Source organism: Phyllostomus discolor, chromosome 2 (genome assembly GCF_004126475.2).
Source record: "Phyllostomus discolor isolate MPI-MPIP mPhyDis1 chromosome 2, mPhyDis1.pri.v3, whole genome shotgun sequence".
In the NCBI taxonomy this organism is placed as follows: domain Eukaryota; kingdom Metazoa; phylum Chordata; class Mammalia; order Chiroptera; family Phyllostomidae; genus Phyllostomus; species Phyllostomus discolor.
Window position 1 is genome coordinate 164,846,534 of NC_040904.2, and position 56,807 is coordinate 164,903,340.

General features: G+C 53.0%; 2 protein-coding genes and 1 long non-coding RNA gene across 12 annotated transcripts; 1 reads left to right on the forward strand and 2 right to left on the reverse strand.

Moving 5' to 3' along the window:
- Positions 1-2,617: 2,617 nt before the first annotated feature.
- ACVRL1 (activin A receptor like type 1) lies at positions 2,618-20,474 on the reverse strand. Of its 4 annotated transcripts, none has more exons than XM_036018991.1 (10): positions 19,741-20,474; positions 12,218-12,285; positions 11,420-11,668; positions 11,028-11,239; positions 10,712-10,811; positions 10,208-10,354; positions 9,629-9,904; positions 8,786-8,983; positions 6,078-6,208; positions 2,618-4,990 (listed from the first exon to the last, which is right to left on the reverse strand). In XM_036018991.1, the coding sequence occupies exons 1-10, from the start codon at positions 19,758-19,760 to the stop codon at positions 4,856-4,858; spliced, it is 1,536 nt and encodes a 511-aa protein (XP_035874884.1). In that variant the 5' UTR covers positions 19,761-20,474; the 3' UTR covers positions 2,618-4,855. The 4 variants fall into 4 exon arrangements, with proteins under 4 accessions (XP_035874884.1, XP_035874886.1, XP_028388808.1 ...); XM_036018993.1 differs by lacking the exon at positions 19,741-20,474 and adding an exon at positions 19,276-19,404; XM_028533007.2 differs by lacking the exon at positions 19,741-20,474 and adding an exon at positions 16,753-17,151.
- LOC118499080 lies at positions 17,873-21,094 on the forward strand. Its single transcript, XR_004901585.1, has 2 exons — positions 17,873-18,170; positions 18,644-21,094. It is a non-coding gene; the product is annotated as an uncharacterized LOC118499080 (long non-coding RNA).
- A 5,481-nt stretch (positions 21,095-26,575) lies between these two features.
- Positions 26,576-30,895, reverse strand: ANKRD33 (ankyrin repeat domain 33). 7 transcript variants are annotated; one of them, XM_036019001.1, is made up of 5 exons: positions 30,796-30,895; positions 30,202-30,454; positions 29,857-29,986; positions 29,540-29,680; positions 26,576-28,275 (listed from the first exon to the last, which is right to left on the reverse strand). In XM_036019001.1, the coding sequence occupies exons 3-5, from the start codon at positions 29,975-29,977 to the stop codon at positions 27,548-27,550; spliced, it is 990 nt and encodes a 329-aa protein (XP_035874894.1). In that variant the 5' UTR covers positions 29,978-29,986; positions 30,202-30,454; positions 30,796-30,895; the 3' UTR covers positions 26,576-27,547. The 7 variants fall into 7 exon arrangements, with proteins under 7 accessions (XP_035874894.1, XP_035874890.1, XP_035874888.1 ...); XM_036018997.1 differs by lacking the exon at positions 30,202-30,454 and having other exon boundaries at positions 30,796-30,818; XM_036018995.1 differs by lacking the exon at positions 30,796-30,895 and having other exon boundaries at positions 29,857-29,982; positions 30,202-30,339.
- Positions 30,896-56,807: the final 25,912 nt, after the last annotated feature.

The following is a 56,807-nucleotide window of genomic DNA, read 5'->3' on the forward strand; positions in this document are numbered from 1 at the left end:
AGGAAACGCCTGCCTAAGGGGATGAGGCAGGTCCAGGGGGACTGGACGCCAGGGACTGGGAATTCTGGGTAATGCGCTGCTGCTGTCCAGCCTGACCAATGGCCTCCTGATTTTCCCAGGACCCAGAAAGGCTCCCAGGCACCCGGCGAACCCCTAGGAAGACAGCACACCAGACAGGTCCCGAGACCGGAGGGTCTGGCGGGAACTCTGGGTGGGGCTCCAGGCCTAGCCCTCTGTGACCAAAGACAAGTCATCCAACAGCTCAAGCTATGAAGTAACAGTTGCCCTTGCCGCTAAAATCCACAAAACCCCTCCTTTCTAGCTAAGAGGCCGAGTACAGTGACAAGTTCACGGACGACTTAGTGACAGTCACCCCGACTGGCCCTTCTGGTGTGTTTGCCTCAAGCCCTCAGAGGGTGCTGCCTGAGCTGGGCATCCTGGCCCGGGACAATTAGGTGCTTGGCAGAGGCTTCTGAATGAAGGTGGGGCAGGGAGGGGTGCACTGGAGCATTGATTGACCTCCTACTGTGTGCCAGGTGCTTTAAAAACACTGATCATTGGATTAGGATACTGGTCTCCCAGACAGATCTCCCAGGAGAGGCACAGACTAGGGATCGGATTTCCCACGAGGCTAAAATCAAATCTTAGTGCTGAAAATAAATGCCCATGAGGGATGTCTGGGCCAAGCAAGGCGTTATGGGCAGTTGAGAGGAACAGGTTTATCAAGATGTCTTTGCAAGGGAACTGGCTGTTCTAGAAGAGTAGGAAAGGTCTGTACAGAACAGAAGATGGGCCACCTTGCTCCTGGCTCCCTGCCCTCTGCCTACCAGTTGCCCTTGAGTAGCCACCGCTGCTTTTGGTGGTGGCAGTAATAAGGGAAATTCCGTGTGCCTCCCGACCTGCCCCCGTGTCTCCCTGGACAACCCCACTCTCCCCCCACCTCACCACTTGATCCTGCAGCTGGGGATCTAGGTCAGTAAGAGTGGGTGGGTGAGAAAGAACAGAAAAGAGACTCATCCAGACGTGACACCCCGCAGGGCAGCAGTGACAACACTTTAACCTGGAAACTGCCTGAAAATAGACTGTGTCTATGACATTATGCAAATTATATGCAAAGTCAAGAAGCCCTCTGTCTCTATTTCTAGCGAACTGAATGTGGCCCTGATGGAAGCAGCTTGTTCCAAGAGTCGCCCACCCGGAGTGATGACTGCACAGGAGCATCAGTCCCCACCCTGGGGGGCTGGACTCGGGAGGACGTGCAGCCCTCCACCCACTCCCAGGGCTGGCCTTGAGGCTTGAGGACTTGGCCATCTCTGGATCTATTAACCTTGATGTGAGTGAGGATGAGGAGGAAACAGAGCATCCTCCCTGAGGCAGGACTGAGGGAGAAAGGCGACTAGGAGGGCACAGAGAACTGTCCTTGAGGGCCAGGGAACCTCGAGGGAAAAGGGATGCTCTTCACTTCCAAAGCTCATGCTCCGGGGACCACCGTCACCCCCACCTGGGCGTGTTCTAGACACTCCTCGTCCCTCAGGGAGGGTCCACACAGAAGATCCTCTCCCTCTTGGTAGAGGTAAGAAAATTAGAGCCTAAAGCCCCCAGGAAAGCAGGGCAAAGCTGCAAGTGATCAGTGGCTCATCTTCTTTCAAAGGCAGGCAGGTTCCCTGAGGCTCCGTGTGGAGACAGGGCCTTAGACACCGACCTCCCCCCTGGGGGACTCTTCTTCCCCTGGAGGGCTAAGAGCCGTGCTTCTTTCCCAGGTCCCAGCCAGACTTCTCGGAACTCATTTTCTGCAATTTTCCTACTGCCTTTCTGTCCATGCGCCAACCATAGTGTGGACATCAGGGTGGGGACGTGTAAGGACCAGGATCTGGCAGGCACAGGGGCAGGAGAAAGACTGCCTGCCTTTGTGGGACTCCAGGAATGTCCTCGAGGCCGTGCTGGCAAGGAGGGCACTCCCTGTCTGTTGCTTGGACCCCACGTGCACTGCTGCCGGCATGAAGGCGACTCAGGCCAGAGTAGAGGAGGGCCTCCGTGGTAAAAGGAGTTGGGGTACCCTTTCTGAGTACTCCAGGCATGGGGGACCCCATATGAGGAGGAAATGGAGAACAGGGCATTCAGGCAGGCAGGCCCAAGCTGCCTCTGAGTGAGGACACAGAAAGCTCCTTTCGAGATGTGTTTTTTGAGGTGACAGTACCTGCAAAACGGAAGCAACGGGAAGCTCACCCACACTGTCGCCGGGGTGGCGGGGTGGCAGCCGCCCCACTCCCCGCCGGCGGCAGGATTGGTGGGGGGAGCTGCGGAGATCCGGCTGCCAGGAAAAAGCCGGCGGGTCGCTGTGAGGGAGGGCGGGTGGGCGGTGGCCGCTGGCCAGCCCTTCGGCCAGCAGAGGGCGCTGAGGCCAGTGCCAGTGGGCAGTCGGCTCCCAACTCATGGTGTGAACAGAAATTTTGGGTGCTGCGGGAGGGGGTGGGTTTAAGCAAAGCCTGAGCAAATTATGGGCTATCAATTAAGCGCAAAGCCCAGGCACGATACCTGGGACGTCCCTCCCCTCAGGTTCCCTCTACAACAGGTAGGTCACTGCAGAGGCACCGGCCCAGGAAGACTCAGCAGGAGCTCAGGATTCCACCATGGTTTTATTGAGGAGCTGCTATGTGCTAAGCACAAGCTAAGTGCTCTCACAAACAATATCTCCAGGTAAGTGACTGTAATTTTGACTCTGGAACACCCTTCTGCACGCAGGCAGAAGCACTGCACAGACAGTTCTCACCAGCGCCCCCTCTCCCCCCTGGCCTCCGGCTGTCCTCCTAGCACTGGCCTCTTCTCTCAACCTGCCCCCTGTCACTCCACCTCCTGCCTCAGACCTTCTCCTCGTAGGGATTTTCTGGGCTTTGGGGAGTTCCAGTTTCTGGCCATGGGGTCTCAGAAGGAGCCATTTGGCCCCCAAAGCCAATGGAGAGAAAAATCTTTTAGGGAAGGACTGGTTCCTAGGTGGGTTTCGGGGACCAGAACACCAGAAGCAAGCTGCCCCGTGGTGATCTGGTAACCCAGCAGGTCCATCTAGCTTTCTGTTTTCACCCAGTTTCACTTCCTGGTGCTTCCCCACCCCCACCCCCACCTTGCACAATGCTGGGAGAAAGGCCTGGGAAACTGCCCTGGGGGCGCTGGTGGAACCGCCCAAGACGCTGGCCTGCTGAGGTTGTGCCTGGTCATTTGCAACAGGAGGAGAGGAGGCTGTGTTTTCTTCCTCTCCTGTGAAGAGCTGAGGGTCCTTCTCCACCCTGCCTCAAGGGTTGAGGGCTGTGAGTTCAGGTCTTTCCAAGCTTGGGGTTGCCCTTTGTCCCTAGCACGAGCCCCACCCTCACAACCCCTCAGGCCCTGCCTCCAAACCCCTGCCCCCTAGGCCATCCACCCGCCCAGGGTCCAGGGTAACCTCCTCAGGGCCTGGACACACACCCTTGACTTCCAAATGCTGAACTTTCTGTGTGTTTCTCTGCAGCCACCAGGCTCTTTCTAGGCACACACGCTCTGGGCCCTGGCCAAGGCTGTGGGCCTGGACCAGGGGACAGTGGGGAGCAGCAACCTGGGTGCTAGAGAATTATTGGCTGGAGCCAAATTTCTTCTGAGCTTTGGAGGCCCTGCAGGGAGCCAGCCTCAGCCCCTGTCAGCCGTGGTCAGACAAGGCAAAGCCACAGAGGGGGCAAAGGCTGGCCTGTCTGCTAAAAGGCCAGTGGCTGTCCGCGCCCCAGGATGGCCACTGGCAGGAACTGGAGCTGTAGAATTAGACTAGGTGGCGTCTCAGACACTCCTGGCCTCAGACAAAGTTATTTTCAAATCCTCATCTTGGGCCAAATTGCCAGGGGCTGGGGTGTAAAGAGTAGAAGGAACTGATGAACTGAATTCTGGACAGGCTGACATTTCAAAGAACACGAGAGCTGAAAAAACCTCAGAAGACGTCAGGAGCAACCCTTCCAATATGCAGATGAAGAAACAGGTCCTGTGACAGTGAAGGCCTCGTTCTTGTCACTTAGCAAGCATCCAGGGCCAGGACCTGGTTCTCTGGCTCCTGGCTGAGCACCCCCTCCCTGGCCGTGCTTGGCCTCAATGTCCTCTCAGTTATTCTGAAAGTTCTGGGCCCTACCCCTCTGACCTTCCAATGGCCTATGGCCTGTGGCCATGCCACACCCGCAGCAGGACCCCTTGGTTTTAAGGCCCAGTAAGTCAGCTAGAATGGGGGTAGAGGAGAGGTCCAGGGTCAGGCCCCAACTCTTTCAGGCAGCTGGCAGTGAGCTGGCAGGGGCCCAGGCATCACGGAGCGGAGATACAAAGCCATGGAGAGAAAGAAAACCATGGGCCCTGGGCATCTGGGGCTTGGGCCAGAGCCTAAGGCCTAGTAGGGCAGGGCATCTGCTGAAGGCTGGATGGGGCCCCCTGTCCCCGAGGCAGCTCTGGTGGGGCAGTGGGGTTGGCCGAGGGCAGGGGGTAAAGTGCAGGCCGAGGCTGTAGGGCCAAGAGGCTGGGATTCCCTGGCTTGGCCATCCTGGCTCTGGGTCCTCCTTTGTATCCTGTCCTGGGGTGGTGGGGGGTGTACCCAGGGCACAGCAGTGGGGACAGAGCCAGGCGTCAGGGAGCCTGCCGCTCTGAGCAGGCCAGACAGTGGGGAGATCGAGTTTCAGCCCAGCTGTATTTTTGGCTGGATAGGCTGGGGGCCGAGCTAGGCAGGCACAGCTGCCCCTAGAGGGGCACTCTCCTCTCCAGCACGCACACACTACCTCCACTCAGATAGGCCGCCATCCCCCGTCGGCCCCCACCACACACACTGCAGGCCACAGGGAGTCAGGTGTCAGGCCCCAGGCTAGTGCATCACTTTGGGCGTCTCCACACTGCTGCTGAGTTTCTGTAGTGTCTTCTTGACCCGCAGCGCAGTGAGGCGGGCGCAGGGGTTGGGGTACCAGCACTCCCGAATCATCTGCGCCAGGCCTGAGAGGACCTGGGGGGAGGGAGAGAAAGGCAGAAGAGAGGAGCAGGACGTGGGACGGGGAGGGTGAGAAGGAGGCGGCGAGGAGAGTGGCCCAGCAATGGGGCCACACAAGCAGGACAGAAAGGACAAGAAGAGGGAGATGGTGTTGAGGAGGAGGGGGAGGAAAGATAGCAGCGGTAAGGGGAGAATGGAGGGATCCAGGCAAGGATGAAAAGAGGAAAATAAATGAAGCGGAAGAGAGTGGCGTGAGAAGGGGTATGGAGAAAGGCAGGCAGGGCAGAGAGAGATGAGAGCACTCAGACCCCCTCAGTGAGCAGTGTCTCACGCCCACCCTCCACCTCCACCAAGATCCAAGAAAGGGGAGATATACAAGCCTTGGGGCTCCTGCACCCCTGTCAGCAGCCACCCCAGTGTGGAGAGCGGTGTCTCCCAGCCCTCCACCACCCTGGCTGGGCCCAGTGAACACTGGAAGAGTGGGTGGTGGGCACTGCCCCCAAAATGCACGTGTCCAAGGAAGAAGCCATCCCAGGAAGCTGAGGCCCCAGAGTGAGCCAACCTCACCTCCAGTTGGTTCTTGAGAGGGATTTTATGTGTATGTGCATATGAATGCATGTGTGGCTTTTTGTGGGCATGTATGTTATATAAAAATGTACGTGTGTCTATGTTTACACATGTGCACATGCATACATATATGTGCGTATACATATATGTATGCATGTGCATATGTGTATCTGTGAGTGTACATTTAAACAGAAGCATGCGCATGCCTATGTGTTTATATTCACATGAGTATGTGTCTTGTAAAAGTACAGGGAATGCTTTGAGAAAAGATAAAAACCAACAATGGCAAAAACTTCATAGCAAGAAATGCAGTAGGGAACCTCTGATTTTTCCGGCAGGGTGAAGGGTTCTGAAAATCCCAGGTTAATGAGAGGGTCCCTGGGGCTCCACATGCCAGGGGTGTGGGAGGGTGTAGCTGGGGAGGTACCCTGGAATCTAGCCCCCGGAATCCATCCAGGTGAAGCAGAGGCCTCAGACACTCCCGCTGTGAACCACCCACCACCCCCTGCCACCCCAGCCCCCGTGGAGGCCTCACCGGGTCTGCAGCCAGTCTGTTGGGGATGGTGGGGGTCTGCTGGTCAACACACACCACCTTCTTCATGTCCTCAAAGCTGGGATCATTGGGCACCATGTCATAGAAGGGTGGCCTATAGTCCTCCACAATGCCTGGGAACGGAGGGCAGAAGGGACAGTCACTTGGGGCCCCAAGAAGGCCCAGTACTACCTAGAGGACAGCCTTGATCACCCTCTGTCCCAGGGGCCAAGGAACCAGCTGCCTGGCCACGCTACCCTTGAGAGGGACACTGTGATACTATACACACATTATCACGTAACAAGTGCTACTACTACCATTTGCTTCGCACTTACCACGTGTCAGGCATTGTGCTATAAATGCTTTATGTGCATTATCCTGTCTTTACAATAACCTTAGGAGGCGGGTGCTGTTATCACCTGTATTTTATTTACAGCTGAAGAAGTGAATGTTTAGAGAAGCCGAGGCCAAGGCTGCACCGCTAGTAATGGCAGAGTCAAGACCTAAACTCATCTTGTTGGATTCCTAGGCCGGTCTTGTTCCCGGCTTTCCACAGCTGCTTCCCACGCAGGGCCCAGGCACAGCCCCCAGGGCCCCGCTACCATGGGTGCCCAGCAGCACCAGCGTTTACCAAGCACTTGCCACATGCCAAGCAGGGCCCTAACTGCCTTGCATATTAAATCCTCACAACAATGCTATGAAATAAGCAATATTACGAGCTCCATTTCCATAAGCAATGAAATTAAGGCCAGAAAGGTTAGCTTTTAGAAGCTTATCTAAGAGCACGGGTAATAAGTGACAGAGATGGGGTGTTTAAGCCCCCCAAAATCTAACCAAAGGCCGTGCTCTTGACCTCCAAGCTGCACGTTAGGGAGGACAGCCGGCTGACTGCTGCGTGAGGATGTGGAACCAGGAGGAGGGGCAGAAAATGCCTCTCCCCAAGGAAAGGGATTTTTATCCAAATCCAAATAACATCCACCCCCTCTTAAGGATGGCACAGGCCCCCGCCGACCCCTCAGCCAGCAGCACCCCTCCCTTCTAATACCAAGGAGTGCCAGTCCTCAGCGGGAGCTCTCTGACAGCGATGGCTGTGGAGCCACGGACAGCTCCGCCAAGAGAGGCAGACCTGGAAAAAGTGCCCGTGCCCCTCCCTGCTTCCCAGGCCGAGGCTGGGGACCAGGGCCACACGGCTGCACACCACAGCCCCGAGAGCCTTCGCCAGCTGTTCTCCCCGTGGCGGGCTTCCAGGCCAGTCCCTGTGCCGCTCGCGCCCTAATCAGCGCTGCGCAGAGGCCTGAGCGTGTCTAATGGGCCTTTAATCAGCGCCGGGGCTGACACCAGATTACAGTGTTTATAATGCGCCACGACTCTGTGTGGGGCTGACTGGGCTTCCCTCCGCCCCAGGAGCCTGCAGTCCGCCTCCCCCTCGGCCCTGGCCGGCCCAGCCTTCCTTTCCTGCCTGTAGCCTGGTCCAAGGGGCCTCGGCTCCTGCAAGGTACCCCCTGCCCTGACCCCAGCCTCTAGAGCTGACTCTGAAAGTTCATGGCCGAAGGGGCAGGAACCTGAGCCCCTCGAGTTTCTGGGACTGGTCACACCTTGGCCTCACCCATCAATGCCTGCTGGGAACAAATGAAGCCTGGCATGGAGCTGGCTCCTCGTGGATGCTCAGGAAATGAGACTGTCCCTCTCCCCAAGGAACAGCGCTCCAGTCACTTCCTGAGGCTTGTCTCCAAACAGTCAAGACTCCTGGCAGCCCCACCCAATGGGCAGCCTCCGTGAAGACGGACAGGCCTCCTTCCTGCCCAGTCCAGGCACCACTGATCCATTCATCCACCTCTGGGCTGGGAAGGCACTGGCCACAGGGCTGCCTGCTGGGTGGGGCCCGCAGGAACGAGGTCCCTCCACGTGCTCCCAGCCGCTCCAAATCTGAGCCCCTGTGGCACCCACAGCCATAAAGAGGAAGCAGTGAGCAGGTGGTGCGGGCACTGCTGTCTCGGCACTTTCGTGGTCGAGAAAACCAAGGACCAAAGAGGTTTGAGTAGCACAGTGATGACCAGCACCGGCCCCAGCGTCAGACTGCCTGGCTTCAGATGCTGGCACTGTAGCCAGCCCACTGTGATTCTGTGTCTTGGTCCCCTCGTCTGTGCAATGGGACGATAGTGCATCGGGGATTCATTATGACCACAATAACTGCCACTTGTATTTACCGAGCTCCGGGACAGCTCCCAATACTGTCCCAAATACTTTATTTGGATTATCTCAACAATTAGAAACTACTTTTATTCTCACTTTACCAATGAGGAAACTGAGCCACAGAGACATTCAGTAACCTCCCCATGGTCAGTGGCAAAATCAAGAGCTGAATGTTGGCAGTCTGAGTGCCAACCCACGCTCAACTACTAAGCGATACCAGCTTTCTGCCAACACGGGACGATTAAACAAGGCAATACATGTATATCACCGGGCATCTGGCACATATTTAAGCTCAAAAAATGTTAACTGCTACTAATATTTCTGTTATTACCACTTACTCAAGATGTCACGGCCAGAACCACAGACTTGCAGACTCAGATGAACGTAAAAGGTTGCTCAGCCAAACCAGTGGGTAAGAGCAATGAATAGAACAAGGCACCAGCCGTGGTGGGCAGTCCCTGTCTCCCGCCGTCTATGCCCCACTCCCCTCCCCCACCCGGTGCAGGGCGGGCCCTCACCATTGACAATGGTCCGCCGGGTGATCTCCCACAGCACCAGGCCAAAGGCCCAGATGTCCGTCCACTTGTAGGACTCGAAGCAATCGGTGCGGATCTGCTCATCTAGCACCTCGGGGGCCATGTACCGCTTGGTGCCCACTCTCGGGTTGTTGCCGATGTCCAGATAATCGCTACCCTGCGAGTGCATCACAGCCAGGCCTGTGGGTACCAGGGCTGTCATTTCTGCTGCTTGGCTGAGCACACAGACAGGGTAGCCCCAGGCTGGGGTCCAGGGGGCGGGGTGGGGGGTGGAGGTGAGGTGCAGAGGGGCAGGCAAACGGAGACCAGCCCCAGGAGGGCTGGGAGAGCCACTGGCTGTGTTTCACTTTGCTTGTGCCGCACGCTAGGTGCCCGAGAACCCAGAAAGATGTGAGTGAGCAAAGCAGGCGGTATTACGCCCATTTCACAGAGCAGAACCCCGAGCGTGCCCTGTGAGGAATAGCGAGGTAGTCGGTGAAGCCAGGATGCGGACCCGGGTTCCCGGCTCCCGGCCCCTGTCTCCCAACTCCTCGAGCCAGGGTGGTGTGGTGGAAGGAGTTTAAGCTTGAAATGATTGTTAGGCAAGTTGCGAGGCTCTTGCGGAGGTGAAATGAGAAAGCAAACATCTCTAAGGTCTAAAGCACCCATCAGTGTCATCGCTGCCACCAGGCACGAACACAGGCAAAGGCTGAATCGTGTGCAAGGGAGAGCGAACCTCGTCCCCCTGCGAAGGGGCCTCCCCTCCCGTGTCCCGCCCCCCGGAAGGGCCCACCATACCCCACCCCACCCCCTGCAAAGGGACCCCCCCCCACCCCATCGGCTCACCCAGGTCCGCGATGCAGCACTGCAGGTTGCTCTTGACCAGCACGTTGCGGCTCTTGAGGTCGCGGTGGGCGATGGCCGGTTTGCCCTGAGTGCCGAAGATCTCCACGTGCAGGTGCGCCAGGCCGCAGGCAGCCGACACGGCCAGCCTTAGGGCCAGCTGGGGCTCCAGTGTGTGCCTCTGCAGGAAGTCGTAGAGCGAGCCGTGCTCGTGGTAGTGCGTGATAAGCCACAGCTGGGTGCTTGAGTTGCGGGAAGTCATGTCCGAGGCAATAAAGCCTGTGGGCAGAGGGTCAGGCGGCTCGGCCAAGGGTCTGGGGATGAAGGAGGCTGGACTGGCCAGGGTCGGGGCTGGGCCCGAAGGCACAGGATGGACTGGGTCAGGGCAAACCTGGGGCTGGGGTAGAAGCTGCTCTGGCTTAGGTCAGAGAGGGAGTCAGAGTCAGAGGTTGGGGCTGAGGGCCGGCCGGGAGTCCTTCAGGGCTTGGTCAGTGTGCAGGGGCTGGGGACTCCAGCCCGGAGTGCAGGGGGATGAAAGCCCCGGGCCTGGCCTAGCGCTGCCCCACCATCCCCGCCGCTTGCCTAGGATGTTGTCGTGTCTGAGCAGCACCGTGTTGTAGATCTCGGTCTCCCGGAACCAGGACTGCTCATCCCTCGAGGAGAATATCTTGACCGCCACACTCTCGCCGTGCCACAGGCCTCGCCACACCTCGCCATAGCGGCCCTTTCCTGATCCAATGGCCGGGAGGCGGGGGTTTGGGGGAAGGGTCACACAAGCCCCTGGGCACAGTAGCCCCCAGAAGAGCCTGCCATCCTGATGCCACACTGACCCATCTCCAGAACCTCTGACACTTACTTTCACCTTAATGCAGACCCAGTCCAACTGGAAGGCCACCCTCCCCAGCCCCTCGTTCCTTACTGGCTCCTGCAGAGGGATCTAGCCCTGACTCATCTCTAAGCTACTCCCTGCCCAGCAGAATTCCCATTCTGAGCCAGGCCTGGTCCTGCCTGTGACTCCAGAGGCTGAGAGCTCTCTGACCCCTCCAGGCCCTTGGTCCCCAGCCCCGAGGCTCACCCAGCGCTCACCCACACACTCCACCAGGGCGACCTGCCGCGCCACTGTCCTCTGCACCAGAAAGGGGAGTCCCGAGCCACTACCTGTTGTGCAGTCACTGTTCAGGAGGTCCTGGGGGTGCCGAGAAGCCACTGAGAGGCTGTCCCTCACCCAGCCCCCTTCTCCCTCCTCAGCCTGGCCTGCTTCCATGTCTCTGCATGCTCCTCACTCACCCAGGCCCCCACCCACTGGAGTGTCTGTGACTGTGCCTTTCTCGGCTGCCTCCGCATCCCCTCTGACTCCGGCTTCTGTCTATCCCTCTGTGCCCTGAGGTCACTGTGTTCATACCCCCAACATGCTGTCCCCCTGCTCGGATGGCTTCGGAATGAGTCTGGATTCGCCCGCCTCACTGTGCCGGCCCAGCTGTTTCTCCTGCTTCCGCCGGACATGCCACAGGCCCAGGGCACCCAGGACCACCAGGACCAGCAAGGCTAGCACTGGGCCCAGGATCAGAGGCAGCTGGCCAACTTCTTGCGGCTGCTCCGGGGTTGGGGTGGCTGCTGTGAGGGGGACATTGAGACCCAGCTTCCATCAGGCCAGATGCCCCCACACCTCGTCACTCTGCCATTAAATCCCGGGGTCCCGCCTCCCCCACCCTCCTGGCCGGAGCATGAGGAAAGCAGGGTGAGGGGGCAGAGTCTGAGAGGACAGGGAGGGGCTGCCATGGCGGCCAGACGCACTCAGCTCCAGGGACACGTTGTGGTTGCAGAGGGGGCTGTAGCAGCAGTAGTGGCTGACAAACTCAGTGGGGCGCCCCCAGCAGAGTTCTTCGTGCAGGTTCCCACAGCCTCGGTGCTCCTGGGGGTGCCTGCCCTCCTCTCGCACCAGCACGACGGTGCACCAGGCCCCCTGGCAGGTGGACCCCTTGCAGTGTGGGTTCTCACATGTGCAGGTCACCAGTGGGCCCCTAGGAGGCTTCACGGGGTCTCCTGGGAGACACAGTGGAAGCTCAGCTACTCTGGGCCCAGCTCCCCAGGCTGAGCTCAGCAGCCACTGCCCTCTCCCTGCTGGCCTTTCAGACAACCCCTTTGAGGCCTTGGTGTCTTCATTCCACCCTCACATCATCCCTCCCTCCAGAGCCTTGCCGCCACCAAGGGGCAGCTGAGACTCTGAGAACCAGACCTCTGCCCCTTCCCTGATCCTAGGACCTCCCCATCCAGTGCCAGGCCCAGCCCTGGCCCCCAGCCCCAATCCCGATAGCTTTTCCAGGCCCTCCCTGCCAACAGCCCACTCTCTGCACCCCTCCCTCCTCACCCCCCACAGAGGTTCCCACCCCGGAGTCTGGCAGAACACTGGCCTGAAGGTTTGGATCAAGAGAACAGCAAAGGAGGGTTGGGGTAGCTAGTCTGATTGAGCCTGTCTCCTGCCCTCCAGCCAAGCCCCATAGCCCCTTTTCCCCAAGTCCTCAAACCCAGCCCCTGCCAGAGCTCAGCCAGACAGCCCTTTCTCCACTCAGGCCCGTTTCCTACAGTACTCACCCCGGGCCAGGCCCGAGGCCAACAGTAGCATCAGAAGGCTTCTCCTGGGAGGGCCCAAGGTCATGGTCCTGGATAGAGGAGCAGAAGAGGGGGTGCAGTAAGATCTGTGAAATGTGATCCCCTCAGTGTTTTCAGCCACTGACCGTGGGTCCCTCCCACCCAGAGGAAATCACTGGGAGTGTTTTGAGGGGGGGACAGGGAGGCCTCCTCCCTACTCCGTGCATCTGGCTTTGGGGCGGTGCCTGCAGGGGAAGTCCTGGTTCACTTCCCCATGGAAACCATCCTGTTAGGGGTAAAGGGTGGGGAGCCATGTTTAAGTGACTGAAAACTTGGGGGACTCCCAGCCCTGCAGCCCTGCTGCTGAGCTGCAACTGGAGGGCCCGGAGGGCCTGGGGCTGGGGTAGAAGGGCCATCTCATCAGAAGCACCCCCTTCTGTCCTCTGCCTCCTGCCCAGCCTCTTCTAACCTCCCCCCGCCCACCCTGTTCCCAGTGCCCCCCCAGCCCTGGCTGCCTCAAACATAAACAGGCTCCTGTCTTCACTTCCTGCCATTCAGGGTCCCGCCAAGCTGGGAACAGGAATCAAGATTGTTTAGATTGGGGTCTGGATAGAATAGGCAGGAGTCACGCACGGCATGGAGTTCTGGGCACATTCTCAGGGCAGGCTGGGCCAGCACGGGGTCTGGAGGGGCCACTGGGGTTGGAACACGCCCGTGACAGAATCTCAGGGGGGCACCTTTTGAATCGAAAAGCCCAGCTCCGTATTTTAGAGGAGACAGGACTGAGGCTCAGACAGTGGAGGAGACTCGCCTAAGTGCAGACAGGATGCCGAGGCAGTACCGTGAGCATGACCCGAGTGTCCAGACTCCCGGTCCAGTGCTCCTCCCACTGTCCCCCCACCCACGGTGGCAGCCGCATCTGAGCCTCAGGGCTGTGGTGGCCACACAAGGCTTTTGCAGGGCTGGCTCCTGCTAGGTGGCAGGAACCTCTCTGCCACCTCACCAAAGTATAAGGAGCCCTCTCTGCACAATTCCCTGGCCTCCTTTGCTTTCCTTGCTGTCCTGGGAAAGGGTGGGGGCAGGGCCAATGACGTGAGAAGGGAAGTGAAACACACTTAGACACAGAATGTTTGACCTGCCATGGCTGGCTAAGGTTGAACTTTTCCAGAGGTTGGATGGAGAGTGTTGAGGGGAGTATTCTGATCTATGACAGTCCCCAACCCTAGTTCCAAACCAACTAGTGCTTCAGAAGCCACCTCTACTCCATTTCTAAAAGGTTTAGAACAAGAAGGTAAGAGCTGGGGCTGTAGCAAGAAGGACTGAGGTCAGACCGTAAGAAGGACTTTCTGAAAGGTGGTGAATATGCAAGCATTTGCCTGGGGACTGGATGCCCAAATAGGGCCAACTAACATGAGAGGAGGGAGTGTCTTCTAGCATCACATGGTGAGGCTGGTAGGGCTGGCCATATGCATGGCCAGGTAGGCTACAGAAGGCCCATAGTCTAAGAATGGGGCCAAATGAAGACCCAAGATGCACAGGCTCTCGGGGCAGGATGGCTGGGAGGGTGAGGGGAGCTTCCTATACCTCCCTGGCTGGTGGCAGCCCTGGCCTTCCTGCCTGGGCTTCCTCTGCCCCAGAGGCCCAGAGCTGGGGGAGGAAATGGAGCCCTGGGCTGCTGCAGCTGTGTCCCCAGCCTTTGCCTGACCTCCTGCCTCTTGTCCCTCCTGGCAGGCAGTGAGGACTCCAGCACGCACCCTGCCGTGGGACTAGAGGCTGGAGGGGGAGTCCCGGGCAAGCAGAATTTGCCCACCGGGGTATAGCAGAAAGCCCTCCATGGCAGCAGCCTTTGCTTACCCAGAAAGCAGCTAAGGAAAGGGTATGGGGCGGGAAGGAAAGGATGGGAAACAATGAGGATGAATCTGGCATCCCCAGCACCCCCTACCCACGCTCCACTCCTCTGACCATGCCCCAGTGCGCCCACTCAACTACTCGATGGTGCATCAGAACCACCCGAAGGGCTTGGCTGGAAATGCACACTCTTTGGTCTCACCCCCACTCCAGGTTCCAATTTGGTCAGAACCTGGGACCAGCAAGAAACATGCATTTTTAAAAAATTCCACAGGTAATTCTAATCAGTGGGCTCCTTGATGTCCCGCACAGAGTTAAGGCTGGTCCCCATGCTTTGATTTCACAGGGCCCGCTGGGTGAGTGGGAGTGGGGTGCAGAGGGTGGGACTCGCACTCCCATCCAGGGACCTCCCCCTTTACTGGGAGCGAGGGGACACACAAGGCCGAACACAAAAGTCAGGGGCTCCCAGACACTGTGGGGGAGTGTGGGCTGAGGGCTTTGCTCTTGACATTCCCCTGCAGCCCCCCAGGGCCGGAAATGGCACAAGGGAGAGCCTGGCAGTGTCTGTGGCGCCCGCCTCTGGATTAGTCCTGGGGATGTGGTAGTGGAGAACTGTGGCCGTCCGATCCTAACTGGGCCCATGGTGAGGGGAGTGCAGGAGGGCGCTGAGCCCTGACCAGCCCAAACTCAGAGCCGGCCTGTGCCATTCAACCTGCAACCTGCCTCAAGCACCAGTGGACTCCCAGTGACTGACGGTACCTTTCGTTTTCTAGCAAAACTTCTCAAAGTATCTCCAGTTGACAGAAGCATTGTTGTTGCTGGCCAGGAGTCACAAACGCTAAACTGGTATCCAGCACTGACTTACCGCTGTGACATCCTTAGTCATAAGAGCTGACCTTCTCTGAGCACGGCACGTGCTAAGCACTGAGCTTGAATGGTTCGTCTCATGTAATCCTCACAACAACCCAGTGGGGAAACTGAGGCTCAGGGGTGTTAAGTTTCTTGCCCACAATCACCACACGGATCTTGATCCACTGAAATTACTGATCATAATTCCTCCCTTGGTCGCTTTATTCTTCCAAGTGTTTGGTGTTGCACAAGCCCCACAGAGGAGGAAAAAGTGTGAGTGGGTCTCGCTGACATTAACAGGCTGCCCACTGTGGTCGTCATCAAGAGGTGCCCAACTGGGGTTGATCTGGAGGGAGACAGAAATCGTCTGTGCGCTGTAGGCTTAGTCACAGGTGGGAGAAGCAGATCAGGCCTGTGCTCGGAAGGTGGCCGCCAGTCTTTCCTCCCATCACACCTGCAGGATTCGTCAAACCTGCTCGCATCAGCAGCGATAGCTCAGCACAGTAGTGCGGGTCAGGGGGCCGGAAGCGCCTCGCCATGCCCACCGGCAGGTCTGACCCACACAGCAGAGAGCCAGGCTGCGCCGCTTCTACCGGGCTGCCCCTTGCCAGACACAAAGCACTTCATCTGCATCACTCCATCAGCCTTTGACAGCAGTGTGACGTAGCGCACCTGTGTTTAGGGTCTCAGACAGAACCAGAGGCAGCACAGAGGTCAGGATGTGGGCTCTGGCTCTTGTAGACTTGGGTTCAAATCCTGCCCCTGCCACTTAGAGCTATGAGATTTGGAAAAAAATTACTGAAACTTTCTGAGGTTTAGGCTTCCCTGTGGTAAATAATAGTAATAGTGCTCATTTCGTAGGTATAATGTAGTGTTTAGCATAGTACTAAGTGGTACCTGGTAGGCACTTAATAAATGTTAGCAAAAACCCAACCATCATCTACACCATCCACAGAGCTTTAGACAAGCGATTCAAGTCTGAACCTGCTTCTTCTGCAGGATGAATATAAAAACCCCTCTTCTGCTAAGTTGTGGCAAGGATTACATGAGAAAAATATATGTCTATATAGTGAGTACTCAATAAAAGGTAGCCACCTTTAACCACCCAATGAGATGGAAGGACAGGTGTTAGGACAAAAGGGGGCAGTGAGGGATTAGAGAGGACAGACCTGACTCAGCCGGAAGCTGCCCATAAATAGAGGGGGTGAAAGCTGCTGTCCACTGTGGCTCTGGCCTTGGAGGAAAAAAGAGGGGGTGGGTGCAGCAGCGCTGGCCTCCAGGGTGGACTGGAAACCTGGGGTTCCCCCCTGCAGAGAGACTGGGGACCCTCTGGCCTGAGTCCTGAGGGAAGGCCAGGGCGGGATGACCGTGCAGGTCGGGGGTGCAGCTGGCAAGCTGGGGTTACAGTGTCAGATTCCTTAAGCAAGAGCTGCAAGGGCTGGTCTGGGAAAGCTGGACTTCAAGGGGAGGCTCAAAACGATTGAGGTGGACTCTCACTCCCAGGTCATGGGGTCCCTTCTCCCAGAGCGCGGCAGGGGCGAATGCTGGCCGTTTCACAGGGGTAAGAAGAGGAGGACAGAGAAGCGCAGTGGCCCAGGAGCCGTATTTTGATGCCGAGCGCGGGTACAGTCCAGCGCCCTCCCAGTCTCAGGTGGGGAAATGGGCAGACGTGCGGGAGGGCGAGGGATAGCTGGTGCCCCCGATGAGCTGTGGCCCTGTGGCCGACCCTGCCGCGACCCCTCTCCGAGGGGGCTCTCGGGGGGGTCTGCCCTAAGGAAGGGCCCGCTCGGGGTGGAGTCAGGCCGCCCCCCACCCGGCCCCGCCCGCGGGCCTCTTCTCACCTCTGAGCCTGCCCGGCGCGGCGGCGGGGCACCGGCGTGCGGCGGCGGCCGAGGTCGCACCTCGAACGCTGGATGGCAGGCCCGGGGCCGGGCGCGGCCGGGGCCGGGCTGGGGCCGGCGAGGGGCTGGGGCCGGGGAGGGGCTCGCTCGGCGCGGCCGGCGCGGCGGCCTCCCGGGACTGGGAAAGGGGCTGGAGCAAAAATGTTTCTTATTCCAGCGTCTTCCTGCTTGGCCCCGGCTCCACCACTCCCTCCTAATAAACCGTTTCCTATTGCCCAGCTCACCGACGGGCCGCCCGCTCGCCCCTCGCTGGGGCTGCCAGGACCCGCACCCTCCCCCGCGCGGCTCCCAGACCCCGGGGACAGCCGGCCCCTCCGCCGCCCCCAGCTCCGGGACCGCGGCCGTGCCCCCGCCCCGAGCCTCCCACATCCGCCGCTCCGAGGGGGCGGGCCTTGGGCCGGGGCGGCCGGGGTCGCTGGGGGTCTGGTCCAGAGCCTCAGGGGCCCGAGCTCGACGGGAGGCAGGCCCCGTGTGTTGCCCGCGGAGGGGCAGGGGTAGGGGTGGGGTGGGATGGGGCGCCCCCTGCCGCGCGGAGCCGCTGAGGGCTGACCTGACATCCCAGGATGGGAAGGGGTCTCCGCGGGAGGGACGGGAAGGACGTGCGGGGAGGGGTCAGGGGACAGAAACTACCCGGTCCTCGTCCTAGGGGGCTGGCGGCAGCAAGGGCCAAGTTTGGGACTGGCAGGGGCCCGAACATTGTGCCCCACCCCCTCCTCCTGCCCTCGGGGACTCCCACTCGGTCCAAATCCTTCAACCTCCTCCCTCCAGCCCCTTCGCTCGCTCTGGTCCCCTCCTGTCTCTCTTCTCCGCTCAGGGTAAACAGGCCCAGATGGGGTGGCTCTGGGTCAGTGGTGAAGACAGTGTGAGCCCCTGCAGCCGGCGGCCTACTCGAAGCCGCCTCTCCTCACCGGGGGCCCTGGTGGAGGGGGAGAGGCCGGAATCTTTTTAGACTGCCCGCTTTGAGGCAGGGCCCTCACCCCACTAAATGGAGCTTCCAAAATGGGAACCAGGGCCTGTGTCTGGACACTGCTGGGACAAGGTGGACAAGGTTTGGGGAGGGGAGCAGAATAGCTTGTCCCCTGGGAGAAACGAATTCTTCCTCCTGATGCCCTCACACAGGCTCAGAGCGCTGATACCCTTGATTTGCTTTGTCCCCAACCGCTGTAAGCACCCCAAAGGCAGGGCCCCCCTTTTATTCCTAGCCCCCTGGTTCCCCACCAAGGCTGGAGCCCTGGACACCAGACTCGTTGGGAAGCTTGGACAACTGACACTTCTCCATGTCTCAGGCCCCCATCTGATCTGCTAAATGGACACAATAAAAGTGCCAGCCTCAGAGGGTTGGCTGAGCCTGACCCAGGGTAGGCCTTCCGTGGAAGGGTTTAATTAAATTAGTAAAGGAAAAGGCTGAGGGGGTGGTCGCCTCAGCCAACTAGAAAGACATGGATATTAGAAGCAAGTGCAGACCCCTAGGTGTCTTGCTCTAATGGGAGGTCCTGTAAGACGGGCTGGGGACCCCGCTCTGTGCCAGGAATACAGGCTAAAGGCTCAGACAGGCATCAGTTGTTCACTGACCTCACTTCCTTTGCCGAAACCCTCCCCACCCCACAGCTGCTTCTCCATTTGTGAGCCTGTGAATTCCACAACCAAGGCACACCCAAGTTTCAGAACTGTGTCCTGTAGCCAATAGGAAGTAGTATGGGATTATAGTGTCTGCTCTTTCAGATTATAGCGGCCACTCAGCACTCTGTTAACGGGAGACTTGGGAGTGTGGCCGCTTGTCTGTCTACCATACCCACTCTGCCCCGGGTGGCTTCTGATAAACCTCTCCCAGCTGCAGCCCATGGGTCTCCGTCCCGGGACCTGGAAGTGGGATTTCCCAAGGGAAGCATTCCATCTGAGATGCACACTGAGAACAGAAACGTGGAGATGGCCAAGAGCTGAGAGTCGCCAAAGTGAGTCAGTGGGGGTGGGGGACTTTATCTGGGAACTGTTCATGAAATAGATAAAAGTAGAGTACTTTTGGAGGAGGAAGACTGGGCCGGATGGGGGATGAGCTGTTCATCACTGCTGGAGTCTCCCCTCCCCACTGGCCCGCCCCCAGGCGCTGAGCCCTCTGGGCCCTGACTCCTGCTCTTTGGAGCTTCTTGTGAAACCCGTGGTCTCCGAAGCACGCAGGGAAGCTGGGGCAGGCATCAGAGAAGGGACAGAGTTGAAGAAAGCAGTGGAGACTGGGCCCAGTGAGGAAAGGGAAAAGGAATTGCAGGCTGTGTCCAAGAGTACAAGAATTAATTACACAGGAGGACCAGCTGTTCCCCATAATCAGTGAGGACAGAACAAGAGGAAACAGGCCCAAAGGACTGAGATTTAAATTTAGATATTTAGAAGGATTTCCCAGAAGTGCTCGAAGCAGAGGCCCGGAGCTCCTGGGAGGGTGTGTGGGTGATACGTCAAGGAGATTCTCACCTACGGAAGACAGGTGACCTGGACCAGCATGAAGGCAGAGAAATGGACAACTTGACTTTTCAGGACCAGCCACGAGCGCTGAGTTTAAGTATCACCAGAGGAGGGGCCAACTTTGTGGTTTTTTTTAACCTGTGTAGACACAGGGCGCCACACTTAATTTAATGTTCTGCTGTTGCCAACTCTAAATTCTTAATAATGTTTGAACAATTGGCTTAGCATTTTCATTTTGTACTGGGCCCCACAAATTATGTAGCCGGTTCTGCACCACGATGAGTAGGAAGAAAAACAAGGGAAGAAAATTAGCAGAGGGTGAGCTGGGCTTTGCTTCCCTTAAATTGCAAAGCGGGAGAGCTCGATCAGATAACGCAGCAATTTCTCAGAAGTGAGAGACGTGAAAACAGTGGAACAGGGTACCGGAGGAGGAAGGACTGGGGGTCTCCTTCAGGAGAGAAGAGAGACAGATACCTGTGAATTCCGTTTTCCATCTACTCAACGGAGCACGGAGTCCTGGCTGTGTGGGCTGCGTGCAGCCTAAGTCCGCCTCGAGGAAGACGAAGTGGCCTCCACCCCTCCTGCAGCTCGGGCAGCAGGCACCGGTGTGCTGGGTTCCAGGCCTGGGTCACCTCTCTGGGCCTCAGTGTGTTCGTCTGTACACTGAGGTGTTTGGACTGGGTATTTCCAAAGGTCCTTCCCAGCCTTAAATGATCTTCTTGGACTCTAAGATTCTGGAAACTGCCTGGTCTTTGGGCCCTGTCACCACAGCTCAGGTAAAAAGGCAATCTGGCTGGTGCCACAGTTTGGGGAGGGTGGGGACAGCCCTGCACCTTAGGAAGAGTCTGTCAGACGGGGCCCAGATTGCCTGAGCCACCGAGTCACCTTCTTCTTCCTCTCCGGCTCCTCCAAGATGTCCCCTGCGTGGGCTCATCTGCTCCTGGCCCAGCCCTGAGCACTGGGATGACTCATCTCAGGAGGGAGCCTTCTGAGGAAGGGCCAGCACTTCAGGGCAGGAGGCTGAGATTAGACCAGGGCCGCACAGCGCCTCGGGGCAGGTTGGCGTGCGGCCTGGGCTCTGAGGAGATGCTGCTGCTCCAGGATGACCTCCTCTCTCATAGCCCAGTGACCCCTGGAATGTCCCCGCCACAGGCCTTCTCGAGGCTCCGGCTCTACCAGACTGGCCCCACCGAAGGAGGAAGAGGGGGAGTGGGAGGAGGCCGAGCTTGGAGTTGGAGCCGCTGTGGGTGAATATCAGCTCCCGTGTCTGTGAGAAAGGGCTGGTGATACCTCTTTGCCAGTTCTCAGAGTAAAAGCAAAATACCCTCTACCAGCAAGAGTCCTGTACCAGCTAAAGCCCCACGGAGACACCGGGCTTCTTGTGAGGGCGGGAGGGCCCCAGCTGCGGCCGGGAGCAGGAGCACGACGACGGAGAGTGGCGGCCTCTGTGTTCTTGCCCGCTCTAAGCTGGGTGCTGAACCGGCCCCTCCCCCCCGACAGCCCCGGGGCTCGGCTGCGAGGTGGGTGTGCAGGGGCCGCGGAGGATGGCGAGTGTGAGGCAGCCATTCTGAAAAAGGATTCAGGACATGCCTAGTAAAAACAGGGTAAAACAAATACATTAAATTCTGCTGGCGAGTTTGTAATGAGAGGCCACTGTGCCCACCCTCAGACCCTCTCGCTGAGGCCAAGCCTCTTCCCAAAGTTTCAGCTATTCGTCTCTCTGACATTTGCTTCGGTAACTCCAGATAGTATGTGGACAATGGTACCTGTAGCTTTTGTTCAGCTTTATTGAGGTATAACTGATAAATAAAATAGTAAGATATTTAAAGCATCCTCATGATAATTTCACATACGTATACATTGGGATAGAATCCTTCCATCTAATTAACCAATCCGTCACCTCACACATTTATTTATTTATCTGTGTGTGTGTGTGTGTGTGTGGACATGGCAGCTCTACTCTCTAAGGTGCGTTCCATTCCACGGCACGGGGCTGTCAGCTGCAGTCCCCGCGTCAGTCACCACGTTCGCACCAGACCCTCAGACCGTGCTCACCTCACAGCGGAGGCAGTGCCCTTCACCAGCCTCCCCCTATTTCCTCCGTCTGCCCGCCCCCGGCTCCTGATAACCCTTTTTTTACTCTATTTCTATGAGTTTGACTTTTCATTTTATTTTTTAAAGATTTTATTTATTTATTTTTAGAGAGAGGGGAAGGGAGGGAGAAAGAGAGGGAGAGAAACATCAATGTGTGGTTGCCTCTCCTGTGCCCCCCACTGGGGCCCTGACTGGGAATTGAACTGGCAACCTTTGGTTTGTGGGCTGGCACTCAATCCACTGAGCCATACCAGCCAGGGCTGACTTTTCTTTTTAGATTCCATATGTAAGGGATGCCGAACAGTGTTGGCCTTTCTGCTTTTATAGATTTAAAATCTTCCGAACTTGGATCACATAGATTCTCTACCTCCTAATTATTGGTTGATTATTCACTTTGTAAATGTAAATAATGCCCCTTTAATTCCTGCTTTGCTGGCATCACACAGTAACCCTTGACTCTCACTAACTAGGGGTGGTGGCGCCCCACCCTTCCCTAGAGCTGCAGTGTTGCTGCAGAAGAGGAAGATGTGTCAGTCCGTTAGCTCAGGTGAAAGACACCCCGAGGACAGTGGGGATGCCTGAGGGGCTGGGCCGAGCATTTTGGAGGCACAGGAATTCCTAGAGGCACCAAGACTTTCGCTCACTCTGAAGAAAAGCAGGGCCTGAGTTTGCTGGGTTGAGGGTGGGGCACAGGGTGGGGGCCTGGCAGGCCCTTGGGTGCTGCTGAGGAGACCAGTGCTGCTTGGGGATGGAGCCTGAGGGGGGAAGGGGATTATCCCCAGTGGGGAGGGCTTGGTATTTGGACAAGGATGGGGTCCCCAGGATTTGAGAGTAGGTAAGGACCCCACCGGGGGGCAGATTGTTTGACTGAGGGTCAGAGTGTCTGGGCGAGGCCAGAGGCCAGCGGGACTTCCTTCAGCTCCAGCCACTCAAGTGGGTGGGACCAGATTGCCGGAGCTGGACACAGGAATCTGCCTTTGTTTCCAGCTGGAGGGGAAATGCCATAAATCCTGCCCCTTCCTACCCCTCCAGCATCCGTGCCCAGGCTCTGCCCTTCCCGGCACCAGTAGGCCTCATGCTGAGGACCTTCCGCCAGCTCCTGTCTGCAGGAGACCCTCGTCCACAAACCTCGGAGACTCATTCCCCCGAGGCGAATCACTGGCGTGGATGTGAGAGACAGGTCAAGGGCGTATCCAAGGCTGGTCTGGGGAAAATAGCCACAAAGCAGGATTTAGGTTTCAACCCACTCACCTCTCTCCTTCTCCTCAGAGGGACCATGACTTTTCACAGCTACAGCAGACACCTGGGTCTGGAAGGAGGAGTGGAGGGAAGGCTTGGCCCTCCCTCAGCCATCCGGCTCCCCTGCAGACAGGTGGGCAGACGCCAGCATCACACAGGCGACACATGGAGCTGGATGGCCAGGGGAGCGCAACGTGCTGGGGACAAGGGGGACGGGGAGAGGGGACAGGCCAGGAGCCCAGGAGACACGGGGGGCCCTGTCTTCAGTTTTTCTTTGTCTGTGGGCTATGTGTCTGCGTACCTGCCGGATGGTTTGTGTGAGCTTCTGAGGATGGCCTCTGGGTGCGACCAGGGGTCCACACCTGGTCTGTGTGCACTTCTGTGCCTCTGAGCTCGATGGTGCTGGCGGGACCCTGGCTGGCTGTGTGTCTACCTGTGACACTGCCTGTGTGTCTGTGGTCGAAGTTCCAGAGTCCATCCAACCCCAAGCCTTGCCCTCAAGTCCTCCCTTCAGATTTGGTATCTTCCTTAGCCACGAAAAGGCATGGTCCCTCTGAGGAGAAGGAGGAAAGTGAGCAGTTCTGAACCTCTGCATGAACCCAGGCCAGATGCGTTTCTCAGCCAAGCTGGCCGAGACCCGACAGGGAGTCCTGCAAAATCAGTGTGAGGGGTGACAGGGAAGCGGGGGCTGAGGGGAAAGTGTGGAGAGGGCACAGCTGGCCTGCTGGCTGGTGTGGTGGGAGACGCCTGGGGTTTTCACCCATGTGGGAGGTAAGGCTCCTGGAGCATAGGAATCCTGTCTAGATGCCCCAGTTTGGGGAAAAGGGGACACAAACCAGTGAGTCCCTACCTGCCCCTGTCCTCTCCATGAACATGCACTCCCTTGCCTATTCTTGGCCCACCGGGGGTTTCCTGGGAGAACTGGGGACACTGCCACTCCTGGAGCCAGGGCAGCCCCTGGGAGGAGGAAGGAGATGAGAAAGGCCCTGCTAAGCAGCTGGGACCTGGGTGGGGCCTAAATTCAGTTCTTTTCCATACACATTTAAACAGGCAGGGCCCTGAGCCAGGGGTTAGGAGACAGATGCGGTCTCTGCCCACACAGGAGTGAGGAGAGGGTTCCCAAGGAGTCCCCACAAGCCTGGCGAATACCCCAGTAGGTGTCAGGACAGCCACCCCTGCAGTCCCTTCTGCAGGAGCCCCCAGTCTCCAGAGCAGAGGTACACACACACACACATAGGGAGCAAGGTGGCAGCCGTCGAAGCTGCGGTGACGGGAATGGGCTGAGATAGGGCCCGGGGCTGGGGGGGCCGAGTTTGTAGGCCCTGGGTGTCTCGGATAAGTATGTGTTCTGGTTTCAGGGCCCACCAGAACAGAGCCCTAGAATCACAGAGGAGGCCACGGGGCTCCAAGGACACATCTGCTGGCCTCCTCCACAGAGCTGTCCCCTTGGCATTTCCTCACCCTGCCTCTAGCACAGTAACAAAAGCTGCTGGGCACCGAGCCAGGCGGCGCTCAATGCTCCGCATACCTCTCAGTGTTTTGTTCGCACAAAAACCCTGGGAATTATACACAGAGGTCCCTGGTGGCAAAGATGGTAAGGGGCAGTGTCAGGGTTCAAACCCAGATCTGTTGACGGCAGCAGGGCAGCCTCTCAGTGGCCTGTGTGCTGCACAGCCAGGGCCCTCCTCCTGGCTTCCTTGGCCTCTGCTGACAAGAACTTGGCTGGGTGGCCTCAGGAGTTGGGCTGGGGGTGAGGAGAAGCTGGATGTTAGCAGAGAGGCTGACTTTGGACGGCACAGGCCTCCTTCCTCTCTGGGAGCCTGCAAGGCTGTCAAGCGCTCTTCGATGATTAGAGGGAGACAGTTGGGCCCAGGAGGAAGAAAGGCGGCACTGCAGGCCTGGGCCACTAGCTGCCCTGCAGATGGCCGGGGATGGAGGGGTGCGTGTTCTCCAAGGCAGAAAGGAAAATGTTGTCAAGCCTGGGGCCCAGGCATTACTGCCAGGCCAGTCTCCTGGCCAAAGCCCACCCTTTGCCAGTCAGGAGACAGAGTACCACAGAAGGTTAGCTCTCTGGCCTGAGGATGCTGTGGCCTCCCCTGGACTGCTGTAAAACTCCAGCCGATTAGAGGCAGGGGGGAGCAGCTCAGAAAACCAGCAGCACCTGAGCTGTATGTAGAGACCACGTGCCGCAGTGGCAACGACACCAGCTTTAGAGTACAGGACTTGGACTCCGGGGGCCACTCAGCCACTTCCCAGCTGGTGCCCTTAAGTAAGTCGCTCCACCTCCATAGCCTCAGTTTCCTCAACTATAACAGAACAAATGTTGTAAGGATTAAACAGAGTGATGATGATATTAATCAGGCCAGGCACAGTGCAAAGTGCTTCATTATTTCACTGAATTCTCACAACAGCCCTGGTGACATGTTACTATTACCCCCATTCTACACAGGAGCCCTGTGGTTCAGAAAGGAGTGATAACTTCCCCAAGGGCATGGGCCAACTGCTGGATGGAAGCATGCAACCACTAAGCTGTTCTGAGCCTGTAGACACAGTTTCTTTCCTGTACGCAGTGTCCTCCCTTGCGTGCCATGCCCAGTGCCAGAGCTGCCTTCGCGTGCTTGGATTGCAGCAGTGACGGGGAGGGAAAAACGCCAGCTCCACCCTATAGGCCGTGAGGCAGCTCAGTGACAGCCAGGGCCCTCCATTCAACAGGTGAGAGGTTAGGAGAAAATTAAGTGCCTTCCGGGGGATCACACAGGTGGGAAATGACAAAGTTAGCCTCCGAACCCATTCTGGTCCCCCAGGGTCGCCTTCAGGACACTCCCGAGATACCACACACCATCTGCTATGTGTGTGTGCGAGTGTGTGTGTGTGTGTGTGTTTCTCTCTATTCAAAGAACAGATTTATTTTTTAATTTTTCGAAATTTGGTAATACATGACTAAAAAGTCAAAGCATTCTGTGCAGCAGAATTTCAAATCAATCCATAATTTATGTAGATCATCCACCCCCAAGGAGATGGCGCATGACTCCCCACTCCTTTCGTGTGGGCTTCCCACCACACTCCTTCCCCAGAGCGCAGCCTGGAGAGCCCGGGGGCGTGGCCTCGCAGTGGAGAAGCCTGGTGGACACTGAAACCCGAGGGGCGCGGTCACGGTGGGTCGACTCAGCCAAGGTATGTCGGTAAGTTGAGTTCATGGTGTGACCCTTTGATGTGATGTGATGATAGCGGCACCGCACCTCGGTGGTCTTTCTCTGGAAAACCCACACCCCCAGTCTAACCATGAGAAAAACATCGCTCGAGTCCAAGTTGAGGGACCTTCTACAAAACACCTGAGCGGTGCTCCTCGAAGCTGGCAAGGCGCTCACAAACAGGGGACGTGGGAGAAACCACCACAGCCCGCAGGGATCCACAGAGACCTGGCCACTGATGTGGTGGGGTCCTGGGTGAAGCTCTGGGCCAAAGAAGGACACTAAAAAGATAAGTACAGTATGGGCTTTATTAATAATATTGTGTTAAAATTAATGGTAACCAATGTGCTATACTCATGCTAATAACAGAAGAAACTGGGTGCAGGCTATGTGGGAACTCTCTTCACAACATTTCTATAAATCTAAAACTGTTCTAAAAAATAAAGTTTATTTTTTCAGAGTCAATTTAAAAAAAAGGGGGGGTAGCCAATGAAAAGTCTCCCTTCCACCCCTGGTCAGCGGTTCAGTTGTTTTCCCAAGAACATCATCAAGGTTCTTTCCAGGGAGATTCCAGTGAGACGGCAGGGGTTAGTGTTAAGAAACTGGCCCCCTGGCTGGGTAGCTCAGTCGGTTAGACTGTCATCCTGATACGCCAAGGTTGAGGGTTAGACCCCTGGTCAGGCACATACAAAAAACAACCAACGAATGCATAAATAAGTGGAACAATAAATTGATCTCTGTCTCTCTCTCTCTCCACCCCCCTCTAAAATTAATAATTTATTTAAAAAGAGAGACTGGCCTCCACAACTGGCTCTCACTCTTGATCTTTGCCGTTTTCTAGCTGTGTGACACTGGGTAACTCCTTACCCTCTCTGTGCCCCACGTCCTCACAGATAAACTCCTCATAGGATTATTGGGAGTGTTAAATGTATATAGTAAGCACCTTATAAGCGTTGCTTTTATTATTACAAATATACAAGCAAATATATGTATGCAACACATGTGTTAAGAAAAAAAGTCCAAGATGTTAAGTGAGGCACACAACAAAATTACTGGGCACCAGAGCAGAGGTGTTTCAGCCACTGGCTAATCACGCCCCCTATGGGCCATCCTGGGAAAGGCACTGTGTTGGACACAGCACTTACTACTGAGCGGTGCCCAGACTCTGTAAAGTTAAGAGGTTAACCTGTAGAAGATCAATAAACAGCAAATTATTTTTATCTGGTAGAGAAAAAAGTTATGATTTTATTGCCAGAGAGGAATTAACTTTTTCTATTAATGTCACAGTCTTTTTCCAGCTTCCTTTTCCCCACTGGCTATCAATAGGTTTTTGTTTCTTCCTTCCACCCATCCTGCTGCTTCACTCACTAAGTAGTTAAATAGCTGTCGGTGCTCACTTGATATTTGTGTGACTCACGTTTAGCTTTGTGCCAATTTTACCTTGACAAATGGCGGTATGCCATACAGCCGCCCTTGGTTATTTTTCCCTCAAACGTCTGGAAGATAGTTTCATACCAGATCGCAAAGAGCTTCCTTACTCCTGTCTTATCGCTGCATGGAATACATCGTATAGGTGTCCGGTAGCTACACCCATGATCGATCTAGCCAGGCGCCTGTAGACACTTAGGTTGTTCCACTCTTTCACTGCTGCAGACAGTGTTGTGTGAATACCCTCGCACGTAGGATGACAGGCAGAAGGGGTCGTACAGGGCAGAGGAGGCTACAGGAGGGGGCTGATTCCCTGCCCCCAGTCTGACCTAGCCATTCTTCCCCTGGCTCTGTACACACCCGGCCGCCTCCTCCCAACTCCTCCTCCTCTGCATCCTGAGCTCCTGGTATGGCCAGACAGGAAGGGCCAGCCTGCAGTGCCCTGTAGGCCTGGGCTCTGGCTTGCATTGGCTGGGACATGAGGGAGCCTTGGAGAAGAGGATCTTCGGGACTTGGGGCCTGGGATTGGTACTGTCCCTGGGCTGGAGCCACTGAGGGCACATGCTCAGCACACCCTGCGGACTGTGGTAGGGGGTGAGAACCCGGGGACCAGGGACTACCTGGGGGGGCTGGGGTACTGGGGGAGGGGGAGGAGCGGTGCCTAGCAGCTCTGGCACAGACTTGCTTCGAGTTCCCAGGGCAGGCGGGCAGTCGGGGCACAGGGTGCGGCAGGCAGTGGTGAGGAAGGGACTGGCTAGGCTGGTAGTGATGGTCACAAGGTGGTCCAGGACACCCCCCTCCTGAGGAGACCGGGCAAAGGGGAGGCTCAGGGTGGCCTGTAATCTCTCTAGGAGAGATGGGGCAACCTGGGCCCGGGCCTGGGCCACGAGCTCGGGCAAGGCTGGCCACTCAGGCTGGAAATGCCGACTGAGCTGCTCCACTCGGGGCCGCCGCAACAGCTGCCGGACCCTGCGCACGGTGTCGAAGCTGTCGGTCAGCACTGCCCACTCCAGGGCCGTCTTGCCCCGAGCGGGATCCACTGCTGTCAGGTCAGCACCTGGGAGGGGCACAGGGGGTGTGGGCTGGGACAGGGACTGGCAGTTTGCACAAGGGCAAATTCTTTAGCAGTGGGGCTGATCTGGGCTCAGTTCAAAACCAGAGTCCCACCCATCTTGCTGCAGCTGGAACCCAGGAGCCCAGGGCCAGGACCAGACCCAGACCCCAGCCTCCTGTTTGGGATTGGTGAAGAAAACTGAAGTACAGAAAGGGGAAATATGAGCGAGGGCTGCGAACCAAAGTGTCGTAGGTTTGATTCCCAGTCAGGGCACATGCCTGGGTTGCAGGCCACGGCCCCCAGCAACTGCACATTGATATTTCTCTCTCTCTCTTTCTCCCTCCCTTCCCTCTCTAAAAATAAATAAGTAAAATCTAAAAAGAAAAAAAGAAAGGGGAAATACTTCAGAGAAACACACTGGGGATTTCCAAATCTGGAACAGAACAGGGACCCCCCGAACTAAGGAACTGATCAAAGGGGTGGGTGCAGGTTGGCCAAGAATGGAGAAACCCAAACTGCACCCTCTGGGATAGGTGGAGGGGTGTTCTGCTGGTCCTTCTTTTCTTCATCACACCCTCTCATCCTGGGTAGGGGCGTAGCCATCACTCTGAGTCAAAGGTAAAGGTGCAAACTCCCTCCCTGCTCATCCTAAAACCGATCTGCTGGACGGGGAAGGGAAGAGCTGGAGACTGGGGTCCCCGGAACTACCAAGAGAGGGGAGCCCCACCTCAGGGGACATGAAGGCCTTTGACTCCACTAACCATGTGGACTTCACTCCGGAACAACCCCACGCAGCCACACCTTCCAACCACACATCACTGCAACCCTGCAACCCTGGCTTGTCAGAGCCGGACATCATCCCAGCGGTGGCCGACACCCTCCTTATGCTGGTGAGGCCCAGAGGGGGAAGCCATCCCTCTGCCCACAGTCACTCAGCTAAAGGTGGGGCTGGGATGAGAACCAGAGCGTCTGCTTCCAGAAACCAGCCTTTCTGATGTTAGGTTCTCCAGTGGGTCTAGGTTATCTTCTCAAGCTTTCTTTTCTGGGACGTCCATTAACAATGTAAATGGAGCTATCTGTAGCTGGACTTTGTTAACTGTGAGAAACCCAAGCACACTCCCCTCATCCAGGAAGTCAGCCCAGATTGATCCCCCATCTCCACCTCTCTCCTCTCTGCAACTCTGACAGCCGACTTAAGGGTCTATGAGTGTGACTTGGGGGTGGGGACTGGAGGCTATACATCCTGGTCCGTCCAGGCCCTGTGCACCTGCCATGAGGAGGGCAGCCACGCATTCAGAGCGGTCCCGAATGGCGGCCTTCATCAATGCCGTCAGCCCCCGCTGGTCTCGGCGCTCCAAGTCCAGGCCCGTATAGTAGTTGAGCAGGAGCCTCACCAGAGACACATGGCCTGTGGAGCATTGAAGGCAGATCTTGAATCCCCAGGAAAGGGGTGGTGAAGTCTCAAACCCACCCTCCGCCCAACACAGCAGAGTCTGGGGTGGGAAAACCTCTGACAGAGCGTGTGGAGCTGTGGCCCTGTCTGGAGGCAGGGATGGGAAGAGGGTGGGGTCAGCAGCCTCGCACCTGCTTGGGCAGCCAGCATGAGGGCTGTGTCTCCTTCTTTGTCCTGTTGGTTCACATCCAGGAAAGGACAGCGGCTGAGTAGGGCCACAACACTCCCAAAGCCACGGTAGCATGCGACCATGAGTCCTGTCTGGGGAAGGAGCAGCTGGGTTCCTTGTGCCCTCTAAATCCACACTGGCCCAGAGATGTCCCAGCCCCTGGGGAGGCCCACTTTCACCCACTCCCTTCTTCCTGAGGGCCCAGGCAGTGGGTGTTGACCCTGAAACTCCCTCAGGTGAGTGTGGTGTGGTGGGGACACAGAGCTATCCCAGAGCTATGCCCTGGGAAGCCTATGGGGTAGCTCACCCTCCCATTGCCATCCACCTGGGTGGCCTCCTCTGGGGTGACCCCACCATCCAGCAGGGCCTGAAGCTGGGCAGAGTCATTGCGAACACAGGCCCAGAACAGGGCCCCCTGCCTGCAGTCTTGGGCAGGGATCTCATTGCTGACGCAGGACAGTGCCTCCGACGTGTCCAGTCCTCCCCTCCACAGCAGCAGCTCTTCCTCTTCCAGCCTGGGGGGCAAGAAGGCCAGTCCCCCCTCCTCACGCAGTTGACACCCCTGCAACACGGAAAGGAGGGCAGCAGTGTCTCCCTGGATTCCAGGGAGGGATCCCAGCAGCTGCGAATCTGCCAACCCTTGCCTGAAAGAGGGGATCCTTTTCCTTCTGGGGTATCCCATCCCACCCAACCTTTGAGGGAGGACAAGTAGGGGCAGGGAGGATGAGTGGCAGTGACCCTAAAGGTCAGAAGTGGTTCACAATAAGCGAGGGTCCCAGTGAGATTCAAAAGGAGTGATCTTCTCTTTCCCATGGGGCCTCACCTAGGGTTTGGAGGCTCCCTAGGATGCAGTTGTTGGTGGGGCCCACAGCATCCCCCAGACTCCGGGGAGGACACTCACCGAATCTCCGGAGCACTGGAGGTGGACTGTCTCTCCCCAGGAAGCGATGCAGGTGACAGATGGCTAGACTTAAGGAAAGAGCTTCTGCAATCACCCCCCCCCCAGTGCTGAGCTGGATCAGGCCGGGTTAGTCAGGGTGGGGGTTGGGAGGGGCGGGTGCTCTCCTGTGCAGCTTCCCAAGACTCACTCTGAGGTCCTACCCAGAGTGGTCAGGGCCCAAATCACCGAGGCTCCTCCCCCACAAAGGTAGCTCTGGGAGTAAGGCCCTCCTCCCCTACAAACACACTCACCTTCCACTTTCTAGGGAGACACCTGCACCAGAAACAAACCCTTCAAAGTTGGGTCATGAGGTCTCCCAATACCCAGAGTCCCTTTCCCTTTGGCAGAGTGTGACTTGATGAGGTCATGGTGGTGTGACAGGGTGTGAGTGTGGACAGCTCACTAAATAGAGCTGGGGGAGGTGGGGGCAGGCTCCAGGAGTCACCTGGACCTATTTCTTGAAGTTCTGGGGAAATTAAAACATAAAGAATTGCATAATTAGGAGGAGTACAAAAATTATGATATATTAAGTTCAATGGACTTGTTTTGGTGTGGTCAGAAAAAACGGATACACTAATTGAAATAAAAAACAATTTACAGGGAAACAAAAGTAGAGTGGATGAAGCCAAGAATCAAATCAATGATTTGGAACATAAGGAAGCAAAAAACAACCAATCAGAACAAGAAGAAGAAAGAATCCAAAAAAAAAAAAAAAAACAACCCCAAAACCCAAGGATAGTGTAAGCAGCCTCTGGGACAACTTTAAACATTCCAACATTAGCATCGTAGGGGTGTCAGAAGGAGAAGAGAAAGAACAAGAAATTGGAAGTCTATTTGAAAAAATAATGAAAGAAAACTTCCCTAATTTGGTGAAGGACATAGACATGCAAGTCCAGGAAACACAGAGAGTCCAAAACAAGGTAGATGCTAAGAGGTCCACTCCAAGACACATCATAATTAAAATGCCAAAGGTTAGCCCTGGCTGGTATGGCTCAGTGGATTAAGTACCAGCTTGTAAACCAAAAGGTTGCTGGTTTGATTCCCAGTCAGGGCACATGCCTGGGTTGCAAGCCAGGTCCCCAGTGGGGGGGCATCGGAGAGACAACCACACATTGATGTTTCTCTCTCTCTCTCTCTCAAATAAACTTTTGAAAAGAAAAAAAATGCCAAAGGTTAGAAATAAAGAGAGAATCTTAAAAGCATCAAGAAAAAGGCAGTTAGTTACCTACAGGGGAGTTCCCCTAAGACTGTCAGCTGATTTCTCCTTTGCAGGTGAGAAGGGATTGGCAAGGAATATTCAGTCATGAAAAGCAGGGACCTACAGCCAAGATTGTTCTACCCAGCAAAGCTATCATTTAGAATGGAAGGGCAGACAAAGAGCTTCCTAGACAAGAGAAACCTAAAGGAGTTCATCGTCACCAAACCATTATTATATGAAATGTTAAAGGGGCTTATTTAAGAAAAAGAAGATCAAAACTATGAACATTAAAATGGCAATAAATATATATCTATCAATGATTGAATCTAAAAAACAAACTAAGCAAACAAGAACAGAGACAGAATCATGGATATGGAGAGTATTTTGATGGTTGCCAGATGGGAGGGGGCTATGGGGAAATGGGTGAAGAGGTGAGGACATTAAGAAGTACAAATAGGTAATTATAGAATAGTCATGGGGATGTACAGTACAGTATAAGAAATAGATTAGCTAAAGAACTTATATGCATGACCCATGGACATGAACAATGATGGGTGGATTGCCTGAGAGAGTGGGGCATGCTGGGTGGAGGGGGGCAAAGGGGGAAAAATCAGGAAAACTGTAATAGCATAATCAACAAAATATAATATAAACATGAATATAAAATATTTAAGTTACAATACTATTAAGAACATTAAAATATCAAATTATTTATAATTATTTATTAATTTAATAATAAATTATTCTTTTTAAAGTTACTTTATTGTTGTTCAGTTACAGTTGTCTGCATTCCCCCCACTCCCCCCACCCCAGCCAAACCCACCTCCCTCCCTTGCTTCCACCCTCCCCCTTGGTTTTGCCCATGTGTCCTTTATAGTAGTTCCTGAAAACCCTTCCCCCAGTTATCCCCTCCCACCTCCCCTCTGGCTATTGTTAGATTGTTTAATTTCAATGTCTCTAGTTATATTTTGTTTGCTTCTTTCTTTTGTTGATTATGGTCCAGTTAAAGGTGAGAATATATGGTGTTTGTCCCTCACCGCCTGGCTTATTTCACTGAGCATAATGCTCTCCAGATCCATCCATGCTGTCACAAAGGGTAGGAGCTCCTTCCTTCTTTCTGCTGCATAGAATCCCATTGTGTAATAATACATTATTCTTTAAATTAATATTAATATTTAATTTATTTAATTGGTTTTGGACCTCAGGAGTAGAAAATTGAGCCGGTCACATTCCTCTGTTTACACCACTTCCAGCATCAGACTGAACAAGATCTCCCTCTCACTTTATTTTACTTTATTTACTTTCTCTCTTTTGTTCCTTATCCCCATAGCTCATTCCCCTCCTACTTTTCTTTTTTTAAAAGATTTTATTTATTTATTTTTAGAAAGAGGAGAAGGTAGAAAGAGAGGGAGAAAAACATTGATGTGCAAGAGAAACATTGATCAGTTGCCTCTCACATGCCCCCCACTGGGGACCTGGCCCGCAACCCGGGCATGTGCCCTGATTGAGAATGGAACTGGAGACCTTTCAGTTCACAGGTTGGCACTCAATCCACTGAGTCATACCAGTCAGGGCTCCTACTTTTCTTTACCAATTGGCACAATGTACATTTCATTGAAAAAGGTAGTGTTGATCTGCATATGTTTTAACTAACACCTTAGAGTTACATTACCTTTTTCCCCCACTAAATGTATGTCTTCAAAACTTATCCTTGTTTTCTGCACAGTGTAACAGTTTGGAGTGCCTTTGGTCCTAAGTGATCCAAAACTGGTCTCAGTGGTGTGGCTGCTGCCCTAGACTGCTGCTCCACATTAAGCCAAAACTCCTTTTAGTGTTTCTTCTGAACTGCTGAGCTGGAAAGCTAAAACGCTTCCCAGGTTCCCTTGAACTAGGAACCTGTGAAGTAGGTTCTGCTCTTGTGCAAGACATAAATTTAGAACAGAACTAAATAGCAGGGGACATCCGTTTTGCTGTCACAGATCACGACAGATGCACTGGAGCTCTGGTGAGCAGCTTCCTGATTCATCGCCTTCCGGTAGTGGTGGCTGTTGTTTTCCTGGTCACAGGCAGAGGTCATGTGTCTCTCAAAGCTGGGAGTTGTTCCTGGACCTAGAGCTGCTTCTCCCTCCTTTCATGTTTAAACTAGCCAGATCTGTTTCTGTTGTTTGCAGTTGAACCCTAATTGACACAAGTGACTTAAACAAAGAGATGAAAAGTTAAAGGATAAGAAACTTTTGGTGTTGATGTAACTTGATGATGTCAGCACCTTCTCTGGTAGTCTCTTGACTTTCCCTCATGGTCACAAAATGGCTGCTGTACCTGCAGCCATCATAGTGAAATGTGGTAAATGCCCACTGTGGAATTCTATGCATCAGTTGGAAGACATCAACCAGATTATGTGATAGGCATGGCTAATTAGACACATAATCCCCTATAATTCCCCTTTAGTTACCCTTTAGTTAAATGTAGCCATGTAACACAATTTTGGCCAATAAAATGCAAGCAGCAGTCTGATGTGTGAGGCTCCTGGGAAAACTTTGCTGTTTTGATAAAAGATGTGGAACATACCTTTTTCCCTCTTTCTTTTTTCCCCCATCTCCTACTGCACAGAATTCCATACATGCATCCATCACATTGTGCTTCTTTACCCTTTCAGTGACGGACATGCAGGTTGCTTCCAACTTCCTGCCACTACAAATAATGCTGCAGTGAACAGCCTTGAACACATCTAGTTGCAGATCTGTAAGTCAGCATGTCTGAGGTTGCTGGGCCATCAGCACCTACAGGCTACTGACTGAGTAGTGTCAGGTTGCTCTCCATTCTGCAGGGCCCCCACCAGCAGTCATAGAAGTCTCCCTACATCCTCAACATTGGTACTTACTCAGCTTTCTACATTTTGTCATTCTGATGGTACAGAACAGTAAAGGGATGTCACTGTTTCATATTGGACTTTTCTGGTTACCAACACTATGGGCATCTCTGCACACACCTGCCAACCACTCTTGTTCCCCTCCTACAAACTAACTGCCTGTTCACAGCCTTTGTTCAATGTTCTACTGACTTTTCCTGTTTCTTAAGTTGGTTTTTCAGAAATTCCTTTTAATATTCTAGATAATAAACCCATTGTCAGGTAGGTTTTAGATGTGGTAACTGTACTAGAAACTTTTCTGTCAGTTTCATCTGTGGTGAACTTCCTTGGAAGGAATCCTGAATTTTGACAATGTGGTTAAATTGTCAAAGTTTCTCCTTATACTTGTGCTTTTGGGTCTTGTTTAAAAAGAATTTCCCAGTCCAAGTTCGCAAAGGTCTCACTTCTTTTCTTTCTTTTTTATTTTTTAAAATGTTTTATTTATTTAGAGAGGGAGAAGGAGAGGGAGTGAAACATCAGTGGGTGGTTGCCTCTCACACACCCCCTACTGGGGACCTGGCCCACAGCCCAGGCATGTGCCCTGACTGGGAATTGAACCAGCGACCCTTTGGTTCACAGGCCGACACTCAATCCACTGAGCCATACCAGCCAGGGCTCCTTTCTTTTATTACTGTTAGTTTTATGTTTTAATATTTAGTGTTTAATCCATCTAGATTTACTTTTGTATATGGTGTGAGCAAGGGATCTGTTATGGACTGAATTTCGTCCCCCTAAAATTCATATCTTGAAACCCTAACCCCCCAGTATGACTGCATTTGGAGATGGGCCTTTACAAAGATACTCAAAATTAAATGAGGCTTTGCGGTGGGGCCCCGACCCAATAGGACTGCCATTTGAAGAAAGAAGAAACAGAGTGTGCACCCATGATCTCCACTCCCCATGTTAAAGGCACGTAAGGACACAGTGGGAAGCCAGCCATACACAAGCCAAGGAGAGTCCTTGCCAGAAGCCAACTCTGCTGGCACCTCGATCTAGGACTTCTAGCCTGAATAACTGTGATAAAATAAATTTCTGCTGTTTGAGTCCCCCAGTAGGTGGGATTTTGTCATGGCAACAAGACTGGAAAATTTCTTTGCATCTATCATTCAGTTTGCTAAATCTCTCTTTGGTTGTGTCTATTCTGCTATTAAACCTGTCCTTTAAATTATTTTAAAGTTATATGATTTCAAACCTTATCTGACATTATTTCATTTTGTCTGAAATGAACTGACATTATTACAGTAGGCTGAATAATAGTTCCCAGAGATGTTTATGTCCTAATCCCCAGAACCCACCAATATGTTACCTTACATGGCAAAAAGGACTTTACAGGTAAAATTAAGAATTTGTAGATTGGGAGATTATCCTGGATTATCTGGGTGGACTGAATCTTGCTGATGGTCTTTTTCCCTTTTGTGTTTCATGGGTTTTTTATTGGTTTTGTTTTTGTTTTTGTCTTTTACTATGACATATGTATTTTCCCTGAAAAATGTTGTTGGAAGTTCCTTGAGGCTAAGAATAAACATATTTTTTTGTTTGCTTGTTTGTTTTGCAGAGAATATGACTTTGCTTCTGCCAGGCCTTAGAGGTGCTACCAGTGCTGAACCACTTTAAGCCCTGACTTGGAAAGTTTTGAGTTACCCAAGTTTGGGCTGCAGATCAGCTCAAGGACCAGCTGGTGGCTACAACTCAGGGAGACCACCTCTCTATCTGTGTAGCCCAGAGGCAGCTTTCCTCAAAGTCCCCAGCAGGTGACAGCAGGCGGATTTATTTCAGATTTGATCTTATATTAAGGGCGTGCCCTTTGGTGTCATTGCTTTTTAAAGAAAACCCCAATTAAATGCCTCATCTTGGTTCTGTCAAAGATAAAGACTGAAGAAATTGAAGCTCAAGTTTACCCAGCTCAACAAAAGTCTTCAGACTAAAGTAGATTCTTTGTTCTGCTTCCCTGAGTTTCTGCCTTCCCTTAGATTACAACCTAATAAATTCTTGCTATCTAGCCAGCTCCTTGGTGTTTTTAAAAATAATTTGCATTTGTATTTTAGCCAGCACTCAGAAAGATCAGTCCTGAATCCAGCCAGTCATATTATTAGAAATAGAATTTCCTCTAATCCTAATTAAAATAAAAAAACCTCAGAAAATGGGCAAAAGACATGGCACTTAATTCATAGAAGAAATATAAATGACCAATAAATATATGAAAAGATGCATAATCTCACAAGTAAGCAGGAAAAGGCAAATTAAAACAATAATGAAATATTACTTTTGGCCCATCAGCTTAGCAAAATTTAAACATTAATGCTATTAAGCATTTACACTATTCTGGGGGAATGTAAATTAAAGTATTTTTGGAAAGCATTTTGACAATATCTATCAAAGTAATAAATGTACATACACATAAACCCAGAAATTATGCTTTTAAAAATATTTCTCAAGACAGCAGTTGCATATGTGAGAAAAATATACTATGTGTAATACTTTGCAGCATTGTTTGCGATGGTTCCCCATTTTTTTCTAGAAAAAAATTTAGAAAGAACTTAAATATTCATCATTAGAGGAAGGGTTTGAAAAATATGCACATGCATATTATGCCTCTATTAAAAAATAATTAGATTCAAATGGACCGCTCTGAGAATATCTGAGACATGTTAACTGAGGAGAAAAAAGGCTCAGTGTATGGTGTGGCTCAGTGAATTGAGTGAAGGCCTGTGAACCAAAGGGTCACCAGTTCAATTCCCAGTCATGGCACATGCCTGGGTTGTGGGCCAGGTCCCCAGTAGGGGGTGTGCAAGAGGCAACCACACACTGATGTTTCTCACCCCCTCTTTCTCCCTCCTTTCCCCACCAAAAGCTGATGATATAAATATATGTGGTGTGTTTGTGTGAGTGGTTGGCTGCTTACGTGTATGTGCATAGAAAGGCCTGGAACAGTAGTTCTTGACATTGGCAGCACAACCTAATCACTTAGGGACTCATTTAGGGACTTGTTAAAAATAGTGATGCCTGACTCAATGGGCGAAAATTAAAATCTTTTCCACTAAGATCAGGAACAAGACAAGGATGGCCACTTTCACCACTTCTATTCAATATAGTACTAGAAGTTTTAGCCACAGCAATCAGACAAGAAAAAGAAATAAAAGGCATCCAAATTGGAAAGGAGGAAACAAAACTGTCACTGTTTGCAGATGACATGATATTGTACATAAAAAATCCTATAGACTCTACCAAAAAACTGCTTGACCTAATAAATGAATTTGGCAAAACAGCGGGATACAAAGTCAATATCCAGAAATCAAAGGCATTTCTGTACACCAACAATGAAACAGCAGAAGCAGAGATCAAGGAAAAAATTCCATTTGAAATAGCAAAAAGAAAAATAAAATATCTAGGAATAAACCTAACCAAAGAGGTAAAATACCTGTATTCAGAAAACTATATAACACTCAGGAAAGAAATCAAGGAAGACACAAACAAATAGAAACATATACCGTGTTCATGGATTGGAAAAATTAATATCATCAAATGTCCATACTACCCAAAGCAATTTACACATTCAATGCAGTTCCCATTAAAGTACCAATGGCATATTTCACAGACATAGAACAAACACTTCAAAAATTTATATGGAATTATAAACGACCCCGAATAGCTGCTGCAAATTTGAGAAAAAAGAGTAAAGTAGGAGGGATCACAATACCCGACACTAAACTATACTACAAGGCCACTGTAATCAAAACAGCCTGGTACTGGCATAAAAACAGGCACATAGACCAATGGAACAGAACAGAGAGCCAAGAAATAAACCCAAGTCCCTATGGTCAATTAATATTTGACAAAGGAGGCAGCGACATAAAATGGAGTAAAAATAGCCTCTTCAACAAATGGTGTTGGGAGAACTGGACAGCCACGTGCAAAAAAATGAAACTTGAACATCAACTTACACCATATACAAAAATAAATTCAAGGTGGATAAAAGACTTAAATATAAAATGTGACACCATTAAAGTCCTAGAGGAGAATGTAGGTAGGAAAATCTCAGATATTTCATGCAGAAACTTTTTTACTGACTTGTCCCCTAGAGCAAGGGACACAAAGGAAAGAATAAACAAATGGGACCTCATCAAAATTAAAAGCTTCTGCACAGCTAAAGAAAACAGTATCAAAATTAAAAGAGAACCAACTGTATGGGAAAACATATTTGCCAATGACACCTCAGACAAGGGTTTAATCTCCAAAATATATAAAGAACTTACAAGACTGCACTCTAAGAAGACAAGGAATCCAATTAAAAAGTGGGCAAAGGACTTGAACAGACACTTCTCCAAGGAGGACATACAGAAAGTCCAAAGACACATGAAATGATGTGCAATATCGCTAGCCATCAGAGAGATGCAAATTAAAACCACAATGAGATACCACTTCACACCAGACAGAATGGCCATCATAAACAAAGCAACAAACAACAAGTGTTGGAGAGGTTGTGGAGAAAAGGGATCCCTAGTGCACTGCTGGTGGGACTGCAGACTGGTACAATCACTATGGAAAGCAGTATGGAACTTCCTCAGAAAACTAAAAATGGATCTGCCTTTTGACCCTGCGATTCCACTGCTGGGACTCTATCCTAAGAACACTGAAACAGCAATTCAAAAGAACCTGTGCATCCCAATGTTCATAGCAGCACAATTTACAATAGCTAGATGCTGGAAACAACCTAGATGCCCATCAGTAAACGAGTGGATCAAAAAACTATGGTACATTTACACAATGGAATTCTATGCAGCAGAAAGAAAGAAGGAGCTCCTACCCTTTGCAACAGCGTGAATGGAGCTGGAAAACATTATGCTAAGCAAAACAAGCCAGGCAGTGAAAGACAAATACCATATGATCTCACCTTTAACAGGATCCTAAACAACAAAACAAAGAAACAAGCAAAATATAAGCAAAGACACTGAAATAGAGGTCAGGCTGACAGTGCCCACAGAAGAGAGTAGAGGGAATTTCAGGGGACAGTGGGAAGGGTTCACGGGAACAAACTTAAAGGACACATGGTCATAAACTAAAGGGAGGGTGGTAATGGGAGGGAAGTGGGAAGGGGTGGGAGGGGAGGCTGGATTGGGAGTAAAAAGGAGAAAACTGTATTTGAACAATGATTAAAATAAAATAAAATAAAAATAGTGATGCCTGGAAACCACCCCAGAGATTCCGAGGTCATTGGCTGGGGGCACACCTTGGACAATGGATGTCCTAGATCTCCCAGTGTGATTCCACTGCGTTGCCAAGGCTGAGGACTACTGTAAAGCATGATGCTCATTGAAATGGCGGCAGTGGTTCACTCAAGGAAGCTGAATGGGAGTGAGGTCAAAGGGACCATCACATTTTACTTTTTAAACTTGTACAATGTTTGAATCTCCACCAAGGTAATTACTACTCGTTAATAAAAGGAAGGGAGAAAAGAATCAGAAAGATGTCCCTGTTTCCTCCTCTTCCTGCTCAGCCTCCCCTGTACTCAGCTCATCACTCCTCAGTGCTGCCTCTGCACTTCATTCATTCATTCATTCATTCATTCAATAACTATTCACTGACACCTACCCTGTGTCAGATATATGTTTTGGCATTTGTGCTTTTCACTCTAGCTATTAGTAATCTCATTCTTCGCTGTTCCCGTCACCTTGGTCAGCTCTGCCTCCTGCAGGTAGCACATTTTCAGCTGCTCGGGACAGGTGAGTTACCTGCAGTCCCTCCTGTGGCCTGAGAGCCCCTGGAACCATTCAGGAATGACTGTGGAAGGACAGGAGACTTTAACCTATGTGGAGCGGCCCCAAAGCCATCTAGCTAGATAAGAGGGGATTTCACATTTTTGCTTTTCAAATTCTCTTTCCCGAAGCCTAGAGAAGCCCCAGCCAGAGACAGGGTCCTGTTTCTGCAAGGCCACTCTCTGCCAGCAGGTGGCAGCCTGGGACAAGAATTGGAATAGCATCACCACCTGACAGCATTGATGCCTTTACAGAGGGTTCTGGGTTAGATGCAGGGGGAGGGTGTGGGCAGGGCAGGTGCACAAAAATGGGGTGGCCGGAGCCCCACTTTTGGCCCAAATCACGAAGTGTAGGGGAGTTGTCTCTGTTGGTCAACTTTAGCGAACCTGACCAGTTACCTGGGTTTGTGAGGTTTCTTTTACTTTCCACTGGCAGACACGTCACGTTCTGAGGTGCCCTCTACTGGCCTCTGTCCTCAGGAGGGCTCTCTGCAGGCTCCTCCCACCCCGACCCCCGCCCAGTGCCCAGGCCGGGCCTTGGACCCTCCCTGTGTATGTCTTTGCCGATGGAGATGACTGGAGATGAGGCACAGAGGCTGCTGGTTAATGTGTAAAATAGTGGATAACATCCTGGGCGTTGCAGGGACACTCCAGGGCCTCTGGAGTCTTAGTGCGGTGCCTTAAGGATTAACAGTAAAGAAATATCCTCCTTTTGACCTCTTAGCTGCCGGGGACTGACAGGAGTTCACCAGAATGCTCCTTTCCTGCCATTCCAATTTCTTTTCAGTGTTGCTCTCTTCACTGCCTTCTGTCTGTCCATCTTCCTTCTGTCTGTCTCACTTTGCCTCTTCTCTACCTTTTCAGCATTTGATCCTTCTCGTCTCGCTGTCAGTATCTGTCCATCTGTCCATCCCTCTGACTCCCCCTCTGAAGCCCGGGTACCATACAGGCTGGAGCATGGGCTGGACTCTCTTGCGTTCTGACTGGCATGCCTTGTCTCCAGCCATTGAATGATCCTCTGGGCTGCGATTTGCAGGAGTCCTGGCTGGTGGAATTCAGCCAGAAGAAAAGGAAAGACAAGGGGGAGGTCTGGGGAGCGTGCAGTGGCGAATCCACAGCGAGAGCACTCAGCAAGCTCTTGAGTCTGGTTTGGAACACGGGCCTGTCTCCTTCAGGGAACCAAGGGTTCTGTCACCTCATTCTCTCCTTTTCTTCCAGGATCTTTTTCCTGCCCAGACCCCTTACGCCCACCTTATAGGCCTGGCGGCAGGTGCAGCTGGAGCCCGCAGTCAGCAGGGAGTTGGCTCAACCCAGCTTAAGGACGGGATGTGGGATGGGACCCAGAAGGGTAGAATGAAGAATGGAAGAGGTGGCCTCTGACCCCGGCTGTGGCCCCTTCTGGGGGTCCTGTGTGACCTGCCATAGGTCGTGCCCCCTCCTTCCCAACCATGATCTACATTACAAAACCCACAGCTCATAACTCAATGCCAGCCAGGGAAGTCTGAGATTGATTTAGGGCCCCCTCTGACCAGCTCTGTCTCACTGGACTACGGCTCCTGCACTGGGGGTGGAGGTGAGGGTCATGGGTGAAGTTCAGACAGGGGGTTCTGACCACCAGTACATCATACCTGTTGCAGATTTTTCTGTACTCTTAGTTGATTTGTGGGGGGAGGGGTACAGGCACAGGAGGTCAAGGTTCTCACTGACCCATCTGTTTTCCATGGCTCTGTTCAGGGCCGTGCTGAGGGCACCGTATATGGCCTAACAGGTGTTTCATTCAGGATTCGGGCCCAAGGCATCTTACAAAGCAAGGAGAGCCTTCTTACCCACTGAGAAGGCAGTTAGGTCCTGAGAGAGCCCTCCACCCATCTCCACCCTCCACCTCGGTCATGCTGAGCTGCTCCGAGCCAGGCCTCCCAGCCCCACACATTTACACATCACCAGCTGGGTTTCGAGTTCTTAGTTCCCACCTTTCTACCACCCCCTCCTGGAAACGCCACTGAGGAATTCCCCCTACTTGAAACGCTTCAAACTTTCTTGACCATCAGTGATACTAAATACACTCACTTGGGACACACGAGCACACATATCACTGAAAGTAAAGTTTCACAACGTTGTGATGCCCTGTGATGTTTTGTACTCTATTCTATCTTGTTGTAAGAAACAAAAGGCTTTTAAAACAATTTTTACAAACAATTAAGGGACTGGCACTTACCCCTTATAAGTAACCTTCATTTTTACACCCTCACAAGTTGTAAAACCCATTTTTCAAACACAAAAATCCACATTATCTTCATAAAAGCCAGTGAGGAGGCGAGGCAGGTTTTTTCATTGGCCCATTTCATAGATGAGAAAACAGAGATTCTGAGAGGTTAATGAACCCACTTGAGATCACCTGGCCATGAGTGGCAGAGATGGGGCTCCTGGCCAGGTCTGTTGAGGGCTGGTGTGCAGTCCCCTCTGCCCTGCCACTTCTCTCTCCCTCTCTTCCCCAGCCACCCAATGGACATCATTACCTTTCCAGTTTGACGGCCGTCCCCTTCCATGGGGACGATGGAGGGACAGAGCAGCTGAGTAATTTTGTTTTCCATGTCATCTGTTAACACTGCACCATCTGCCCGTGCTACTTGCAGCCCCTCCCGCTCCCCAGAGGCTGGAGTGGGGGAGGAGGCGGTGTTTCTGGACCTCCAGGTCCTGCTCACCAGGGCACTCAGAATGCCGACTGGAAGCTTATTTTTCTGCCCAGAGCCGACAGCAGCAGACTAGAGTCACAGGGGCCCCCGAAGGCTGCAGAGCAGAGCTGGCAGGAAGGACTCTGTGACATCGAGGGAGAAAACAATAGGATTCACCCCTCATCCACTCTCAGGGTCTTGTCTCTATGTCCACACACACCCCCACCGAGGCTCAGAGCTGCAGGAGGATGAGCTCACCCGGCGGCAGGAGCGAGGCCACCGGCTGTGAAGGCGGAGGAAGTGCATCTTACAGGGAGTCCAGGCAGATTTATGGGGCCTCGGGTGTGGTCGGCTGTTACTCAGCCTCTGACTTTTTAATTCTCCAGTCTCCTCAGCCACCCCGCCTCCTCCCCTAGAAGGCCTTTGTGCAGAACAATGAGGAATCTATAAATTCCGGGGGATGGGGTGTGGGGGAGGGGAGCGCCAGTCACTTCGGCCCTGCACGGATAGCAAGGGGTGGCCTCCACGGACCTGCCCCCTCTCATCTGATCCATACTGGGGGCCCAGGGAGACAGGTGGGCCAAGTTTTACCACTGTCTTTTGCAGATGCAGAAACTGAGGCACAGAGGCAGAGGGTGTCTCTAGTCCCTGCTTCATTCACTCCATCTTTCATTCGTGTCCTTGTTCTCCCTCCTACTTGTCCCCTGGTCCTGCCCTCACTCCAATGGACATTCACTCAGCAAACACATGTGGTCTCTCGACAAACACCCATTGAGATCTAACTGAGGCCTGCCCTGGAGGGGCACACAGCAGCGGGCTGCGACTCAGGAGGGGCCACAGCACAGCTCTACCCCCATCTTTCCGGGCTGGCAGCTGGCATGCCTTCCCTGGTCCCTCTCCCCAGCAAGCCCTCTGCAGCTGAGGAAGCACTTTCATGAGCGTTTTTAATTTAATCCTGACAGTGGCTCTGGGAGTTGGTGTTATGTAAGCCTCCCCCAGCACTTTGCTAGTTTGGCTCTGAGAGGGTATGTGGTTGCCCAAGATCACCACTCTGGTGGGTGGCAGAATGCCAGGGCCCGGGCCCTTGTCTCCACATCGCATCAGCACCCTGAGTGCCCTGGGGACCCAGAGCATAAGCTGAGGCCTAAACTCCCTCTTCTACTCACCCCTCGCCCAAACTAGCCCCATGCCCACCTCTCCCTCATATATATAGTCCTTGACCCTTCCTCGTGGTTCTGTTCTGTTCCACCTTCTTGCAGTAGTTACTAGGAACCCCAGGCTCACCCATGTAATCAGTCATTTCACCCATCTATCTGCTGCATGATAACAATGAACGGATTCAATACTTACGATGCACCTTGTGTGTTTGCCGAACGGCCGCACATTCTTGTGTGTGTCTTGGTGAGTCTTTGCTTGTAAACCGAGAATGTTAGTATCTACTTCATTGTGCCAATTAAAATTAGTTAAGCCATGTAAAACACTTAGAATAATGCCTGGCACATAGCAAATACTCAGTAAGCATTGCTACTAAGATTACTGTTACTGAAAACCACAGCTTTGCCCATACGTATGAGGCATTTGGAGGAACACATGTGAATACATGGGTTTGCAGCTGGCCCCTCCCAGTGAGTAGCCCCCTTAGGGCAACCAGATGGGCTAGTGTCCTGTTGGTTCCCCAGGGCATCCTGCATTCCTTAAATGTACGGAGTATGTCAAACACCTCCTAGGTTTGTGCCAGGCATTGTCCAGCAGAGAACAAGACAGACCAGGCCCTCACACTCACGAAGCTGGCACGCTGGTAAGTGAAACAGACCATAAACCAAGTGAATAAGGAATATAATTACAGAAAGTGGTTAGCTCTGTGGAAGAAATAGATAAGGTTAAGTGACACGGTAGATCCCGCAGATGGATGTGGGGCTGCTTTTGTGTTGTGGTCAGGGTTAACAGGGAGGTGACGTCCCTGCGAAGGGTCTGGGCAGAGTGTTCCAGGCCAAGGGGCTAGCAAGGCCAAGGCCAGAGGTGGGGAAAAGCTTGTCAAGTTCAAGAAACAGAAAGGCAGCCAGTGTGAACAGCGTCTGGGTGGAGGGGAGAATGATGGGGAGAGGTTTGATAAGTGGGGCCAGGGTGAGAAGTGGGGCTTTTCTTCCGAGGGAAGCCACAGGACGGTGTTAAGGGGGGGATGACAAGCCCCAAATGGCTGTTTTGTCTTGTTGTGTTTTTATTCGTGTTTTTAAAAAGGTCGCCATGGCAGCTGTGTGATTCAGGACTGGGGAGCCAGGAGGACAGTCAGGAGCCTTTGCAGTTGTGTAAGACGGTCGCTGGGGCTTGGACCCTGGATGGGGGTGGAGGGCAGGCGTTAATTCAGACATATCTTAGGGACAAAATTTGCTAATGGGTTGGACCACAGAGGGGAGGGTTGGAGAGGAATTCAAGAATAGAGAAAGGGCCAGGAAGCCCAACTGGTCCTTAATGGTCCTAAACTTTTCCCTGTCCTGGGCCGCAAGAGTCCTCCTGCCGGTTTTGGCCCTGCCTCTTCTTGCCCACGGAAGCCAAGACTAGCCTTTTGCTCAGCCCCTCTCTGTAGTCAGCCGCGCTAGATGAGGGGCAGCCCGGGCTTGCCCATTCAGGCTTTTGTGAGAGAGGTGCTCTGCCTTCCTCCAGAACGAGTCAGCACCTGACAAGGCCCAAGGCTTGGATTTCAGATGCCATTCATCCCCCCCCTCCTGAACCTCGTTTGGATAACAACCGCACGACCGTACAGCTCCCCTCTTCCTGGCCTGGACCAGTGGCCCAACCTGAAAATCCGCGGAGCTTGCAGGCCTACGGCGCGGAGCTTGTTGGACACCCGCGTGAAACAACTCGGGGAGCGCGGAGCGAAGGCGGGAGCGGGAAGGGGCAGGGGGTGTTGGCATTTCCTAAGGGAATCTCCCAGCCCGGTCCCCAGGGGAAGGAAGTCCCCTCCCGGGCTTGCGCTCCCTCCCCCGCTGGATTGCCGGCCGCCCCTCCGCCTTTGGTGGCGCAAGGAGCCGATCTTCCGGCCTCGGGCTAGGAGCGGGGGAGGGTCCGACCCGTAATTGCTGCCATCTGCTCCCTCCTCCCCTCCCCCTCCACCCAGCGTGGGGGAGGGGCCGGGACGCGCGCCACCGTTCCCTGTTCCGCCCAACACCCGCACCTGGCCGGGGTAGCTGTGGGTGACCCGCGAGCCCGCCTGGGGACGAGAGTTGGAGAGCCCGGAGGACGTCCCCACCTGCCTCTCTGGGGCGGGGCGGGGCGGGGGTGGTCCCCAGCTGGAGTGACACGGTACAGCAAGACAATCCCAGTGTTCAGGTTCTGCTCTCGCCGAGTCGGAACTTCTGAAAGGCCCCCGGGCGGCCCCTCCTGAACTCGCGCAAGCTGGCGGACGGGCGCGCTGGGCCGTGGTGAACGCTGGCTTTGGGAGACTGACGCATCGATCTCCGATCTCCGAACAGGACGGATGTGACTGGGGTTTGTGGGAGCGGAGGGGGAGGAACCCAAGGTCCGAAGCCAGAGCCCCAGGCTGGAACCGGCGAGGAGGCGGCGCGACAGCTAGAGACGGAACTTGGCTCTCAGACGCAGCTGGCTGAAATTCCCGCCCAGGTTACCGCTTCCTGGGGCCTGCAGCACGTACCTTCACGGCTCAGAGTGGTTTCCCGGCCTGTGAAACCGGGAGAGCCCCGGAGCTGCTTCTGGGTGGTTCCTCAGAGAGCCAGCTGCTCATCCCGGGCAGGCCAGGGGCATCCATCAGGCCCCTCTCTGGCCTTGGGGCAGCGCGATGCTAACAGGGGCCGACTGGGCCCTGTGCAAGGTGCTGTGACAGCTGGGAGCCCCGAGGAAGCAGGGACTCCACTGGGGAAGAGGGAAGGAGAGCTAGGGATCCGAGGCAGGAGAACAGACCATGGGAGCAGCCTCTCTAGCTTCAAGGCTGCCCCCTGGGCTCTCTGCAACCTCGGCTTCAGGAGCTGAGGGTGGCAGCACTGGGGGCAGTGGGGTGTTCAGAGGACAGAGGAGAGCGCCCCACTGCCCTGGACAGGGAGCCACTTACACATCTTCACACACCCCCTGGCGCAGAAGCACATCTAAGGGATCCTGAGGAGATGGGGTTCTGGAAACACCAAGCCCTAGCCCCACCTCCTCAGGTCAAGGTCTCCTGGGGACACAGGCATTCTTCCTGCCTAGGACCCAGGACCTCACCTGTGGTACAGACCACCTTGCTGCCTCTCCCTCCTGCAACCTGCCAACTTCAACAAACCTGTGTTTGCCGTAGAGGCCAAGTCCAGGGGCTGAGTCACAATCCCCTCACCCAACTCCCCCCCCCCCCCAACCTGACGGACATTCCTCCATACAGGTGGTTCCTAGGCAGGCCAAGCAGGCTGCTGCCAGTCCTAGGGGGACTGTCACTGCAAGGAGGGGATTCGATGTGAAACCATCTGGAATCTTAGGGACCATCCGGAATCTTTGGGCAACTTGAGGGTACTGCTTCCCTAAGGAGTCAGGGTCAGTGGTTTCTAGGCTGGGTCTTGAAGGAGAAATAGAAGTGCACTAGGGGGAGAAAAGGAGAGGTGCTGTTCCAGGCAGAAGGAACAGCCTGTGCAAAGAAGGGAGTGTGAAAGTGAGATATGCCTGGGGAAGGGTGCGAAGTCTGGTGTGCCTGGGGCAAGAGTGTTGGAGGTAAGAAGTTGCCGGGGATGGGAAGACAGGTGTATGAAGGGAGGCTGAAAGACTCATACACCAAACCAAGGGATTTAGATTTGGGTTTGTTGTAGCAAGTTGAGCTGAGGATGGACAGGAACAGACGTGGTTAGAAGGAGCGAACCTGACTGGGAGGGTTAGTGCCAAACCAGTGATAAAAAAAAAAAAAAAAAAAAAAAAGGCCATTCACTCACCTGGACCTCACACCTGAGAGACAATAGGGATTGGTGGGGACTATGGTGCACATGTAGGTCCCACCGACCCCTTCTGAAGGCCAAGTAATTCCTCAGCCCCAGCCAGGTGCTGCCATACAGGAATGTGAAAGATGTCAGATATTTTCAAGAAAAATTAGAAATGTAGGTTTCTGTGTGTTGCCTCCTGGTTTTTAAATGTTAACTATTTTTTAAAACTTCAAGGTATGTCCAAAGCACACACAATACAAACATCTCCAGGGGCACAAACAGCGACTGCCGCCCAGTTGCTAGAAAGCTGTTGAAAATTTTGTGAGGGGAGTGATGTGAAAAACAGTCCTGGGTTTTAGATGCCCACCAGGGACACTAGGGAGGAATGGCCTGGTCAGTGGGGACAGCTGCCAGCATCCAGGCCACAGGGCCTGAGGCATGAACCAAGGCAGACAGGCCAGAGAGGAGGGAAGGCTCCCAGGCACAAGTGGAGGGGTCTTCAGGGATTAGCCTTCCCCGGGGGATTGAGAGTTGGTCCCCTATCCCTCTGACCCTTTAAGGGATTGCAAACACATCACCGAGTGGGTGGGGAGGCTCCGTGGAGTGGGATGCCCCTGGAAATCCCTAAGGTTGCACTCTGGCAGGCCACCCCTAGGAACTGGGTAAGACATTCCACACGGCCCAAAGAGGGAGGGGCCATTGGGGGAGGGGCTCAGGAATCTGCCTGGCCTTCAGGAAGACCCCAGCCAGCCCTAATGGGAACCACACGTGTGGGGTGAGCTGGAATCCTGGAGTGCCTGTGATGGTTGGCTTTGGAATCGGACACTTGGCTCAGGTCACTCCTGACCCGCTGAAGCCCGAGGCCTCCCAGCCCCAGCTCCCCTGCTAATCGCTGCCAGACACATTCTGCCCTGCACCCAGCTCTGGGGTCTGTCTTGGTTCTGGAGAAGGGGTGCTTCTTCTGGGATCCCCCATTTCCTGCTAGGATAGCAGTGAAACCCTGGGGGATTAGGGGTTCTCAGGCAAGAATTCTAGGCTTTCTGCTGGGCCTGGGGTTGATGCTTTCAGAATAGCAGAACAAGAAGTCCTTTCCAGTGTCCCCTAAAACAGTTCCCCCGGAACTTCACAGCCCCCCTGGAGCCCTGAGCAGCTTCTGGCCTTGCAGGAGCTGGTGCCCTCAGCCTCCATCCCTCCCCTGCAGCAGCTGTAAGGTACTTTGTGTGGCTCTGCAGTCTTAGTCTCCCCCGTCCCTCACAGGGTTCATTTCCTGCAGGACCTCAGGCTCCAGTGCAGGGGAAGATCCCTGTGAGCAGGTGGCTTGCTCCTGAGGATTCTCTGTAAAGACTGGGGAGGGAAACAGGTCTCCCCTAGCAATTTCCTGGTGCTTTCTCTTTCCCCTAACTCAAACACCTCCTCTCCCAGCAACTGGAGCTGTGTCATAAAATATCTCGATACAACATGGAGGCTTAGAAAAATTTCCAGTCCTTGTTTGAGGGACTCACTCCAGCCTTTGAGTCATTCATGCCTGTCATCACACCCACTCAACCCACTTTGTAACACTGCAAGTGTAGTGTGTGTGTATGTATGTATGCGTGTATGTTTGTATGTATGTGGGGGGGTGTTTCCTGTTTGAGTGCTAGACATTCCCAGTGGCCCCCTCTAGGCCCTCAGGTCCAGCCCCCTCCCCCTGGGTACCCTCCTTGAGAACTTCCAGGCAGCCTGCTCAGCATCAGGCCAGGGGCCCAGGAGTGTGGACTGGCTGCATTCCTGGGGGAAGGGGAGAGGAGAGGAGGACTTCAGAGAGCCCCCTCCTCTCTTCTAACGCACACCCCGTGCTGCCCAAACTGAAGCTGTCTCAAGTCACGCTGAAGATGGCCAGTGTAGTGCCAAGGAAGCCTCTGGCAAAGGCAGCAGTGCCAGCGACCTGGGGGCCTCTCCTGGACTCTGCTGAAGGTGAAGCCATCTGTGCCCCGGAGCTCTTCCACTCCTGGTGGAACCTAAGGTTCCAGCATTGATAGGGGCCCAGAGTGGTCACTGGGTGAGGGGTCTGTGAAGTGAGGTGACCGGGCTTGGAGGGGATAGAGGACAGAGGACTCTGACAGAACCTTGGCATATTTTAATACCCATACCTTCTCAGGATAGCCCAGTCTCCCAGAATCTCCAGAGAGGGTTTAGGACTTGCAGAGAGAACGCAGGCCCAGCAGAATGGAAAGCAGGCAGCAACAGTTGGAGATGGGAGAGGTGGATGGGAAGGCTTCCTCTGGAGCTGGGGATTCTGGGGATTGGGGTTGTTCCTCTAACCCAATCTATCCCCATCCCCCAGCCCGGTTTCGGGAAGCTCTCCCAATGAATATTTAATAGCTCAGCGCTGGACCTGATTGAATTTTAATGCAGCGACCTGAGCCCGGAGCCCGAGTCCAGGCAATTAGTCAGGAGCCATTAACGCAGACCGAGCTGATTTATGGGCGGGGACCAGGCTGAGTGAGGAGGGGGAGTCCGGGCGGCGGGAGACCCCGGATTGGGTGGACAAAGTCTCCTGCGCTAGCCAATCCCAACAGCTGTGCCGGCTCGCTTTGCATCTCATTTGCATAGCACTGCCGGGGACAAATCTGGGTGCCCCACGGTGGGGAGACCGCGGGTAGGTGGGGACGGGTCTCTGGCTGAGGCTGGGACCCAAACTTGGTTTCCTTAGGGGCCTGACTGGCCTTTATGGCTAGGCAAATCGCTCCACGTTTGGCATCTGGGATTGCATGAGACACTCCTGCTCCCAAATCCTAGTAGGGCCTAGCTGGGGGGAAATTCCAAAGGATAAGGAGAGGAGCAGAGACTAAGGCCGACCTGGGCACTCCGGGCAAAGCTGCTGAGTTTCAGAAACTAACAAAGGGCTCCGCGATTAATACAAACAGGAGCCTTATTGAGCCCATATTGTCTGCCTTGAACTGTGATTCCAGGCGTTCCATGGCTCTCCCCCCTCCCTGATTCACCTGCCCTCCCTGCTCCCACTTACCGCCACTTCACCTCTCAGAGGGGCTTCTGCACTGATGCTGTTGGGGCTGGTGGGCTTTTAGGGTGCTGGATTATGCTTCAGAGAACTGGGAATGACTCCAAGAGGCACTTAGGGGAGATGGCCCTCCTCCCCTTCCAGCTCCTCATCCCCCTGACCTATGTGAATGAGCTGGGACTCAGCCTGGAGTGCTCTATTGAACTATGCCCGACCCCTTAAATCATAGGTCAAGGATTTAGCTGGCCTGTCTGCTGCCATTCTGGCAGGTGGCCCCCTCACCAGCCCCCACCCCTTTCTGAGTCCTCATTGGGGATATGGTGTAGATAGGCATCCTTCACCTCCTGGATAAGCATCCCCTTAGGTCCAGTCTTATCTGAGCTAGAGTGGTCCTTACTGAGGGATGGGCAATGGAGGGGAGTGTATAGAGCTATTGACTGGGAGACCAGCCCCCACAGGGAAGCTTGTGGAGAGGTTGGCAGGGAAGAGAGGTAGTGTTAATCAAGGAAGGCTTCCTGGAAGAAGGAGGAAAAAAGTAGAGACTAGAAGGAAGGGAGGGGCCAGACCAAAGAAAAAGAAGAGGAAGGCAAAGTGTGAGCTCAAGACTCTCCCACCTGTCAGCTATAGTTAGCACAGTAGCTGCAGCAGCCCAGCATGAGGCTGCCTGTCTGGGCAGATGAGGCAGGGTGATCAAAGTTATCACCCTTTAATGGGCACCTACTGTGTGCCAGGCACTATGCCAAACCCTTTGAATATATTGTTTCATCCAGCCTTTACAGCACCTAATGAGGTAAGTATTCTCAGAAATCTCATTGTACAGATGAGGACCCTGAGGCTCTGAGAGAGGTGGCGACTTGCCCAGGATCACACAGCTAGTTGGTGGCAGAGGTCCTTCTCTTGTTCACCTCTTTACACCACTCACAAGAACCTCAAATTCAACTTTTCCTCTTCATTTTATTCCCCATGTCTTCTACTCCTTCCGTATTTCGTATCTCCTCTACCAGCATCTGCCTGGTGATAAAAACAGATACTGCCCCATAATCTTTGCCAAAAGCCTAAGAAGCAATCCCATCCACATTGTCACCCAAGCCTCAGTGCTTGGTGTCATCAATCACCCATAGTCCTGAGGTCTGTTTACTATGGGTTCCTGAATTCTATTCCCTCCTCTCTCTCTACCTCGCATGGTTCAGGCCCAGGTCATCCTCAGCAGGGCCAGGTGAGGTAACACAGGAGCCTTATTGAGCTCTTACTATGTGCCCGGTGTGGTGCTGAGTTTCCTGTATTTTCTCTTAATCGCCACCAGAAGTCTGAAAATAAGTCCTGAGAGCGGTTGGGGATGGGGAGGTCCGGGAAGGTGAGAAGAAACCCCCAGCTGTACTGGGCTCCCTATGATGGTGGATGGGGAGCAGACCCCACCAGATGAAGCAGGAGGATTTCACTCTCTTGCTTTTTCCAGCTGTTTTTGGAAGCCCACAGTTTCCCCAGTTGGATCTGTGTCCCGACCTCTGGGTGCCTCTCCCCCATTTTACAAGAGGGATTGGGCTTCAAGTTACAGAAGACATAACTTAAAAACGGCCTAAACAGTAAGGGTGTTTATTTATTGTGTCACTAAACAAGAAGTCCCAAGGTGAGGGTATTGGTTAATTAAGTGGTCAACAATGTTATCAAGGACCTAGGTTTGTCTTTCTCTCTCTCTCTCTCTCTCTCTCTCTCTCTGTGTCTCTCTCTCTCTCCTTCTCTTCTTTCCTCTATCAACTTTATTGAAATATAATTTAGCCCTGGCTGGTGTAGCTCAATGGACTGAGCTCAGGCTGCGAACCAAAGGGTCACTGGTTTGATTCCCAGTCAGGGCACATGCCTGGGTTGCAGGCCAAGTCCCTGGTGGGGGGCATGTTTGAGAGGCAACCATACATTAATGTTTCTCTCCCTCTCATTCTCCCTCCCTTCCCCTCTCTCTAAAAATAAATAAATAAAACCTTTTTTAAAAAGACATACAATTACCTGCAGTAGAATGCAGATTTTTAAAGTACAGTTTGATAAGTTTTGACAAATGTATACCTGGTAGCCACCATTCCAATCAAGATATACAGATCATTGACATCACTCCAGAAAGTTCTCTCTTGTGTGCACACATCCCCTGCCACAGGGAACCACCGATCGGATTTCTACCTCCATAGTTCAGCTTTGCATGCTCTAGACCTTCCTCTGAGTGGAATCAAATTGTCTGTACTCTTTTGTGTCTGGCTCTTTTGCTTCAATATTTTTGAGATTCACCCTTTTGTGTGTGTGTGTGTGTGTGTTGATTCATTTTTGTTGCTAAATAGGATGCCATACTGTGAATATTCCACCATGTTTCTTTCTCTTTTCTCTGCCACCCTATCATTCTGGGTTTCGACCTCGTGCCTTCACTTCTCTTAAAGCCACGAGATGCTGCTGCAGTTCCAGACATTATATGCGGACAACACCGTTCAGAGGCCGGTCAAGGAAAGCTGTTTCTCCTTTAGCTTCTGAGAAATTTTTCCAGAATCATCCCAAAGAACATCCCCTCATGTTTTGTAGGCCAGACGTATTACTCGTCCATTCTTAAAGCAAACACTAGCAGCAGGAATGGGGTTCCCATGGTTGTCTCGAACTAATCAAGATTTACCCTTGGGGCTGGGGAGGGGTTCAGCCTCCCTTGAAGAACATGGCAGTCTGGTCCTTGAGTAAAAGTAAGGTTCTTTTAGCGAGAAAGGACAATGGTTATTGGTAAATAACCAAGAGTGACTGCTGCTTCTTCATAAACAGAATTAAGAGTTTTGTTCCGAGCTACCTATCAAGGAACATAACCTTGTATCCAACCCACGAGTATCTGATGCATCTACATCAATCTTAGTAATTCTGTCCCCCTGACCAGGGTTGGTTTAGGCAGGAGGGCAGTGGAAGACACTGGTTGTAGCCATCTAACATTCATTCTTCCTTTGTAATGAAGAGTCAGATTTTATGGAGGGTGATACAGTGCCCTGCTAAAAAATGTTTCTAGTTTTTCTTGCAGTTAGGTGTGTCCATGTGACCATATTCTGACCAATAAGATGTGAATAGGGATGTTCTGTAGAATATGTGATCGCTGGAACTCTGGCAGCCATTTTGGAATGTGAGGTGAATCTGAGGATGAAATCCCGTGAGATGGGTGCCACCTGAGTCCCCGATGACACCGAAGCTGTGGTGCTACCAACCTCACCAGCACTGCCTATCTTCATGCTCCTTTTCCATGAGAAAGAATAAACTTCAGTCTTATTTAAATCATTCCGAGTTTTGCCAACACATGCAACTGAACCTAATTCTGACTAACAGAGGTAGTAGCGATTTCTGGCCAGTGAGACAAGAGGGAAAATCTTTTGGATGTCTCCGAGAAAGGTTTTCTTGCTCTTAAAAGGAGACCTGGGAGTAAGAGTTGGAACCATGGAGGATGGTTGGAACTGCATCAGCCACTTTGTGACTTGAGGAGAGCCGCCTGGGGACACAGCAGATGTGCTGGGGCATTACAGTCGATGATGGAAGGAACCTGGATCTCTGAAGAAGGTGCTGAGTCTCTGAAGTAGTCACCTCTGAAGCTATCATTTCTCACTCTTATGTAGAGTATACTCAATCATTGTAAAGTACACATTTGGTCATACCTAACATTTCTGAAATCATTGTGCATCTTCTAATCAACAGCATGTGAACCTGCTGTCAGCCACACAGTGGTTGTGCTTAGCTGCCCTTTCCGCCCGTGCGCAAGCTTGGTGACTTTCCAGCGGTCAGGACAGCACAACTGTGACCTTGTGATGTTTCAGTCCCCAAACCACATAAGAACTCTTGGAGTCCTAACTGATACGTAGAAATTTTTATCGACTCTCTGGCCAGGTCATCTGCCAGCATCAAAACTTCCAGAATGGATATCAGTGGCTTAGAAGGATGTGGTAGGCAGCCCGCAAAATGGCCTCCAAGGCGGGGACCCTTCCCCCGCCTCCTGTGAGTCACTTCCTTGTGCAGCCCCTCCTCACTTTGTCCTGGGCTGGTATTTTTGTGACCAATAGCATAGTGTAGAAAGCATGATATGTCCCTTCCAATATTAGGTTTTAAAAAGACCACGGCTTCTGTTCTGAGTGCCAGCTTGTGCTCTCTCTCAGGTCACTTGCCGTTGGGAAGGCCAGGGGCCCTGTCTCGAAGACAGTCGGATGGTCGGATGGCCTGCGGAGATGCCCACGTGGCGAATAAGCAGGTGACCAGTCCACAGCCAGCTAAGAGCTGAGGTCTGCCAACAGCCCTGTGAGGGAGCTTGGACAGGGGTCCTCCAGCCCCATGTGACTGCCCCCACCCATCCTCCACCTCTGGCAGCTCCAGTGCCAGCTCATAGGAGACCTCCAGCCAGAACCACCCAGCTAAACCACTTCCTGATTCCTGACTCATAGAAACTATAAGTTGAGAAACGTTTGTTGCTTTAAGATGCTAAGATTTGGGTAATTTTTTTCACAGCAATAGATAATTCCCTCGGTAGAGCAGTCTTTGAAGAACTGCTGTAGTACCTGTACTCAGGATGGGCCAGATGAGGGGTCTGCGTGGAGTAGCAGATGCCGACAGCGCAGAGCTGAGCAGAGGTTCTGAGAATCAGACTCTGACTTCAGTCAAGTTTAAAGAAAACCTTAACCAATTTATTTCACCTGTGTTTTTCTTTCTTTTTTTTAAACATTTTACTTATTTATTTTTAGAGGGAGGGGAAGCAAGGGAGGAAGAGAGGGAGAGAAGCACCAGTGTGTGGTTGCCTCTCCTGTGCTCCCAACAGGGGACCTGGCCTGCAACCCAGGCGTGTGCCCTGACTGGGAATCGAACTGGTGACCCTTCAGTTCACAGGCCAACACTCAGTCCACTAAGCCACACCAGCCAGGGCTCACCTGTGTTTTTCTTATTACACATGTGCAAGACTAATATATATTAAAAATATATTTCCATGTAGGTCTAAAATGGCATTTTAACAAATAAAATAAAAGATCCTATGTGATAAGAAATCCTGCATCAGTTTAATTGGCAGTGCTTTTTTCTTTTTCATGGTTACAGTAACAGTGCTTCTTAATGTCACTGGCATCTTAATTGGATAAAATATGATCATGCATCTTCCTTATTGGACAAGCTGTTGTGAGGGGAGTTTTCTGGTACTTGCTGCAGAGGATTTCGATCTGGGGGAGTACAGGATTAGGGCTGAGGAGGAGGTGGGTAAGGAGAAGGAGAGAGAAAGAGTATAGAGGAGAGTGGGAGGAGGCTGGGCAGGAGCATGTGGCAAACAGCTCGAAATTATTGATAGGAAGCCCCGCTGTTCACTGGGTGAGGGTTAGTCCTAATCCTCCAATGTTATTAAGAGCCTGGAATCATATGCTGTATTGGAAATGCCTGCATTTCCCCCCAAAATGAAGACGAGTGACCTGATGCAGGAGTTTTCCTGAATTTCAAATTCTATTTGCCCCCAAAAGCCTTTATAGTTCTACAGCTTTACAACTTTATGTTTCATGCATGAGACATGAAAACATGCAAAAT

Excerpts from the sequence above, each read along its gene's own strand:
- ACVRL1 (XM_036018991.1), bottom strand. The coding sequence starts at position 19,760 with ATGGAAAACGGAATTCACAG. Across the intron at positions 6,209-8,785 it reads CCGGCGGACCATTGTCAATG|GCATTGTGGAGGACTATAGG; the intron begins GTGAGGGCCCGC and ends CTCCGTTCCCAG. Across the intron at positions 4,991-6,077 it reads ACAGACTGGCTGCAGACCCG|GTCCTCTCAGGCCTGGCGCA; the intron begins GTGAGGCCTCCA and ends CCCTCCCCCCAG.
- ANKRD33 (XM_036019001.1), bottom strand. The coding sequence starts at position 29,977 with ATGGTCGCATGCTACCGTGGCTTTGGGAGTGTTGTGGCCCTACTCAGC. Across the intron at positions 29,681-29,856 it reads CATGCTGGCTGCCCAAGCAG|GCCATGTGTCTCTGGTGAGG; the intron begins GTGCGAGGCTGC and ends AATGCTCCACAG. Across the intron at positions 28,276-29,539 it reads GGCTGCCCTCCTCATGGCAG|GTGCTGACCTGACAGCAGTG; the intron begins GTGCACAGGGCC and ends TGCCCCTCCCAG.